Below are 72089 nucleotides of genomic sequence, written 5' to 3' on the forward strand. Positions count from 1 at the left end.
ACTGGAGACAGTTTTATACTGGAGACCAACGCTCCGAAACCGACGCGGGAGGAGCAACCTGGGTGTGTGCACAGCACGCCGGGGCGGCAGACAAGAAGTGACCGCGAGCTGCCAGGGCAACAGCTGACCGCTCCTTGGCCGCCGTCGGGGAGCCTGGCGGCGCCCGGCTGAGGTTATTTTTACCCGCATCTTCGTTGGCGACTTAGCAGGGCACGTCCTGGCGCAGGCTCCCGGCTGCCACGGCCGCCTGCGGACTCTCGGAGCAGCGACCCCTCTTCTCCGCAGCCGAGGGGCAGCCGGGCCAGACCGCCCCGGAGCCACGGCCCGGGGTCCCGCCGGCCTTCGCCAGCATCCCGGCTGCGGACAGCTCCTCCCGCCCCGCCCCGCGCCGCAGAGCCCGGCCCCGCCGGCCCGCGCGCCCGGGTCCCCGCCGGCCAGCCCTGCGGCGGGCCCCACCGGCAGGACCCCGGCGCCCCTGCCCTCCAGCCCCCGGCCGCGGCGGGGCTCACAGACCTGCTCGGCTGCCGCCGCCGCCGCTGCCGCCATCTTCCCGCGCCCGCCGCCGCCGCCGCCGCCGCCCTCCCCGCCGCCGTGGCCCCGAGCGCCTGCGCCTGCGCCCTGGAGGCCGCGGTGGGAGGGGACCGGCCGCTCACCGCCCCCGCCCTGCCGCGGGAGGGAGGCTCGGAGCCCCGCCGCCCGGTGCACTTCGAACTGTGGCTTCGTTTTCCGGCGCACGCGGATCCCACGCGATCTGGGCCGCCTCTGGATGCCCCCGAAAGGGCACGACGGCGCCGCTCCCCTCCCCTCCCTTCCCCATCACGCAGGGCTGGAGCCGTCCCGGCCTGGGGCATCCTCCTGGTGTCATCGGTCGGGGCGAGAGTCCCCATGGATGAAGACGGAGTGGGGACAGTGTGGACTGCAGGTAACAAATCACCACTTAGCCAGCTACGACCTTGAAAACAGGGTCCTCAAGGAAGGCAGTCACTTCAGGGATGCTTCATAACTTTGGGGGGCCTGTGAAGCTGATGCTTTTCCTCCGCATTGCGGGTGGCTTTTCCATTTAGTGTTAGAGATGGTGCATCTGGGCAGCCTAACTGAACAGATACGTACTGCCCACCAGGAGGCACCCAAATGTACAAATCACTTGAGTACACACTCCTTCTTCCCAGTCCTCAGTATGATCCAATAATGCTTAGTTTTTTGGGGTTTTTTGTTTTGTTTTTTAATGCAGTAAGCAACCCAGGTGCAAAAACTACCTCAGGTATCCGAAACCACTTCTAATAAGCACCTTTGGGTCCCAGGGCTGCCTAAGCAGGAAGCACCACAGACCAGCGGGCCAAACCTTCCCTTCTCCAGGAACTAGATCACTTTTGCTTTTTGATATCCGGGGCCATTATTTCACTGCTCTGCGTACTTTACATCAGAGGATTGCTGTGAAGTTTACATAGATAATCTGTTGCATAATAAAGCCCTCATAAATTTTTCCCTCCTCTCTCCCAATTTTGGCTAATGTAGTCATTTCAAAATATATTATCTTCAAGCTCCCCCCACCCCAAAATAATATTTAGAGACTACCATGTACCTTGCAATGCCTCTTTAATTCTCCCAACAGCCTTATGAGATAGGTCATACTACAGTCGGCCCTCGTTTATCGCGGTCAATCCGTTCCAGACTCTACCCCGATAAATGAATTTACGCGAAGTAGGATTCTTTATTTATATACAGTCGTCCCTCGCCACTTCGCGCTTCGACTTTCGACTTTCGCGGCTTCACTCCACCGCGGGAAGCCGCGAAAGTCGAAAGTCGAAGCGCGAAGTGGCGAGGGACGACTGTATCCCTATTTTACAAATGAAGAAATCAAGACTCATAGAGGTTCAATGGCTAACCAAGTTTTCAACTAATAAAGAGCCAGGATTGAACCTAGGTCCACCTGATTAAGTCTTTGTTCTTTCTACCAGGTAAGAGTCTTTAATTCTGCCTTTTCTTTTGCCTGTTGCATATTATTAGCACTTAGAAATGCAAACCAAGGTGACAGTACTAGTCAGGTTATGAAGACAGTTATCTCTTCATTCACTTTATAGTGGGTTGAATAGTGTCCCCCAAAAGATATGTACAAGTCCAAATTCCGAGTACCTATGAATGTGATGATATTTGGAAATAGGGTCTTTGCAAATGTAATTAAGTTAGGGATCTCAAAATAAGATCACCCTGGATTTTGATGAGCCCTAAATCTATGACTGGTGTCCTTAAAAGAAGAGGAGAGGACAGAGACACAGAAAAGAGGAAGATGTGGAGACAGGCAGAGATTGCAATGATGCGTCTACAAGGCAAAGGGTATGAAGGTATCACCAGAAGCTGGGAGAGAGGCACAGAACAGGGTCTCCCTCAGAGCTTCCAGAAGGAATGAACCCTATTGATTTCTGACTCCCAGCTTCGAGAACTGTGAGAGAATATATCTCTGTTGTTTGAAGCCATCAAGTTGGTGGTAACTTTGTTACAGCAGCCCCTAAGAAACTAATTCACACATCCACACATCCCAAAAGTGAACTCAAAATCTTTTTTCACAGTCTGCTCTTTGTGAATTCCCTGCAGTGGTTCTCAACCTTCCTAATGTCGCGACCCTTTAATATAGTTCCTCATGATGTATGTGGGCGGACCTGCCTGGAGATGGATAGAGGAGCGGTGTCTCGGTTCCTAAGACCATCGGAAATATGTGTTTTCCAATGGTCATAGGCGACCCCTGTGAAAGGGCCCTTGGACCCCCAAAGGGGTCGTGACCCACAGGTTGAGAACCGCTGTCTTAGTGAGTGACACCATCATCCAGTCAGAAACCTCAAAGTTATTCTATAGTATTTCTAGTGTGATCTTCCTAAAATACAAAGCAGATCACATTACTCTTCACCCTGAAGCTTTAAAATCCTCCAGTACCTTTCATGACAAAAATCTCACTCCTTATATTAGTACATTTTTCTATTACTATTTATCTTTTACTTTCTGATTTCCATCTACCTATTTTTGTCTCCTTTCCTGCCCCTCTCACAATCTCATCCTCTACTCTTGCCACGTGCAATATTTGCAGTTCCCGTTTATTTGCCCGAAAGCATCAAGTTGTTAAAGTCTCTGTGCCTTTGCATATGTGGCTATTTCTCTCTCTTTTTTAATCCTCAGGAATTTTTTAAATTTATCTTCAGATAGAGTGTGAGGGAGGGAGAGAGAAACATCGATGTGAAAGGGACACATCGACTGGCTACCTCCTGCACGACCTAACAGGGCTGGGGATGAACCGCAACTGAAGGAGGTACGTGTCCTTGACCAGAATCAAACTCACAACTCATTGGTCCGCAGTCCAACACTCTATCTGCTGAGCCAAATCAGCCAGGACTATTTCTCTTTTTTATATAGCTACTTTACTTGTCTACTAAAACTCAGCTCAAGGAATATGTCTTCTGGAAAGCCTTCCTTCATCTTTCTCCTCATCACAAATTTCTGATTTCTGTGCCCCTTGCTGTGGTCCTCAAGCATGTCTCTATTGTCACATTTATCTCACTACACTGAAATGTATTTACTTGCCCATGTGTCTTGTCTTTGAATTAATCCTTCCCCAAATTCCATTCATCTTTAAGGACCAACCTCAGTCTCACCTCCTCCTGTTACAGCCAATCATTATTGCGCGCTCTCTCTCTCTCTCTCTAATTGCTAGTGACTCCCATTTAATATTTAATAAAACACTATTTCATGTTATTTTACCATTCACACATGCATATAGTTTTCTCCCAAAGAAACTGTAAACCCATTACAAAATAGGGTGATGTGTTACTATTTGTGTTGCTCCAAATCCTGAACACATTAAGAGACACGTATATGATATGTACTTAGTAACTTCGATGGGTGAATTTTGGATTGATATTCTTCTATTGTGTAAAACATATTACTAATACCTAAGTGCTTCTGATACGTGTCCACTCTAATGCTCACCATGCTTTACCCCAGAGACAAACGTCATTAACTCTCATCTCTGTGTTTCCCACGTGTTCTTCCTGGGTCCAGTCCTGCCCCCTCCAAAGTTAGCCTCTAGGACCTCCAATGTGATATAATGGAAAGACCAGAACGTACTGTTTATCTATTTGAAGTCCTTTGCTGCTTCCCATTGCCTACATAATAAATATCACTTTCTTAGCCAAATATGTAAGACTCTTCGTAGCTGAACCCAGGACTATCTTTTCAGTCTTTCCTAGGATTCTGTTGCCCCACTGGGCCAGCATTCATCATTCCCTGCCTCTCCATGCAGTTCCAGGCCTCTTTGCTACTGTCTATCCTGTTCCATTTCCTCTGCTCTTCCTGGTGAACCTCTCCATCCTTCCAGAGCTGGCTCTGTGTTTCACTTTTTTTCTATAATTTTCCCTGATCTTCAGGGGGATGGGTGAGGAAGTAAGGGGAGGGTCAGTGTTTCCATAGGATTTTATAATGTAATTTGTTGCATTGAACTATGGTTATATATCTCTCTCCTATGAGACCTAGGGAGTAGACACTGAGTCTAATTTTGCCTTATGATTAAGGCAGATGTTTCTGTCACGCTAGCAATTTCATAACTGTTTATTAGAGGTGCTGAAAAGATCTATTTCAACATCTTTCATCCTAAGACTTGCCCTCATGCTGTCCCATGTTCCTCTCCTGGGGCATTTAAGGATATTTTACAGTGTAGCTCATGCCCATTGCACCTTTGCAATAGCTTAATGTATCCTAAACTTACCCTTTCAATGACTGTTTTCACAGAGCCAAGTATTTGCCATGTATTTAGCTAGCAAAACTGGAAAAGTTGAGGGCAAGAGTTTCTTTTTTATTGATTCGTTTTTTAGAGAGAGAGGAAGCGAGAGGGAGAGAGAGAAACATTGATGTGAGAAACATTGATTGGTTGCTTCCTGCATGAACCCCAACACGGTACCAAACCTGCAACCTGGGCATGTGCCCTGACCAGGAATTGAACTGTTGACCTTTTGGTGCATGGAATAATCACAACCAACTGAGCCACACCCACCAGGGCAATGCCTTCTTTTTTTAACCAACTGTGAAGATGGAAACCTGGGTTGAAATAGGAGGGCTACCTTGTGGCCCTAAAATACCCCACTAAATCTATTTTGTTTTTCTTCTAATCCATGTTTGTTACAAACGTTCTATAATTTATTTTGATGCTACGGTGATACAGTTCTGATATATTACAATTTTCCTCTTGTTTTTGTGGTTTAATTAATAGTGGGTATACTTTTTCAGAAAAATTCTGAACTATTGCTCTGAGCAGGGAATGCTTATTGTTATTACAGAAAACAACATCCCTGCTTTTGTCTGGTGGGAAAACCTGCTTCAGCTCAGACCCTGACCAATTACAGTTGACCCTTGAACATGGATTTGAACTGTGTGAGGCTACTTGTATGCAGATTTTTCAGTAAATACATACAGTACTGTAAATGTATTTTCTCTTATGAGTTTCCTAACATTTTTTTTCTCTAGCTTACTTTATTGTAATATAGTATGTAATACATATTACAAAATATGTTAATCAACTGTTTATGTTATCAGTAGGTACCTGTCAGTAGTACGCTATTAGTAGTTACGTTTTTGTTTTGTTTGTTAATCCTCACCAGAGGATATTTTTGCCATTGATTCATAGAGAGTGATGGAAGGGCCGGGGGGTGGGGGGGTAAAGACATAGATGTGAGAGAGACACATCAAATGATTTGCCTCCTGCATGTGCCCTGACCAGGGTTGGGGACAGAACCTGCAATCCCGGTACATGCCCTTGACTGGGAATCGAACCCAAACCCCTCAGTCTGTGGGTCCATACTCTAACCACTGAGTCAGTCCAGCTAGAGCAGTAGTTAAGTTTCTCAGGGAGTCAAAAGTTATACACATATTTTTTATTTTGCAGGGGTTGGTGTCCCTAACCCCCATTTTGTTCAAGGGCCAACTCTAGTTCTCTCTCCAGTGGGTGGGATTTTAAAAAATTTTTTTTTGTCCTCACCCGAGGACATTTTTCCATTTTTTGTTCAGGTAGAGTGGGAGGGAGAGAGAGGAAGAGAGAGAGAGAGAGAAACATCAACGTGAAAGGAACACATCGAGTGGCTGCCACCCGCACAACCGACCAGGACCGGGGACAAACTGCAACCGAGGTACACGCCCTTAGTGGGAACCGAACCCGGGTCTCTCAGGACTGCAGGCCGACGCTCTAACCGCTGAACCAAACCGGCCAGGGCAGTGGGTGGGTTTTTAAAACATCTTTTCCCTTCTAGCATGGCAGGAAACAAGAAGGACCAAGTGAAGCTGGCAAATTGGTACATCGGGCACTCAGGTTCCAGAACACGGAGTGAATGGACAAATTAGTGTTTTGCTACCTATGAGGAGACAAAGTGCCTAACAGTACCACCAATAAAAATTGAATTTAAAGGAAACTTCATGCAAGTGTGTCAGCAAAGCTAAAAGATTTTCTTAAAGCAGTAGGTCCCTGACCTAAAGGAGCAAACTCCTAATACAGACAGCTGTAGGACAAGAATAACATGGCACCCGAAAAAGTATCCTGACTGGAGCAGAACCGATTATTCTTTAGCCACACTGTCCTGAGTGAAGAAGAACTAGAAATTCTGATAAGGATCCCACCATGTGTCCTTTAGCTCATTCCATGTACTTGTTTGGTGTAGCATGAGACTACATACGTAGCTCTCCGTTCACTGAATGGATTCTGTTCATCTTTCATTGGCTTCTTAAAATCCCAAATTAAAAATCTTTCCAGTTGACCAATGTAGGTAAAATTCAGAGTAGACAAAAACTAAGGACTTTCAGAAAGCCTATTTTATCCAGATGTTTGACACATTACTCTTCTCTAGAACAAATGGCTTCTTCTGGCTGAGTGATAGAATTATGATGCCATAGAACATGATAGCTATTGCATTTGCTTTCTTCAAACTCAAAGGGATTGTGACATCAAATACAAAGGAGCCAGTCATCTCTTTCCTTTCTTCTTCCCTCTCTCCCTCTCTCCCTCTTTCCCTCCTTTTCTCCTCCTCCTCCTCCTCCTCCTCCTCCTCCTCCTCCTCCTCCTCCTCCTCAGCAATTCAGTTTAACAAACTTATATAGAGGGCCTAGAATGTACCAGTTGCTGTGCTCAAGATATAAAGCTAAATAAGCATCTTTTCTTCAAGAAGCTCACAAGCTTATATTGGAAGCAGACAAATAAGTACAATATCCTGTGATGATCACAACAGTATTAACATGTCCAAAAGTTAAAGACAGAAAACATAAAGATGAGAGTAATGAGCTCTGAGTGGTTGGGGTAAGAGTTAGGAAGATTTTTGTAAGTTTGAGCTGGGTTTAAGTTGATTTAAAGTTCAACTATGGAGAAATACCTTGTTTATTTCTCAGAGACTAGGTGTATTAGTTATTCCAATAAAATAGATTGTACTAAAAAAAAGATGATTAGCTTTTAATGATTAGCTAATGCTCTCAAAATCACGGCTTGACTCAAACTGAATCTTAATCAGTATGTTAAAAAACAAAACTAGCATTAAAGAAATTTCACAGCTGCAAGAGATCTTAGAACTCATTTAGTCTATGTTTTTTAAATTATTACATAGGTACAAAAAAAATGAGGCTCAGAGTGATTAAAATGTTATGTGAAGTCATGAAAACCACTATAGGCAGAGTGTGAGATAAAGCAAAAGTGCCCACGTTCTAATTGTTCTTTCAACTTTTCCAAGATACCGAACAGTGTATCACAAAAGAAAGGTTTGCTTTTTACCTTTTCTTTCCAAAGAATTGCCTAGTTGATAATATCCTAAAACAATCAAATTAGGATAAAATTAGAGTGTCAAATATTCTCCAAATAGAACCTTTATTTACATGACGTTTTCTTCCACATTTATACAAAAGTAAGCTTACCAACATTCTGAACAGAACCTCTGCCTTGTTGGCTGCACGCTTATAATTTGAAACACATGGATTCTTTTCTGATTGGAAAGAGCACTCCAGGCTCCAGCCTTTTCTTTCTTTGATTGCTATCCAGCACCCATAGAAGCTCTGAGGAGGGGATCATCTGTAAGGGCACTTATGAGGATGTCCACTTATTCCTACAGGTATGGAATTTCTAAGTTTATAGCAAGTAACATCACCAGAGCTAAGAAATGGGGTGTCAATTGTTTATGACTCTCTCTGATGACGTGTCCTAGTATAAACCCCTGGCATTGATCGAAGGTGACTGTAAGAAACAATCATATCAAGATTGTTTCTATATTTTCTGTTAAGAAAGGAGTATTAAAGACACCTTCATCTCTGTTGTTCTATACTCTTTGAAAAAGGATAAACATACTTTAGAATTAGTACCAGGAAAATGCATCTGCATTCAAAAAACAGATAAATGTATATTTTAAAAATCAATAAGCATAGCATTCCTTTTCTGCCTTGCTTCCACAAACCTCAGAAATAACTGTGAAATATGGCTCGATCTTGGTACATAGGCTTACATTTGGGGCATGTTTGCTTTTTCCATTAAAAAATAACAATAATATTTTTCTACAAGTCATTCAGGGGTGAGGAACGTCCGGCCCTTGGCCATATAAGGCCCAACAAATCAATACCAGCTAACATCACACACCCTACCAAATTAGCCTGACCAAATATAGCAGGCTAATTTTTAAGTTGATAATTTTGAATGGCCTGAGAATGATGTTATGAATATCCAAATGGCCCTTGGCAGAAAAAAGGTTCCCAACCCCTGCATCTCAGATCCTTTTTTTGGAAGTAGTGGGGGTAAATAATGAATATGTAAAACATTTCCTTTGTTTTGAGCCATTGAGTTCTATGCTTCTTTGTTATTAATAAAACGTTTCTACTATGTACCACCACACTCCAGAGTTCTAAGAAAACCACGAGGTACAAGAAATGACTACAGGCCTTAAAGATCTTGAAATCTAGTTGTGCGGCTAGAGCACTGTAGAGATAAATAACATCCAATAGCATATTCTTAAGAAATTTCAAAGATCTTTCTATCCTAAGACTCTATAAGTTTAATTATTAAATTAGTAATATGGACATTTAATCAAAACATATTCTGTTTTGAGTCAGATTAAATATTGATATTTTGGCTAATATTTTTCTGAGGATGGTAAAGTTTTGGGGTAACTTTGTGTTCAAATAAGTTTTCATAAAAACAATTTGTGTTCATGATAGAAAATTGGAAAATCAGAAAGGTATAAAGGAGCAAATTAAAGTCACCATAATCATACCTTGGTTTCATATTGCATAATATGAGACTATATATAAAATTTGGTGTCCTGCTTTTTCTACTTCACATTATATTGTTAGAATTCCTAGATACTAGATATTCTTTGGTCATAAGATTTATATTTTGCAACATTTCATTAAATGATTTGCTCAACCATTACCCTGTTGTTGAAAATTTAGATTGTTTCCAATTTAATTTTCTCCATTAAATATAATACTGTGATCTACATTTGTAGTACTAGTGATCATAGCATTTATGAAGCACTGACATTATATACCAAGCACTGTGCTAAGTACTTCACATGAATTATTTAGTCTCATAATAATTCTGTGAAATAAGAACTGTTATCCCTCCTTAAAGATGATGAGACCAAAGTTTAGAGGTTAAAGTACACACAGCAAGGAAGAGGATTTAATCCCTATTCTGACATAATATTCCAACTTGTTTTTTATGAATGTGTAAATAGGACTGTTCAAGATTCCAATTGCCTATTGAAATATGAAAAAATTGGTGCCAAATGAACAAATTTGTGAGGTTTTTCTCCATTTCCTTAATTTTCCTTTATTTATTTATATTTTTTAAAGGAAGAGAGTGTCACCTGGCCAGTATGGCTCAGTGGTTGAGCATCAACCCATGTACCAAGAGGTTGCTGGTTCTATTCCCGGTCAGGGCACGTGCCTGTATTGTGGGCCCCATCCTCAGTGAGGGGCATGCAGGAGGCGGCCAATCTGTGTTCTCTCTCATGGATGTTTCTATCTCTACCTCTCTCTCTGAAATCAATAAAGAAAAAACAATTAAAAAAATAATAAAGGAAGAGAGTGTCTGATAAATATTTAATGGGATGTTTGTGATTTTTTTTTTTACTTTAGTAATTATTCTACTGTGATGAAATAACATGTACTATGTACCCTTGCAACCCTTATTTTGTGGTCTACAGAAAATAGTAGGAACACAAGCCCCAGAAACGAGCCTCTCATTTTTTTTTTTTTTTTTTTATTAGAGGACAGTAAAACCACTGTAATTAGAGAAATAAAAACAAGAGGTAGTGAAAATTCTGAATTTTATGGTACTTGGACATATGCAATGTTCATTTAATTTCAAGTACCTAAGGAAATGGAACTGAATTAAACTAGCAAGTTGAGGCCCCTCTCCACTCCTACTGTTTTAATGAATAGATAAGGATGATTTGCAGTGGGCACCTTATTTGATGGTGTATAAAATAAGGGTTTATAAAGTGTTTAAAGAAGGTTGAAATGGTTTCATTTCTTAAGTAGTTCAAACTATCCACTGTGGCTTCCCACACCCTTTTGAAATAGTGTCGAACCAGGCCTGAACTTTCACAAAGTCTCAATTAGAGAATTCAGAATTAAATAAAACTTTAAAGTGCTCAGTAATTCGAAAAATATACTACCAAATCTTGTGCAATCCTGAGGGATTAACTTCAATTTGTGAACATCCTGGAGCTAATGTCTATTGACTTGGGCACCCACCCTGTGGGCCTTGGAACATTGCAAAAGATCGAAACAGGAAGAATTGAAATTTTAGTTAAAGCAAGTTTCAATACAGGTAAGCCCTAGGTGTTAAGATGAAGAATTAAAGGCCTGAGAAGTGAATGAATAAAGAAGGAGCCAAATGTGCTTCTCTAACCCAAAACTTCTATGGAGAAATAACCTTTGCTTTTTCTAGATATGAGGCCCTCAGATGATGCTCCAGGCCCCCATCCCACACTGCGGGCCCATCTGGTCTTGGCGTCCTGCATCCTGTGGCTCAACCCAGAGTCTCAGTGGCAACAGGGGAGCTCGCCTTCAGCCAGGAGCAGCAGCAGCAGCAGCAGTAGCAGCAGGAGGAGGAACAACAGCAGGAACAGCAACATTTTACGCTCCGGAGGGTGCCCGGGACCCCCAGAGGAAAGCAGGAGCCCTGTGGGGCCGGAGGTGGACGGAGGATGTTGTGGGGGCTGATCCGCGACACCTGCGTTGCCTCGGCGCCCTCAGCGCGAGTCCCTAGCAGCCGCCCGCCCACGTCAAGGTTTGTTTAATAATCGCGGGGGTATTTATGGGCTGGGCTCGCAGCGGCCACGGGGGAGCCAGGAGACCGCGCCGGCAGCGGATGAGGCGCGGCGGCTGTGGCCCAGGGCACCTCCCCTCGGCTTCCCGAACCCTGCCCGGTGGTCCCACCCGAGGGGGAGGATGGAAACATCAGCCGCGCTCTGAGCCCCTAAGGAATATAACACTCTCCCCAATAATCACCCCGCAGTCCTGCGGAGGTCACCAACTCGTCCTCCCCAAGTCTCCATCTCCCAGAACCTGGGCCGAGTGGAAAAGCGAGCGATGGCAGAAAACCTTAGGAAACTGGTCTCCAACGAATCCTTACGAACGATGCACGACAACCTAGAGCGCTGGCTTAGGGACTACAACGTAAGTCGGAGTGGGAGACCCCCGGGGCTCGCTCCCTCTAGTTCCTTACACGACCCTCGGCAGGAGTTTCTTAACCTGCCGTCGGGGGTGGCAGCTTTGCAAAGCCCCTGCGGTTGTGGCTTCCAACCCGGACGCAGCCTCCTGCGGGGATTGCCTGGAAGGAAGGACTGGCAGGTGTCTGCTGGCGCCCTTTTCTTTCCTGACGCCAGGCGGCGCTGGGGATGGGGAACTGCAGTGCAGCCTTAGAGAGAGCAATCCCTCTAGTGATAACCAAGGACGCCGGCAGCTCTAGCAACGGGAAAGACCTGCTATCTGCCACTGGTCCGATGGTCAACCCCCCCCCCCACCCAGGCTCCCTCCCATCCCTTCCGCCAGCAATCCACCCCCTGTCGCCATCTCGAATTATTTTTTACTACACTCCTCCTGCTTCTCCACAAATCTCTCACTATGAGGATACCCAGGGTTTGTATCAGAATAGATTTTTATAAAAATTCACCCAGTATTTATTACCCAGAAGTGAGTGAAATGGCCACCTGTCAGCGTTGCGGGTTTTACTGGTGTGCCAGTCAGCATGGCACGTAGGCCCAGCTTCAATACTGAGGCAGGTTTCAGAAGGCCTGTTGCCAGGGTGTCTCTAAGAGGCCAGTGTTCTGTCATCAAACCCAGAGCATTGTTCAAGTCTCTAATGCCCAGCCCCACACAGACTCCCATTACTTGTTCCCACACAAAAAGCAGAAGTCTAGTGCTGAATTTGCTTTTCATTTGGTCCGTCGTCTTAAGTAGAACAACTCCGCTCTTAATGTCCAGTAGAATGGTGAGGCAGACAGCTGGCGACAGGATATCAGCACCCCTAGGTTCTAGGTCTGGTTCTACACAGAGCTAGCTGAATAACCTGGGGCCATTTCTTTACCTCTCTGGGTCCCAGTACCTCACTTGTTACATGGGAGAGACAGGATTCAATCATACATAAAGTTCCTTGTCAGATCTCAGGGTTTTTTTTTAGTGTACATCAGCTTGTTTCTAGAATTCCACCAAGAAAATTGCAACTGGCTGCTGTCCTGAGTCCCTTGGGCTTTCTCCTCCTTCACCCTTTCATCAGAGCTCCTGGGTGGGTGGGAACTTCAGTGCTACAGCTTTCTCCTTAGCCTTCCTTCCTGGCGTTTAGTGTTTACCCCCTTTGTCCACTTTTTTATTTCTTATTTTTCTTTATTGATTTTACAGGGAGAAGAAATGAGAGGGAAAGAGAGATAGAAACATTGATGAGAGAGAACATTGATTGGTTGCCTTCTGCATGCCCCCCACTGGGGATGGGGCCCACAACCTGGGCATGTGCCCTGACCCAGAATCGAACAGGTGACCTCTTGGTACATGGGTCAACGCTCAACCACTGAGCCACACTGGCCAGACCTGCATTGTCCACTTTTAAAGAACCAGTACTGACTATTTTTTCTCAAGACTGCAGGAAATTAAAATTTACCTCTTTATCAAAAAAGCCTTGGGTCCACCCCCAAAACACACCTTTAAAAGTGCCTACTTGCTACCTAGTCTCAGAAGGTTGAGAATAACAAATCTTAATACATGTATTTATCCTTTTTAAACGACCTCATACAAAAATAATAATAATAATAATATTGCCCTGTGGCCCAAATAAACTCTGAATGTTAAAAAGTATATTAAGTTTGTCAGAAGACATTTAACACAAATGACACTAACATTTGACTGGGTCAAATTAAATGATTGTTTTAGAAACTACCTGTAAGTACTGAGAAATGTCAGTTTACAGACTCTCCCTTATTAACAGTAGTCCATCCCATTCCTCTGTTCTCACTGAAACCATTTTAACCTAGCTTCTCTCCTCCATTGTCCCCTAGTCCCCCCACACAACAGAGCAAGGCCCTTCCAAATTATGTGTCCATTTCCTGAGCACCATCCTTTCTCTTCAACACTCTGGCATCTCTGTCACATTTGACTGTGGACACTCATTCTTCGGAGGCTCTGATAATTTGTTGTTTGTCTCCTTGCCTTACCCACTTCCCTCTCGTGGCTGTTCTTCAAGGGCCAGACTATGTGTTTTTTATTAAAAAAAATTTTTTTATATACCACATTTTTAAAATTAATTATTTCTTTTTATCTTTATTGTTGGAACTATTACAGATGTTTCCCCCTTACCCCCCATTCAAGGGCCAGACTTTAGAACTCTTCTCGACCTCCATTCCTGCTTCATCTCTTAGCTGCATGCTGATGAGTCTCATATCTATATTCAGGTTCTGTTCTCATCTGAGCTCTCATTTCTCTGATGGACCATTGAACATGAACATTTTCAGTTGTGCTGTTGTCATCTCAAAGTCGAATCAGTCAAAACCTGGCCTCAGCCTCTCCCATGCCCCAAACACCGACCTCTTTGCTAACGTAATCACCTTTATCACAACACACCCCACATCATTTTCACCAGCATAACCCGTTGGTGCTAGCTTCTACACTCACACAGGACCTGAGCACTTTTCACCACTTCCACAGCCACCACCCCTGTCCACCTTTGATCATTTTTTCATTTGGATTATTACACAAATAATAACCTAAAGTGATTCTTCTAGATGTCAAGTCAGATCAACTTACTCCTCTGGCAAAACCCTCCAAATTTCCTGTTTCACTCAGAATAAGAGCTGAAGTTTCTACAATGACCATCAAGCTCCCACCCAATTGTGCTTCTTTAAACTCTGTGACTTCATCTATTACTCTCATCCCACCCCAGCAATGCTGGCCTTTTTGTTCTTTCTAGAGCAGAGCTGTCCAATAGAACTTTCTATGATGATGGGCATGTTCTGTATCTGTACTGTCCAGTATGGTGGCTATTGAAACAAGTCATAAAAACAACGATAAACATTGCTGATTCATTTTATTAAAGAGATGCATTACTTAGCCTTTAAAACTTGGATTCTACTGGATGTTCAGGGACAGCTTGTTGTGAACACATGACTTTCAGAATTATTTTCCTCCTTTGTGGTCATTGAGAATGTTGGTGAAAGAGCCTTAGAGAATCCCTTCTTGCTCAACCAAGAACTGGGCCAATTATAAAGAGCTTAATTTATTCAACAAGTGGTTATTGAGTTTCTGTTATGTGTAAAGGTTTGGATGAGACACTACACACTTACACTTTTTGCAGTGTATATATATATATTTTTTAAATCCTCACCCGAGGATATTTTTCTATTTATTTTCAGATGGGGGTGGTGGGAGGAGAGAGAGAAACACCAGTGTGAGAGAGACACATCGATTGGTTGCCTCCCGCATGACCCTGACCAGGGCCGGGAACTGAATTGTAACCAAGGTATTACCCTTGATTGGAATTGAACCCGTGACTCTTTGGTCCTTGAGCTGAACAAACCAGCCAGGGTGCAGTGCACATTTTTAAATTTATTCATTCAACAAATATTTCTTCAGAGCTTATGATGTGCCTGTCTGTGCTAAGTGCTGGGAATAGAAAGGTCAAATGCATCTTAATGATGAACTTCTAATTGGAGAAGAGAAAGGAGGAGAGAGGAGCAGCATGTGCAAAAAGGGAGGTGTGCAAAGGCTGGCATATTTGAAGGCCGGTGAATAACAGTTCAAGGCAGGGAGGGGAAGTGAGATGAGGCTGAGGGTGGAAGACCTTGGGTGGTGTGTTAAGGAGTTTGGACTTGATCCTGAGGGCAGTGGGGAGAAACTAAAAGCACTGTGCAGGGAGGACACATGTTTGGATTCTGGTTTGGAAAGCTGGCTCTAGCTGTTGCATAATGGGGACATTGGAAACTGGGGAGAATGGACAGGGCTGGGAGATAGTTTCGGCAAGAGATGATGTGACTCAGCCTCTTGTAAACTATGCTGGCACATTTAGTAAACAAGGTCAAAGACTCTGAGAATGGTCTTTAAGGTCCATGTAAGAGGATACTGCCCCCAGTGCCTCTCATGTATTATGCAACATCTGTATGGTGTTATTGGTTGACTGTAAAAGGTCAAATAACCACCTCATCACTCCATGGAGAAGTTAAGATGAGAAGAGCAGTTAGCATCCTGACAATGTTAGCAGTACCTGAAAAAGGTCAACTCTGGGCTGAAACTTTCCTCTCTCTGAGATGCTTTATTTCCACTCAAGAGTCCTGTGGACTAGGGAGTTTGTTAATTTTGATCAGATGCTCTGAGATTTATTACTTTTTAAAATGTACTCTATGTAATTATTATAGCAATTGCTAAGAATTTACTATATCCTGGATAACCCCATCCCTAAGATAGGATAGGGTTACATTTCTTAAAGTAAAACCATAGATCCCAGGACATTCTAATCTGGAAATTTTTGAATATTTGCTGTGTGAGTGGGGGTGGTAAGGCAGGCTGGGTAATGCTTCCTCTTGCATTACTCTCCTTTTGTGTTATGTAAATATTCACTAACAAATGAAAACAGCATATTAAATATCAGCCCATAAAAGGGAGCTCTTATAAAAATGTCTTCTCTGTTTGCTTTAGAATAATCTTGTGGTTATTCTAGAGGCTGCCTCTCTGCCAAAATATGCCTGATTCTTAGTACAGAGGTTGTTGTAGTTGCTATGGTGTCTTTAAACAGACTCCCTGCTTCATCCCTCCCCTTAGTCAACATCTTGAGGATTCACTCTAATGAGTAAATTTATAGAGAACATTCTTTTCCCTTTCAGGACCTTTATCTCTTTACTAGGCAGACTACTCTGCAGTAATGAATAAAACCCCAAATCTTAGTGTCTCAACATACAGAAAATTATTTCTCATCGTTGCGAAGTCTAATCCATCACTGGCTCAACTTTGGGGGCCCTCCATCTAGGTATATCATTTAGGACCTGGAAGGTCTGCAGGAAAAGTGAGGGAAAGAACTTACACTGTTTTTACATCATACACATCACTTCCACTCATTGTCCTTGGCCAGAATTAGTTACGTGGCTCCAATCTAATTGTAAGGGAGCCCAAGAAATAGAAAGCACATGAAATATATGAACGATGCTACTGTTTCTGCCACAGTTACTAATGATGAATTCATGGCTGTGAAAGATATTGACAAGTGATTAGGGCAGATTATGTAATATTTTTTAACAAAGGGACTATCAACTTTTTTATTTGTCTTATTTTCATCTTGGACAAACTTGTTAATGTATAGATCATTGTTTAATATTTAAGACTAAATAACAAAAGAAATCCAATGGGAAGATTAACTAGGGCTGAAGACACTAAAATCCAGTGGAGAAGCTCAAATAGAAGCTTTTGTTAAAATTTGGGGTATATATAAACCTACTTTTTCTCATATCTGAAATTCAGTATTTTGGTTTTAAAACTTTGTTGTGGAGGTAGGAGTGGTGTGCAAAGCCAGCCATGATGTGGAATGAAGGGTTGTTTTGGGGCCAGAACTACTAGAAAGCCTGCCTACATATGGGACTGGCGCCTCCTGAGGGGAGCAGCGGTACTTTTTTATAGCCAGCGTACGAAGAGCCCTTGGAAGCTTTCAAAGCACTCTTCCTGCACTACTGCCTTTAAACCTTATAAGAACCTATGAACTACCAGGTTTTATTTCCCACACTGTATAGATGAGGAAACCAAACCTTAGGAAGGTAACTTGCCTGCCCAAGGTCACTCCGCTAGAAGGGGTGGAGCTTGCATTTGAAACTAGGTCCTTGCTGATCTCCCGCCGAGGAAGGGAGGGGTAAAGGAATTCCTTTTACTTGCAGTGCCCACTTTTTGCCACCTCCCACCTACCCCCAGTGCGTGTACCCTGAATGGTGGGAAACAGAGTAGGTAGATATTAAGGCTTTTGTTTTTCATGTGTGAATTTCCATGACCAGCTGCCAGGAGCTGCAAGATACTGCCCCCAGGTTAGTCTCCACACACTGATGATCATCTCTTTTCCTTGTTCATCCACAAATTCTCTAATTGGCATTTTGAAATGCTATTCTTGTACGTAACATAAAATAAAATAAAATTTTTTCCCCTTTATTGATTTTACAGAGAGGAAGTGAGAGGGAGAGACAGACAGAAACATTGATGAGAGAGTACATCAATTGGCCGCCTCCTGCATGCCCCTGACTGGGGATCAGGCCCACAACCTGGGCATGTGTCCTCACCGGGAATTGAACCGGCAACCTCTTTGTGCATGTGTTGACACTCAACCACTGAGTCACACCGGCTGGACTATAACATAAATTTTTAAAAAAGTATTAAAAAATAAAAATATCAGGTAAACCATTTAATGTAATAGCATTCATATTTTAAAGGAATATTGTGATGAATCCTTTTGCACTATTTAATTATATAAATGAAGCATATTTTGTTGTGTGAGACTGGAGTTTCTTAAAGTGGAAATAACTATTTTGAAGTGAAATTGATGGATTTAAATAGCTTTTCAAACCAATGTTTGCAAATTGATTACAAATATTTGGTAACTACAGTGTATTGACTTACTGATGGAAATTTTCTCTCTTCCATGTTGTGGAGGTGACCCAGGGTTAGGAAGAGAATAGCCGGTAGAGAGAACCAGTGGTAGCGCGACGTGGATGATCAGACTCTCTTGGGGGGAAATGTTACTAAGGAGGTCAGAGCTGCTCAGGAAGAAGTGAAAGGGACCGAAGGGTTGCCTGTCATGCTGGTGCACACTTGATGTGCACGATGGCAAAGCACAACAGTGGCTGCAGAGGAGAAAGTCGCTGAATGGAAGGAAGGCTGGATAAGTTGCGTGGAAACATTTTATGGAGGACCTTGGAAACGAGATAACATTTAGGCTCAATGTGTCAGGAGCTTTTGTTTGGGCCAGAGAGTGGAGACTGAAGGGATGGGAACAAAACTCCTGTCCTGTTGTTCTCCTTCCCATTACTATGAAACTTCCTCAAAGAGTAGCCTGTCCTTCTGTCCTTGCTGCCTTTTCTGCTTCAACTGCCATTCGTTCCTCAACCTGGAACAATCTGGAAGTACATCGGGAACCCCCCTCTCCCTTCATTCTGCTATAAGAACTCTCCTCACAGTTACTAGAAGCCACCTGGTGGTCAGTTAAGTCCGATTTCTTTTTTTCCCCAGTCCTTATTTCCTTGATTTCTCTGCAGCAATGGACACATTTTATCACATTTTATGGATTTAGCTGTTTCCAGGATGCTGGTGACTCCCAAGTCTATCTCCAGTGTAGGCCTTTTTGTAGGGTCCCTGACCCTCGTCCACCTGCCTTCCAGACAGCAACATGGAGAAGCTGCACACCCTCCAACCCAACACAAACCCTGAGGGGCCAGTTAGCCCTCTCTAGTCTTTCTGGCTGTCCACTTGTGGCCTCTGGTTGGTCAGTGGCATCACAATCTTTCCTGTAGCCCAAGTCAGAAACCTGGACCCTTCCCTCTCCATCCCATCTCACAGATGGGTCCCTCAAGCCCTGAGGACTCTGCCTCTTAAATATCTGTCAAATACCTCCCACTTTCCACCTCTAGCTGTTATTGTTCTTATTCAAGCTCCCACCCTTTCTTAAATGTGTGAGAAAACTAGATTCTTGGGCATGTCTAGGGCAGATCTCACGTGAACTTAGTTGTAAAAATATCTATAGCCCCAGGGACAAGACTCAAGTACAGTAGCTTCATGCGGTCCAGAGGATTCTGCCCCTAACAGGACTGTATTTTTACAGCCATCATGGTTACCAAAGCAGGCAAACCCATCTCTGTTGCATAGGGGTTGGTGATTTTAAAATAACATGTTTTCTTTATGTTAATAGTGTTGGTGGTTATATTCCTGAATATTCTGCCCTTTCCTAGAGTAAGTTTGAAGGTTACTTCCACACCTATGACATGGCATATGCCTGTTGATTTCCTGCCTCCCTCTCTGCCTGCCTCCAATCCAACTTTGATACAACTGTTTGAGGGGTTGTTTTGTGGCTCCTCATTGCCCAGACCAGTGATTTTTCAACACAGGGCAAAGCCCTAGGGCAGAGTTTTTAAAATGTACCCACGGAAGTCAATGCATTTCGCTTCACAACATAGCACACATACACCCTCAGCATGTACAGCTGAAGCAAAGGTTTCACAAATCTTATCTTCAGTAATTGTGATCTACTCTGTTTTCTCTCAGTTTTTCTTGGGGCAGGGCCTGATTGAGACTTACCAAATTGATCTCATTTCCCACTAATGCTGTGGTTCTCAATGTTGTTTGCACAGAAAAATCATCTAGAAAGTTTTAAAAAATTTTCAGTGCCCAGGCCCCAGTCTGGAGCAATGAGAATTTCTTGGAGGAGGAGCCCACAAAGTTCCCCAGGTGAAGGCTTTCCTGAATCTTCTCAGCTCCTTACTTCCTCCTTTGACCCTCACCACTGAAATCTGGTCCTACCCTTATCATAGCCAGTAGAGCCTGGTTTTGCATTTACTGACATGCTTATCTTAGACTATAAATTCTTTGAGGGCAAGAGACCATCTCCTTCATCAGTGTGTCCCTAGCAGCCAGCACACAGTACCCCCATCCCTAAAGATTTGTTGAGAACATAAATGCACGGGCGAAGCAGAGAATAAACCATCTCCTTCTTGGCCTTCCTGGTTCTTCTTCGTCTTTCTTCATGGCTGTCCTCTCATTTCTTACTGCTTTGGTTTGTTTTTCATGCACTGGCCCCGTTTTTCTTAGCCCGTTTGAATTAGCAACGTTGCCCTCCGCCCTCTCCACACTGTATGCTCTCCCTGGTGACCTCATCTATGCATGTGGCTTCTAACACCACACCTCTAACCCGACCCGCCTTCTTAGATCCAGCCTGATTTTCCAACTGTTTTGGGTTAAGCATCATGGTTGAGAGCTCCGCTCCAGTAATAGAGTCTGCAGGAATGGGTTTATGTTCCAGCTCAAAAACAGCCTCTTCCAATTTTCTTAAGATTTTTTTGTTTCTCATTGGTGAATTCAGGATGATGGATGGATTCCAATTTGTAGGGTTGTTTCGAGGATTCAGTGAACCAGTGCATTTAAGGGTCTAAGCACAGTGCCTGGCTGGCATGGAGTCGGTGCTCACTAATTGTTAGGCCCTATGACTGGACATCTTCATCTGAAGGTCCTGCAGACCCCTAATCTGTCCCCCAGACAGCCTCTTCCCTATACCTCTTACCTGTTTCCAAACCTCCCGACTTCCTCCTCAGGTGATGCTAGCATCATTGGGACCTTGGTAGACCCAGATGTGATATGGGGCTGGAAAGGACCTTTAGGGGACCTTGGCATCTCCACAGCCCTCAGTATCTCTCAGCCAGGCAGGCTCTCTAATCCAAGCTCTATTGGGCCTGCTTCTGCCAGATTGATTTTTGTCAAACACAAAGCAAATCTGACCATGTCAGCCCCACGCTTCTTTACTTGCCCTGTTAAACCTTCCAGTGATGGGATGAAGCCCAGGGGCTGTGTGACAAAGTCCTTGGTTATTTGGTCCCTGGACCCTGTATTCCACCCCCTGTACAGTAATAGACCTTGTTGTTTCTTGCCTTGTTACCTGCTGTTCCTCCTCTTGAAATGCCCTAACCTCTTACCCCCTCACCTGTCACCAGTAAGTTTTGCCCCTTCGACAGCTCACTATCCACCTAGAACCCTTAATCAATTCCAAGGTAATTATTTAACCCATGTATGTGTCCCATTCTCCATCCTGCTCCCCCTGCTGGTGAGCTCGTTGACAGCAGGCAACACTTTTTATTTTTTTAGTGTTCTGTTTTGTCCTGAGTTGCCAGCCCAAGTCCTTACATGTAAGAGGAACTCAGTGATTTAAGAATGAAGGAACTTTGAGAGTCTGTGCTTTGGACTTAGGAGACAGTATAATTAGTTCATATCTTTAGTTTATTTACCTGTGTTAGTACGTGTTTAGTAATGAGACTCCACTGAAATTTGAATATGCTGTGCAATGCTTTGTGTTAGACGTTACAGGGTGTTGGGACATGTCCTGGGAACAGAAACTGTCTGACAGTATATTCTCTTCTGTTATTTAAGTTGTGCATACAGACATTTGGCAGACATTCCTTTGGGAACTACTTTGTACCAGCACTGGGCAAGGCATAGGAGCATATAGTAATAACACCACAATACTACTTCTAATGATTACATATCTCCTCTATTCTGCACCTACATTAGCACATGAGATCCACTGCCTCCTAAATACGAACAAACGGAGGGTCATGTTGGACATTTCTTTTCTAATGGAATGTAGCTAATAAGTGGAGAACCAGATTTGAACCAAGGTTTGCCTTATTCCTAAGCCCATTGCTCCTTTCGATACCGAATGCCACCTCATAGGTGCCAATTGTTGAATGCCTTCTGTCTCTGAGGTGCTGAATATGCATTATTTTGATTTAATTCTCCTAACACTCTGCAAGGCATTGCCTATCCTCCTTTCTGGAGAGGAAGTGGGCTTAGAGAGGTAACCTGTGCAGCGTCACACAGGACTTGTGACAAGTGGCAAGGCTGATACACACTCCTTCAAGTTGTCTGACTTCCATGCCCATTCTGTGTCCACTTAGCGAATGGCATGGTCTAGCCAGGGGGCAAAAGGCTGTAAGGGGAATTGAAGGGCAGTGTTATAAGTGCAGGAGCTAAATAACAAGGGCAAGAAGCTGCTGGTTAAACAAGGAAGGAATGGAGAGAGCTGTGTAAATTGTGTGCTCCAAATGTTCCGATCATGTCAGTATTATGCTAGTCATTCATTTATCCATTTGCCCATCAAATACTGTTGGACCCTTCAATTTGCTATGGATACTAGTGGCAATTGATACAGATATGAGAAAGGTAAAAGCATTTTTTAAAAACACATGGTCTTCGTAGGAGAAAGGGATAGAGGTTGAGACAGAGCAACAAATGGCTACAACAGAAATAAGTGCTCAACAGAACTTGTCACCAGATACTATTTACCAGTCATGGAAAGTAAACTAGCAGCTCCCCCTAGGTTATGATGAGTCCATTCCATCCAAACTTCTTGCCAGGCCTGCAAGGCCCCGCAAGGACCTCTTCTGTCAACCCCTCAGACTGCCTGTGCAGAAGCCATGTGCACCTACTTTTGGTTCTCAAGGTTGTCAAACTCCTTTCTGCCACAGGGCCTTTGCCCCTGCTGTTCCCACTGCCTGACATACTCCTCTAGTCTCTGCATTCAGGACTTAGCTCAGGGTCTCCTCCTCAGAGAGGCCTTCCCTGACTGCCCTCCCCATTCACTCTTTGTTAACATTATTTGGTCTTCTCCCTCTACTCCTAGGACTAATTCCCATCTAAAAGTCTGTATGGGCTAGTGGTTAAGAGCATAACATCTAGAATGAGGTAGCTTGGGTTCTTATCTCAGTTCTGACATTTTATTAGTTAAGTAATCTTGGGTAAGTTATTTTACCTTTATGCATCTCGGTTTTCTCATCTGAAGCTGGGGATGATAATAATGGTAGCCCTATCTCATAGTGTACTATTGTAGGGATTAACTGAGTTTATATGTATAAGCAGGAATAGTGCCTGGCACTTAGGAGGTATGTAACAAATCCAAAATGAATGAATCATCTCATGTTCATTCATCCATCCAACACTTACTGTGTCGGAATATATAGAGACTCCAGAATGCAGGGCTGGAACTACAGCAGTGAATGAGCAGGGCAGGCACAGCCTGTCCACAGGGAGCTTCCTGCCTGTCCGAACCACTTCCTTTGTTGACCCCAAAATGCATTTTACATGTCAATTTTGCCTTGAGGTCCTCTAAACTTATCCTATTTATTCTAGTTTCTATCCTCCTTGTAGATTCCTGTCTCGGGATTCATAGTGCCCAATGCTAGTGCCTTATTATGGCTTGAGATGACACATCCCCCTGGGCATCTTTACGCCATATGATTTGTTTGTTGCTTACAGTTGTGTCACTTCCTTTAGTGTTAAACTCAGAGGTTTAGCTAATGAGGAAACAGTTGCAGGTCATCAAGGAGATGGAAAAAGCTGGGTAATAGCTAATTAGCTGATTAGCTAATAGGTAATAGCTAATAGCTACCTCTTGGCTTCTTCATGTTCTGCTCTCATTGCTTAGAATGTTCCACAACCACTTGAACCACCCCTTGCCCCAAGTCTGCTTAATTTCCTCTCACCTAGATTTCACTTCCTTTTGGAAGGAAGTCTTCTCTGACTTTCCAAGACAACAGGCTCTTGAGTAGACTGTGTGCTCACCTCTATGGTAAGACATTATTCCACTGCAGGATAACTGTCTACTCGCCTGTCTCCCCGACTCGTCTGCAAGTGCCATGGGGCCTGGCCCATCTTTTCTGTCTTATTCCCCATTGTACTCTCAACCCAGCAATACCTTTTTACTGCTAACAAGTAGTGTTCTTTATGTACACACTGAACTTAAGTAGAGGACAATTACCAATAAAGCAGGTAAGTTAGGAAGCATTGATTTGTACTGTTACAAAAGGTTTATTCACTTTATAAAAGGACCTTTTGCAGGATTCCATTGAGTAGGGAATCAGGGTCATTGGTATTAAAATGACCTCCAAACCTCAGTGGCTTAACACCCACAAATACGCTTTCTTGATTATGTAACAGTCATTGTAAATGTTCAATTAGCAGCCTCCCAAAATCTTGTGGCTCCATCACCCCTTAGGCTCTTGGGGTCCCCTGCAATTGGCTGGTAGATGGGAAAGAGAAAAAGAAGAGAATCCTGCAAAACTTTTTCTTCTGGGTCACACCCGAAAGTGGCACACATCACTTCCCATCCCATGGGCCCCAACTCAGTTACATGGCCCCACAAACTGCTAGGGAAGCTGGGGAAGTGCTCTGGCTGGGTGCCCAGGAGGAAAGTGCCCCTGGAAGCACACCAGAGCCAGGCGGCCCTGGGTAAAGTGAGGCCTTGTCTACCTGCAGTGGGAGTAAAGAATTGCACTGATGTCTACTGTTTTGGCTTAGCAGACAAATTCGTGTGATCAAAATCTAAGTCTTTGCCTTGAATTCATCGAACAAGTTGCCAAGCTGCAGGGACAACTCTTTGGAATCCTCACTACAACAGCCCAAGAAGGTGAGAATGGTCTGCTTTCCCATCAGCCCTTTTTTCTTTTCTTTGCATCTCTGACTGAGGTGGTGTGGTTGGATTTCCTTCACTGACCTGATTTGTGGATTCGTTTAGGAGGACATTATGATGGTGTGCAAGTCATCAAATCACGCCTTTTGCCTTGGCTGGAGGCCTCCTTTACTGCTGCTTCCCTGGGAAAACCTGTTGACAGCAAGGTCCCCTCTCTACAGGTAAAGATGCTGAAGGATTTTCCTTGATTTTCAGCACCCTGGTCAGACTCTGGGAATCAAATGTGCTTAAACTATGGTTTTGACCTAGAGAGGGGCTCAACTCTACTTAGGGAATTGGGGCACAGATGTAAAAGGTGAGTTTCTGTTTATAGTATAGGGCATACTGGATTGAGTTTTCTCTTAAGACAGACCTGGATTCAAATCTCAGCTCTGCCTACTGACTACTAGTGGTATGACCAGGCAAATCAATGAGCCTCACCTTTTCACTATGAAAAGTGCCTGGTGATGATCTACATCTGGCACATTGCTTGGTCCACACTAGGCATTAAATACAGTGATACCTCGGTGAAAACGCCTCGGTTTTCGACCAAATCGGTATTCGACCAGGAGATTCGAGAAACTTTTGTCTCGGAATCCGAACAAATATTTGGAACTCGAACTTCCGAGATGAGCCGAGTTGAGCCGAATGGCGTTCATTCAGCCCAGCGCGCCTTGCTTGTGTCATCAGTGTGAGTGCAGAGAGAGAGTCACGCTTTGTGGAGAGAGTCACGCTTTACACTGAATTTAACCCTTAGACATACTGTACACTTTTATTTCTTGTTGAGACTTATGTTTTTCTACATATTATATACAAATTAGGCCAGTAAATAGGCATTTTCTGGGGCTTGGAACGAATTAATCCAGTTTCCATTATTTCCTATTGGGTTTCATTGCTTCGGTTCTCGAACAATTCGGTTCTCGACCGTCCTCCTGGAACGAATTATGTTCGAGAACCAAGGTATCACTGTAGTAACTTTTAAATGACAAATTAGTCACCCAGACAGTTAGGGAACCACAGGGGCTCAGAAAAGAAAGAGAATATTAGATGAGGAAAGCTCAGTATTCTGAAAGAGTGAAATGAAATTAATTGGAAAATTCCAAGATAAGAAGAGAGCTCACTTCTGCTAGATTGATAAGGGGTATCATAATTTGTGGTTGATCTTGGTGGTTTCCATGGAGAGTGTCAGCGTTTTAATGGTTGAAGGTCAGACTGAAAACAGAACATATACCTTGCTTAAGGCATTGGCGTTCTTATATCTGGGTAAGCAAAACATTAGTGACTTTGATTTTAAATGTTTATATGGATCTCCATGCATTCATTTCTCAAATTAAAGCATGTTGAACAGGCTGTTCTAAGCAACAGTGCTTCATGAGGTAGTGGCTGAAGGATTCCTGTTTGGAGACCACTGGACAGAATTCTTGTCCCTCTTCTGTGGTCCTTGGGTAGGGTCTAACTTTTATACCTTAGTATCCACACTTGCTAAATGGGGACAATGCTTTTGCTGGCCTAATAGGGTCATTGTGAGAATTAAATGTGATAAGCATGAAAAACAACTTACACATATAAAGTACTCTATGGATATCAGTTGTCTTTAAGCAATTTTTTTCTCTGGAGATTTTCATATGCTTCTTAGATTTTTTATCCCCCTATGCATATTATTCTGGGTATAGAGATACAGGATGATATTTAAATGTATTTTTTAATTTAAATTGAGGTGTAATTTACCTACAGTGACATCCATAGGTGGATAAATTTTGACAAATGTGTGTATCCATGTAACTCACACTCCTATTAAGATAGAAAACATGTCCACCACTCCAGAGCATTCCCATGCCACTTCCCAAGCATGTCCCCACCCGCAGGGCAACCACTCTCTGCAGTTCATCCCAGATTAATTTAGTCTGCACAAGGACTTGATACAAATGGAACCATACATTATGTGCTCTTTTGTGCTCAACTTCCTTTACTCAGCATACTGCTTGTGCAATCTGCCTATGTTATTTCATGTAGTCAGACTATTTTTTGCTGTGTGTATCTTTCCAGGACACATTTGAAAAGGAGAGACAGAAGGAGTCTAGTATGCGGGACATGCAATTAGATGCGGAGCTGAATTCAACTCGCAATCAACTCAACCAGGTTCAAGACGAGTAAGAGCAATGCAAGTTATCTTCTTCCACAAAGAGTTGTCTGTTCTTCACTTAATGTTTAAGTTCGAAAGGAGAGTTATGTAAAATGTAGACATTTACTAATAAGTAATGTGGTTTTGTGTGTGTGTGTGTGTGTGTGTGTGTGTGTGCGCGAGAGAGAGAGAGAAAGAGAGAGAGAGAGAGAGAGAGAGAGAGAGAGAGAGAGAGAGAGAGTTGGGAGTCAGTGTCTTTGAATTTGGGGCCAGGATTTCCATAATATGTTATGATCCCTAAGACACTGGTCCCCTTGGCTCCGATGGACCCATTAGTAGCCCATATTTATAAACAGAGGAAGATTGTTTCATGAAAATCTATTATTAAGGAGGAAAATAAGAAAAGATGCAGAGGAAAAGGGCTAAGGAGGGTAAATAGAAAAATTAAGAGAAACAGAGCAAAAGCATGAAGCCGGCTGCATTTATTTGTCAGTTGTACTCATTTCGTGGATGAGACTGAGAGATCAGACTCTTTAAATGATGAACAGTTTGAGATTCTGGAGTAACTATTAGATATAAAAATGTATTTTAAAATGTCAAGCCGTGCCAGGCAGCAACGGTTATCGGATGCAGGCTATATACAAAACCAGGGTAGCAAGCTCAAGGGAGCACTGCAAAGAAAATTACGAAATTTGGGTCGTGGTTGAGCAAGATAGACACGTGTATGCAACTGCGTTCAACACACATAACAAAACCCATCAATCAATAAAGCGTTTCTCCTTCCACAGCATTGATCCATTGCTGACATGTATGGGACAGCAAGGGATTCTTTTTTTAACTAGTTCAGGCTTGTGATGGAATAGGGTGTGGCATTCTGCCTTGTTCTCTGATGAGCTTTTGCTCTAAGGAAAACATCTCTACTGATTTAGTTTTGCCTGATTAGAAAAGATAAATTTCTTTCTCAAAATGCATACAACAGATAAGAGTATCAAGATGAAAATCACCTGTTATCTCATCTCTGTTAATATTTTGGTATATTTTACTCCAGACCTTTTTCTTTGTGTGTGTTTTTATGCACCTCCCCACACCCCCATTCATTTTTTAATTGGAACCATCATCAATGAGCAGTTTTATAGTGGCAACAGTCAAAGTTTACAAATGTAAGGTACAAAAAGCATAATTTCTCCAATGTATTTCAACTGATATCAGCTGATTTGGAGGGGGGTGAGGAGGATCCTTACATCTGCCATTTCCTTTCTGGTTTATTTTAGTTCCTTTTGTGTAAATATTCAGTTAATTCCAAGTCTAGACTCTCATTAGGGGCTGTGTTTGCTCTCTCAAGGGGTCTCATTGACCCCTCCTTCCTTACAGTGGCATCCAGGGGTGGAGGGATGATTGCATGCTCTCCTTGTGCTGGAGGAGATGGACTTCGGTCTTGTACTTCCTGCTGGGTTCTTGTTGGCCTCAGATCCCCCTGGCACTAATGTCTCGTGCCGAGGGATGCTGAGTTGTGGCTTGTCTGGTTAGGTCTCCTGGGGAATTTACTAGCCACTGCTGCTGATGACCAGTTCTCTCCATTTGCCTCTCGTTGCTTCGACATATTGCTGGTTCTCTCTTTTATCAGTACCAATAGGAGCCAGGAATTCCTACCTCCTTCTCTTGTCACTATGGCTCTGTAGTTAGCTATAGGGCACCCTGGACTGAGAAAGTATAACCACATGCATTTTTAAACTTTTTATTTGGAAGTAATTTCAAATACAGAAAATTTGCAGGAATAGTACTAAGAACACCCATTATATTCCTTCATAAACCTTTTACCCCATCTGCTTGATCATTTGTGTGTGTTCTCTTTTATCTATAGACATCCTCCAACCCCACCGTCCATTTGAAATTTGCACACAGGAATGTGCTTGCTGCTTTTCTCGGAATTTCCTAGTCTTTTGTTTTGTTTTTGTTATGATCTCACCAGTGGTAATATTCTTTTTTTATTTAAGGTATAAATGATGGAGGCCATACCCCGCCTTCTGTGGTATTCAGCTCTCTCCTGCCCCTCTTACTCCAACTACCTCCCTCTAAAGCCAGGGTGCTACCTGCTGTGGGATGAGTGACCCACCCACTGGTCTAACCTTGTGGAGACCAGTTTGGTTGTGACTCAGTTCCAAAGGTGCCAATTCCAATACGGTGCTGAATGGAGACAGGTCTGCCCAGGTTTGACCCACTCTAGACTAGGGAAGACTGCTCACAATTATGCCTGGCCTCTGGATAGGAGTCTCACTTTCCCGCATTTCCTGTATCCAGTCTATTGGAATATCCAATTGAATCTGCCTCCCAAGCACCCCCACACTTGTCCCTTTCTTTCTATTGTACTACCATTGCCCCAGTTCAAGCTTCTGATACCCCTCACCTCAACTCATTGCCATCCAACTGGTGTCTCTGTTTCTATTCCTGCTCTACTACAGATCATTGCTCACATAGAAAATATAGGTATATTTTTTACTGTATTAAGTCATTGCCCTGCTTAAAAGCTGTGAGTAGCCTTCCCATAATCGGAACCCACCTCTCGCGTCACTGTCCTCCCATGCCAGGCTCCCCGCCCTTGGTCTGCTGTCTTTCTTCCTCACCGTGAGGCCGTTGCCTCTGCTCCTCCAGAAAAGGGCAGGTCTTCTGCTGGCTCTCTGCATAGCTGCCTCTTAAATATCCTTCAAGGTCAGCTGAATGCGACTTTCTCAGAGTCTGTTTGTGACCAGTATACATCAAAGATCTTTTCTTTTCTCCTCCTTAAATTCTCTTTCACAATGATCTAAGACTAGCACTTTCCACAACTTGGAACCTTTAAACATTTGGTTGCATATTTGTGATCCAGTGGACTGGAAACTCCAGAGGGTTGCTGTCTCATATTAATGTTTTGACATGGTTGTACCTTCAGCACCCAGCCTCATGCTTGGTGCATAGTAAATTCTCAATAATTTGCTCAATGAATGAATAAATCCACAACAAAAAACTTAAATAAATGTTCATCTGCTTAGAACAATTCTTGGCACATGAATGTATCTCCCTTTCTTCTCTCTGACATCTAAGGGTACCAAATTAGCATGTATGTTTTCTTATATGTATATGTGCTCACATGTGTATGCCATGTTTTGAGAGAAAATCTACTTTATTCCTGTTTATACTCTTTCATTTCTTCGTCTATTTTGTTCTTTTAATTTTCTACAATTTTCTCTTGATAAAAATGTTCACTTTCCCATATATACTTTTACAATGCTATAACATATTCACATTTAAAAAAAAAATTTATTGTTGAATGTAAAATGTATTACAGATGTTTCACATTTTTCCCCCATTGACCTCCTCCCCACTCGCGCTCCCCTCCCACCTTTTCCCACACTATTGTCTGTGTCCATTGGTTATGCATATAAGTTCTTTGGTTTATCCCCCTCCTCTCAATTCCCTTCCCATTGAGGTTTGTCAGTCTAGTAATGAATTCGTACTTCTTAATCTCTTCACCTTTTTCACCCATTCCCCCAACCCCCCTCCCAACTGGCAACCAATAAAATGTTCTCTGTATCTATGAGAAAGTTTCTGTTCTACCTGTTCATTATGTTTGTAGATTCCATTGTCGATAGATATGTATTCATTGCCATTTTGTTTGTTCATATATTTTATCTTTTTCTTCAAAAAGACCCTTCATCATTTCATATAATAACAGTTTGGTGGTGATGAACTCCTTTAACTTTTTCTTGTCTGGGAAAGTTTTTATATGTCCATTCTAAATGACAGCTTTGCAGGATAGAGTAATCTTGGTTGTAGGTTCTTGGTTTTCATCACTCTGAATATTTCTTGCCACTCCCTTCTGGCCTGCAAAGTTTCTTTTGAGAAATCAGCTGACAGCCTAATGGGAACTCCCTTGTAGGTAACTAGCTGCCTTTCTCTTGCTGCTTTTAAGATTCTCTTTTTGTCTTGAACCTTTTGCATTTTGATGATGATGTGTCTTGGTGTGTGCCTCTTGGGGTTCATCTTGTTTGGGACTCTGTGCTTCCTGGACTTCACCAAGTTAGGAAAGTTTTCTGCCATTATTGTTTCAAACAGGTTTTCAATTTCTTGTTCTCGCTCTTCTCCTTCTGGCACCCCCAAGATGCGAATGTTGGCACGCTTGAAGTTGTCCCAGAGGCTCCTTACACTATCCTCATTGTTTTGGATTCTTTTTTCTTTTTGCTGTTCTGATTGGGCATTTTTTTCTTCCTTATATTCCAAATCGATGGTTTGCTCCTTGGATTTACGTGCTCTATTATTGAAGCTGTGTAAATTATTCTTTATTTCAGTTAATGCCTCCCTCAATTCTAACTGTGTATTCATGATTTCTAACTGGTCCTTTTTTATGCTCTTGAGGCCCTCCCTAAGTTCATTGAGGTTCTCACTAAGTTCATTGAGCATCCTTATAAGCAGTATTTTGAACTCAGCATCTGTTAGTTTGCTTATCTCCATTTCGCTTAGTTCTTTTTTTGGGGTTTTGTTCTGTTCTTTCATTTGGGACCTGTGTCTTTGTCTCCTCATTTTGGCTGCCTCCCTGTGTTTGTTTCAGTGTATTACTTAATGAGAGGTATGGGGCTCGCTGAGACCCGATGCTGCTCGTTTGAAAGAATTTAGGAAAAACCTGAAGTAGGATCCAAGACAGGCCAATCCTATGGTTAAGCAAATGGCAACAGCTTGGTTGGGCCTCAAAGTTGGGTGGGGTGGGGCGGGGCCTCAGGGAGTCAGCAGGGCGGGGCTACCAGTGTGAGCCAGGTTGCTGGAGTCCCAGATATGGTCACTGTCTGCCGCCCCCGGGAAGGGCTCACCAAAGGAACAAAGGCTTCTGACAGCACGTTTGTCCAGGAGAAAGCCCCCTCTCTAGCCCTCGCTCCAGTGCCAAACAACTCAGTTCTTCCTTGTGTGTCTCTGGCGCCCCTCGAGCTGCCTCCCCTCCAAGCTTAGAGGGAGAGAGTCCGATAAGTCCGTGTGTGGGCCCTTTAAGGAGCTGCCTGGGGCTCCAGCCACTTCAGCTTCCCTGAGCCTCAGTTTCCACTGGTTTTTCCAGCTAGAAGTTATGGGGATTCTCTTCCTGGCACTGGAACACTGAGTGGGGCACCTGGTGTGGGACGGGGACCCCTCAGTCCTCAGGAAGGACCTTCCCAGCCGAGGTGTCCTCCTTATTTTTATCCGCCACACGTGGGTGTGGGACCAGCCTTTCCGCCTCCGCCCCTCCTACCAGTCTGGATGTGGCTGCTGCTTTAATTCCATAGTTGTAGGACTTCCATTCAGCTTGATTTCAGGCAGTTTTGAATGATGGTTGTTCTGTAGTTTAGTTGTAACTTTGATGTGGTTGTGGGAGGACGCGATACCGCGTTTACCTACGCTGACATCTTCCATATTCACATTTGAATTAGATTACAACAATTCCCTTTCAACCTCCAGTAAGCCTATTGTGAAGTTATTGCTACTATGGCTTTGTTTTAGACTTTAGACATTTCTTTCATTCATTTTCAGTTTTTTAAAAATCTACTATGTGACCAGCATCGTTTTAGGTGCTGGGGATAAAGAGTTGAATAAAATAAAATATTTGCCCTCAGTTAGTTCACAGTGTGTTTGTAATGAGATGTAAGTGTGAGCTGAGTGTTGGAGGAGCTCAGGCGAAGGGTAGATGACCTTGCTTGAGAGTCAAGGGGATGTAGAGTGGCTCTGGAAGGATGTGGACACTGGTGTGAGTTTACATAGCAGTTGCTCTTGCTTAGCCTTAGGACTACATTGATGAAAGAGCCTGCTGTTCCAGGGAAGTAGGGTCAGCTAAGTCAAGAAACCTTTGCCAACCTATGATCTCTCACTACACTAGCACAGCTTAATTGAGAACCATTGGTCTTCATCCACTGTCATCCAGCACATTCCCTTTTCCTTTTAAGTTTAGACAGACTTAAAGAAATAGTATCCTTCACTATGATTTGCCCACACTGGTAAAGTCATTAAAACTAACACCTATGCAGAAAACTCAGGAAACTCGGCTTTAATAAGTGATGGAAGTCAGAGGCAGGAAGACACGAAATAGTTGGTAGTCAAGTGTAATTGTGGAGGACTTTATAATGAGCAAGTAATTTATTTTATATTTAGGAAGTCTGGGAAAATTAAGTCAAATTCAACTTTACTGTGCAAAGTAATCAGAATAGTAGTAGTATATTGCAGATAAATGAAGATTTTATAGAGCGAGGCAACCTGGGGACTTGATGTAATTAGAGCAGATGAATTAGGAGGCTGAGAAGGAGAAATGAATGAGTTTCTTTTTCCTTTACATTTTGATATTAATAATTATTACATAGTTTTTAGGGGGTAGTAGTTTTATAATTTTTCTGTGTTTGACCCTGAGAAAGGATGCTAGCATGTTTTCGCATATAAGTGCATTACAATAGTTGCAATATCATCTGATTGAATGCAGATGTATTATAATTTGATTTTGTTTATGTCAAATTTATATCATATGCCAAAAGTTCCTGAGAGAGAATCTATGCCTTGATTTAGAAAGTCTGCCAATTTTGGAAAATCTGTTTTAGTTACTGATTTCTCTTACAGTCTGCCTGAAACTGCAAAGACTCTTGAAGCAACCAAGAACAGATCGGCCATATCCCTTTTGGCTGCAGAGGAGGAAATAAATCAGCTAAGAAAGCAGTAAGGAAAAAAAAAAAAAAAATGACAGGATTATTGCAGCCTGCTGATTAATCTTTGAATTTAACTTTTTTGGTGTTCCATTACAATATGAAAGATTCTGTTCACAATCAAAGAGGAGAGGGAACAATATTTTTATTAGTGTTTTATATGTTTTTTTTATTACAAAAATATTACCTATCTACTAGAGAGAATTTTCGAAGTACAGTGTAGTATAAACTAAAAACCCTTTCATAATTCCAGAACCAGTTACTGTTGCCATTTGACATTTCTTCCAATTCATACATTAGAAATAGAGTTAAGACTACAAAATAAGTATAAGTTTACAATTTTGGAGCCCATTTTTCAGTTAACATTGTTTTTCTCTAATACTAATAAAAAACCACTTAGTTTTGAATAGGTGTGTCATGTTCCATCATTTGGGTGTTTCCCTAACATGGACTATTTACTTTGATACCAGTTTTCAACATTGGAAGTAACGTTGTGATGATTGTCGTGGCAAATCTGAGTTTAAATTTCAGATTATTCTCTAAAGATAAATTTCTAGAAGAGGAAAATAAACACTGATTCTTTAAGGTTGTATACCTTCCTTGATTTTCATTTTGATATCCCAAAGAGCAAGTAGAAATTGTATTAAAATGCATAGATATAAATATATAAGTATAATTCTATTGCCTTCACACATGTTCCAATTGCTCTGATTTCTTCAGGAATACCCCTAAATTTTAGCGTGGAGCACCGTCCTATTTTCCACTTCTATCATTTTAATCTCTTATTCCTATTTGATATACCTTCTTAAATGCATTGATCACATTACTCAGTGATTCTGTTCTTAACTATTTCTAGCGCAGCTTTTAATTCTGCTGTTACATTTCTAGCTTCTCTACATCCTTCTCAATCTTACCCCTTACCTTTTCATCTTGCATCATGGTCATTTTCATCACAGCTGTCCTCTTCTTATGACTTTTGCTCCTGTTTTATGATGGCCATGCATCTTTGTGAGGATGCCTATTTTATTTCTGAAGCTTCGTTTGTTTCTGTAATGCATTATTTTTGTAGATCCACACTTCCACTGAATGTAGATGTTTTTCAGTTTCCATTGTGGTTTCTCCCCATAGTCCATCTTCAGAGAAACATCTTTGCCCAGCTTCTGGACTAGGTATAAGAGGTCAAATACTCCTAGAATTTTGTGCATTTACTATCAGTCCCATCTAGAACAATATGACTACAGACCCACTCTGCTTTTGTGAGGGGATCTGCATACCTTTGTTTTCTTTAGGAGCCTTTTCCAGTGCAAGCTGTAGACAGGGAGGGCCTCTAACCCTGGCAAGTGTCCTCTTTGCTAATTTGTGTTTGTTCCTCTTTATCTCCATTCGAGTTTTCCTGTGCAATAATGGCATATGAAGTAGACTAGCCTCTGTTTTAAGTATGCCAGTTGTTGCTTTTTACCTTTTCTCCTTCCCTCCCTTTCTTTACTTAAAAAAATTATTATTATTTTTTCTGTTTAGGCTTAAATCTCTTCAAGCCCAGGAGGAGTCCCGCCACAGAAACTCAGTTCACAGAAACTCTGTGCGTAGGAGCACAGAGCAGCGCAGTTCAGAGTCTAGAAGCTCGGAGCCCAGGACCTCGGAGCCCAGGACCTCGGAGCCCAGGCGATCAGATCACCGCAACTCTGAGAAACGCTTTGTCTCCGTCAAGATCGGCTCAGACAGGTGTGACTCAGATGTGATATCTGATTATGAGAAACAGCTCCAAACACTGAAGGACGAGATCGCTGTTCTGTGCGCTGAAAGATCTGCTCTTCAAGGAAGGTCTGGCACATTCTCACAGATCTTTCCATTTAAGTTCTTTTTGGTAGTGATAAAAGCCTGGCTTGGGAAGCCAAATGACGTCCTTGAAACCAAACCCCAACAACAACATGGGAAACTGAATGTAAAGTGTTTTCTCTAGCTGCACCCTTCAGAGAGAGAGAAACCACCTCCTGGATTGCCAATACTTGGGCACTAATTGATTTTGGGCTGACACTGAAGCTTAGAGAATGAGCCTGAGGTATGAGGAAGGGGAGTTCTTTGGCTTGACACCATTTGAGTGGGCTTGTAAGGCAAGTGGTGTTACCCATATTGGAAGAACGTTCCATGATATGAGGGTTCTGTTCTCTTAAGGCCTAAGATCCCCTCTCTGGAGATGACCGACTGCCATTTTACTGTAGGGTGTTTCCTTTTCATTGCTTTGTTTGATGAAGGTGTAGGTAAGCATTTTTATGAAAACCCTTTCTATTGATGGACAGACGTTAAGACAGGTCATTCAGACAGTGTTGAGTGAAGACAAGGTAGGATGTTTCTCTTTGGAGTCGTTACATTCTCCTTGTTCTTTCTACCCCCCTACCCCCGCGGAACAATAACAAGCCCTGAATCAAGTTATTAAAGCCACCCCCGTGTGCGGTCCCCATTCCCCTAAATGTCAGCTTAGTCTTTCATTTTTGGGAATCACTCCTTCAGTGTGCTGCTGCTAGCTTGTACTGGCTCTAAGAAAGCATTCTGGGCATTTCTGCCTAACTTTGAGTTTAGCGATGTCACATTAGTGGCTTGAGATTGACCATAGTTTGAGTATTTGTTGCACCATTGAAATTGACAAATACTATTAATGAGGGCTCCCCACGCCCTTCAGAATTCACTTTGCACTCCCTTTTGCCCCATAGTTTCTTCTACAAAATTTCTTTTCTTATGGGGGTGAGGAGGGAGGGGGGCATTGCCTTTGGGCTAGCTAGTCTGATAATTTCCATTGTACTTGGTAACTATAAAGGTTTTACTGATACGGTGCTTTCCAATTCGCCAAGGACTTCCACATGTATTAGATCACTTGATCTTCCATTCGCACTCCACCCTGAAATAGAACAAAAATGATGTAGGTGAAAAATGGGCTCTGGAGAGGAGAAGTTATTTCAGTCACTCCTGCTGCAGTAAGGTGGTGGCGCCGGAAATACAACACATCTTTCTCATTGTTCAGTGTTCATCTCATTTCATACCACAAGGCTCACCAAGGTTGGGGGATGAAATAAAGAAAATCTGAGTTCTTAACTCTGGCTCTTACTAGCTGTGTTACTCCAGGATAGCCAGTGAACTTCTCTGAGCTGCGGGTTTCTCATCTGTAAAATGGCCCACAATCAATGCTGCGGTCACAGGGCTGCTCGAAGGATAGACTGAGGTGCTCAGTGAGTGAGTGCTGTATCAACTCTAATTCACCGGGCAGATAGCCTTGTTTCATGGTTGTGGTCACATCTGAGGGAGACAGTGCCTCTGGCAGGCCTAGTGGGGAAGTTCGTGGAGGCAGCTGCTGTCGGCCTTGCGCCCATGGCTCCCGAGTATCATTTGCAGTTGGTGTGGGGAGAAGCAGAGGCCGACAAGGACAGATGAGTGATTCAGAGTGCTTCCCTGCTGATTCTTGCTCACCAACAGGTCCACCAGGAGCCAGTCTCCTAGCCCTGCCCCTCGCAGCCCCAGCCGCAGCCGCAGCCGCACCCGCACCCAGAGCCGCAATGTCAGCCGCAGTGGCAGCCGCAATGGCAGCCGCAATGGCAGTCGCAGTCGCAGCCGCAGCCGCAGCCGCAGCCGCAGCCGCAGCCGCAGCCGGTCAGGCAGCCCCTCCAACGCAATGGTGAAGATCAGGACGCCGTCCCCGAACCGCGCCAAATTGTCCAGCGCGGCACGCAAGGCTGCCCTCCTGTCCCGGTTCGGCGATGCCTATTCCCAGGCCCGCCTGGATGCGCAGTGCTTGCTGCGGCAATGCATGGACAACGCCGAGTCCGTGCAGCGGATCATCTACATCGCCACAGTGGTATGTGACACTCCGCTGCGCTCCAGAGCTCCTTGGGCACAGCGGGGGACAGCAGTTCGGTAAACTGAACAGTGCAGCTTAAAAGGACTGGTAGATCCTGCAAGAGGGTGGGATTTCTCTTCCTTCCTCCCTCCCTCCCTCCCTCCCTCCATTGCAAGTATTTGCAAGGAATCATTTTTCACAATCAGTAACTATTCGTATGTATTAATATTGATATTGACCAGACATTTGTTGAAGTATTTGTCACTGTAGGACAATCTGTAATGGGTATGTAACTTAGTTGATTTGCATGGAATCTTCTAAATGGGAATAGATACACCAGTGGATATATTATTGCTAACGGCTATCATTTGATTTCCTTCCATTCTTAGAAAAATTAGAAGAGTAGTTACCAAAACTGCTAACATATCAGCTACTTGAATATGACAGATTAAAAAGTGTTCATATATAGTCCTTAATTCCCCAAAATGGGTCTGTTCCTTTGGTACTGTATTGAGATACAGAGTCCATTATGAGAACAGTTAAATATTAAATACAACAGGACATTGGTATGAAAGCGGAATGATCAGAATCTACTGAATTTTATCATATACTTATTAATTTATGCCAGGAGTTAACAAACTCGGACCTGTGGGCTATATCTGGCTGTGACCTGTATTCTAAGAAATATACCACCCGAGAGCTAACTTTATAAGAATAGTTTTACATTTTTAAAAGGTTGTAAAAAAAATGTGACAAAGACAGTATGTGACCAGTAAAGCCTAAAACATGTACTATCTGGCTCTTTACAGAAAAACATTTGCCAGTCCCCAGTCCTTGGTTTGAGAATTGCTTACTGAGTTGGGTAAAGTTCGTGAATAGGAGGCCATGTCTTTCATGATTATCTAAGTGTTCCCAGTGCTGACTATGTAACAGGCATTTAATACATAGTTGTTGAATTAATATATGCCAGGAAACATGGCCAGCACTTGATATGTGTCTATGTATAACAAATACTAAATTGATAATTTTCTTTTATTTCTTGACCAGTAATATGGTGCTACTGTGGGAGCATAGCATCAGCTAGCATTTTTCTTTTCTTTTTTTTTATCCTCACCGAGGACATTTTTGCACTTATTTTCAGATAGAGTGGGAGGGAGAGAGGGGGGAAGAGAGAGAGAGGAAGACATCAATGTGAGAGAGACACATTGACTGGTTGCCTCCCACACAACCCCAACAGGGGCCAGGGACAAACTGCAATCGAGGTACGTGCCCTTAGCAGGAACCGAACCTGGGACTCGTCCATGGGCCGACGCTCTAACCACTGAGCCAAACCGGCCAGGGCAGCATTTTTCAAGTATTTATGTAACCACAGATGATTTCTTTCCTTGAACTTCTGTACTGTCCTGCACTCTGTATTACCAGAAAAATGGTCCACTGTCTTAAAATTAGTGAATGTGGATAGTGATGTAGGTATTTATGCACTTTTAAACATTGAGATATATACTTTCTCCCAGATTAAAGATAGTTTTGACCAACTGTGTTTAGTCATCAGAAGACCTATATGATGTTGACTTTTTGATGAATTTTTTCATTCCTTGCTTTGGACCTCTTTGCCCCCTCCTCTCACCAAATAAATTTGCTGCAATTTTTATGTGCAGGAAGCATTCCATGTAGCTAAAATGGCATTCAGACATTTCAAGATCCGTGTAAGGAAATCTTTGACACCGTCTTATGTGGGGTCGAATGACTTTGAGGATGCCGTCTCGGATTATATCATTTGTCATCTTGATCTGTATGATTCCCAAAGCAGTGTCAACGTAAGTGTTGGGTCTCTTATTGGGGCTGGTTTGCTGCTAATAATGTTTACACTGACTTCCAATAGCTCAGAAACCTAGTCAGTGCTTCTTCTATGTATGGAAGAGCAGAAATGAGCAGCATTCAATTTACTTTGTAGACCAGTCAATATTGGCTGTTTCTTTCTTAGACGTGGATGGGGGAAAATATTCTGAGCTTTATAGTTTTATTCTTTAGATCAGTTCTTTTCAGTCAGTGTGCCATGACATACTGGTGTGCCGAAAGAATTTTTAAAACATGAAATACCTGACTATTTAGTCAGGGGCATTGACTTCTTTTCTCTTAGTTTGTCAAATTGAAAAAATGACAACAGCCAACACAACAATAGCTGTCCAATGTGAATGAATCAAAATTATACCTATATTTTTTGTCAGATCTGCAAAATATATATTTTTGGTGTACTGCAGAATTTTAGTAATTAGTTTGTGTGCCATGAGGTGAAAAAGGCTGAAAATTACTGCCTTAGATGGGTCCTTAAGATTGGAAGATAGGACATCATAGTGCTTAAGATTTTGGGAAAGATAGGTGTGGATTTGCATCCTGGCTCTGCCACTTACTAGCCGTGTGACCTGCACATTTACTTAGCCTCTCTGTTCTTTAGTTTTCTAATCTTTAAATGGGAAATGCAAAAGTCATGACCCCATAGAGTTCTTGAGAGGATTAAATAAAAGAGAGCAGATAATTTACTTAGCACAAGACCCAGCACATAGTAAACTCTCAATAAAAGCGAGCTATTATAAATGTTATTGTTTAGATTATGAACAAGTCAGAGTTCTGTGTTGGCATGTCATATAACTTGCTCAGAATTAAAAAAAAAAAGGAAAATAAATAAAAGCTACAAAGGGTTGGTTCCTTAGTTTTCTTTTGAGACTCTCCTAATTTTTAGTGTGTCATTTGTACCGTCTTCCCTCCTTCTCTATCAATGGGGCCCCCTCCTTCTGGTACAGGCACTCCTCTAGTTTAACTTGCTTTTGTGCATTTTCTTTTTCCACGTCCATCAGTCATAATGTCCTTAGGATTGCCAGCGTTTCTGGTCACAGGTCAGTAACAAGGTGATACCATCTTTCTGTTTTTCAGGATGTGATTCGAGCCATGAATGTCAATCCTAAGATTTCATTCCCTCCGGAAGTTGATTTTTGCCTCCTCAGTAACTTCATCCAGGAGATCTGTTGCATTGCCTTTGCAATGCAGACTTTAGAGCCACCTCTAGATATTGCATTTGGGGCTGATGGAGAAATTTTTAATGATTGCAAGTAAGAGACATAGGAGCAGAAGCTAAGGAATATAAATAAGTGATCTTGTCTGTATTTCCTGTGAATAATGTAGGAGAAAGAACACTGGGTGGGGAAATCAACAGATTCAACCTAATTTCCAGGTCCTGCCATATCCTTTTGTGTTACTATGGGACAGGGCCCTCTCATGGGATCATTCTCCTTCTCAGTCAAATGTAATTCAGAGGAGATGATATGATTTTCATTGATCATATTGATCTTGGGGAGAATTAATAAGTACCTGGCACCTGTCTGGAATATTTTAAAAGAAAGATGCTATATAACTACAAAACTGTATTACTTTTTATTGTTTAAAAATCTTTTTTTTTTTTTTAATCCTCACCCGAGGGTATTTTTCCATTTTTTGTACAGATAGAATGGGAGGGAGAGAGAGGAAGGGAGAGAGAGAGAGAAACATCGATGTGAAGGGACACATCGAGTGGCTGCTACCCGCACGACCAACCAGGGCCGGGGACAAACTGCAACCGAAGTACATGCCCTTAGCGGGAACCGAACCCGGATCTCTCCCGACCGCAGGCCGACGCTCTAACCGCTGAGCCAAACTGGCCAGGGCTATTGTTTAAAAATCTTTTATTGAGGTATAATTGACATATAACTTTATATTAGTTTCAGGTGTACAGCATGATATTTGTATGTATTGCAAAATGATCACCCCAATAAGTCTAGTGAATATCCGTCACCATACATAATTACAACATTTTCTTTCTTGTGCTGAGAATGTTTAAGATTTACTCTTTTAGCAATTTTCAAATATGCAATACCGTATTATTAACTATTGTCACCATTCTGTACATTAACTCTTCTGACTTAATTATTTCATAACTGAAAGTTTGTATCTTTTGACCTCCTTAAACCATTTTTCCCACCCCCCCCACACTTCTGGCAACCACCAATCTGTTTTTTTTTTTTTAATTTTATTTTTGTTACAGATGTTTCTCCTTTTTTACTCGATTGAAATCCTCCTCCCCATCCACCCAACCCCGTCCCTGGCTTTGTTGTCCATGTCCATTGGTTATATGTATATGCATATAACTTCTGTGGTTTATCTCTTCCCTCCCCCCACCACCTCCTCTTCTGAGGGTTGTCAGTGTGTACTGACACGTCTCCGGGTGTACCCTATTCCTCAGACTGTTAGGTTCATTATATTCCACAAATAAGTGACATCATGTGGTATTTGTCTTTTTCTACTTGGCTTGTTTCACTTAGGATAATACTTTCCAGGTCCCTCCATGTCGTCTCAAAGGACAAGAGATCTTTCTTTCATACAGCTGCATAGTACTCCATTGTGTATATGTACCACTGCTTTTTTATCCATTTGTCTACTGAGGGACACTTGGGCTGTTTCCAGATCTTAGCTATTGTAAATAGTGCTGCTATAAACATGGGGGTACATATATTCTTTCTGATTGGTGTTTCAGGCTTCTTAGGGTATATTCCTAGAAGTGGGATCACTGGGTCAAATGGCAGTTCCATTTTTAATGTTTTGAGGTAACACCATATTGTTTTCCATAGTGGCTGCACCAGTCTGCATTCCCACCAGCAGTGTACTAGGGTCTCCTTTTCTCCACACCCTCACCAACACTTGTTGTTTGATGATTTGTTGATGGCGGCCATTCTGACAGGTGTGAAGTGATACCTCATTGTTGTTTTAATTTGCATCTCTCATGATGTTGAGCATTTCTTCATATGTCTCTTGTCCATTTGTATGTCCTGTTTAGAGAGGTGTCCATTCAGCTCCTCTGCCCATTTTTTAATTGAGTTCTTTGTCTTCCTCTTGTTGAGTTGTATGATTACCCTATATATTTTGGCAATTAACCCCTTATCTGATGTATCATTGGCAATGATGCTCTCCCATACGGTGGGTTGCCTTTCCATTTTGATGGTTGTTTCTTTTGCTATGCAGAAGCTTTTTAGTTTGATGTAGTCCCATGTGTTTATTTTTTCCTTTGTTTCTGTTGCCTTAGATGATGTATCAGTGAAAATTCTGCTGCGTATCATGTCCGAAATTTTGCTGTCTACATTTTCTTCTAGAATTTTTATGGATTCACGGGTCACATTTAAGTCTTTTATCCATTTTGAGTTTATTTTTGTGTATGGTGTAAGTTGATGGTCTAGTTTCATTTTTTTGCATGTAGCTGTCCAATTTTCCCAACACCTTTTATTAAAGAGACTGTCTTTTCTTCATTGTATGCTCTTGCCTCCTTTGTCAAATATTAATTGAGCATAATGTCTTGCGTCAATATCTGGGTTCTCTGTTCTGTTCCACTGGTCTATCTGCTTGTTCTTGGGCCAGTACCAGGCTGTTTTGAATACAGTAGCTTTGTAGTATAACCTGATCTGGTATTGTGATCCCACCTACTTTGTCCTTCTTTTCAAGATTGCTGTGGCTATTCAGGGTCTTTTTTGGTTCCATATAAACTTTTGAAGTATTTGTTCTAGTTCTGTGAAATACGTCATTGGTATTTTGATGGGGATTGCAATGAATCTATAGATAACTTTGGGCATTATGGACATTTTAATGATGTTAATTCTTCCAATCCATGAACAAGGTATGTGCTTCCACTTTTTTATATCTTCCTCTATTTCTTTGTCAATGTCCTGTAGTTTTCTGCAAATAAGTCTTTTACTTCTTTGGTTAAGTTTATTTCTAGGAATCTTTTTTTTTTTTTTTTTGTACGTGCCCCTAGCGGGGACCGAACCCGGGACTCTCTGGTCCACAGGCCAATGCTCCAACTGCTGAGCCAAACCGTCCAGGGCTATTCCTAGGAATCTTAATTTTTTTGCTGCGATGATAAATGGGATTGTTTTTTGAGTTTCTCTTTCTGTGTGTTCATCATTGATGTAAAAGAATGCCATCAATTTCTTGACGTTAATTTTGTATCCTGCTACTTTGCCAAATTCATGTATTAAGTCTAGTAGGCTGTTGATGGAGTCTTTAGCGTTTTCTATGTATAATATCATGTCATCTGCAAATAATGACAGTTTCACTTCCTCCTTTCCAATTTAGATTCCTTTTATTTTTTCTTCATGTCTGATTGCTGTGGCTAAGACTTCCAGTACTATGTTAAATAAGAGTAGCAAAAGTGGGCATCCCTGTCTTGTTCCTGTTCTTAAGGGAAATGCTTTATTTTCTGCCCATTGAGTATGATGTTGGCTGTAGGTCATTCATATATGGCCTTCATTATGTTGAGATATGATCCCTCTATTCCCACATTGCTGAGCGTTTTTATCAGAAATGAATGTTGGATTTTGTGGAATGTTTTTTCAGCCTCTATTGATATGATCATATGATCATGTAGTTTTAATTCTTCATTTTATTTATTTGGTGTATCACATTTATTGATTTGCAGATATTGTACCAGCCTTGCATCCCTGGGATGAATCCCACTTGGTCATGGTGAATAATTATTTTGAGGTATTGCTGGATTCTATTTACTAGTATTTTGGCATCTATGTTCATCAGGGACATTGGCCTATAGTTTTCTTTCTTTGTAGTGTCTTTTTCTGGTTTTGGAATTAGAATTATGCTGTCCTCATAAAACAAGTTTGGAAGTCTTCCTTCTTCTTGAATTTTTTGAAATAGTTTGAGGAGAATGGGTGTTAGTTCTTTTTTGAATGTTTGGTAAAACTCCCCAACATGGATGGTGAAGCCATCCGAGCCTGAGCTTTTGTTTGCTGGGAGAGTCTTGATTACCTCTTCAATTTTCTTAGTTGTTATTGGTCTGTTCAAGTTTTCTATCTCTTCCTGGTTCAGTTTTGGGAGACTATGTGTTTTTAGAAATTTGTCCATTTCGCTTAGATTCGAATTTGTTGCCATATAATTGTTCATAGTAGTTGTCAACGATCTTTTATATTTCTGTGGTGTCAGTTGTTACTTCTCCTCTTTCATTTCTGATTTTGTGTATTTGGGTTCTCTCTCTCTGTTTCTTGGTGAGTCCAGCTAGGGTCCATTAAGCTAGTTTATCTTTTTGAAAAACCAGCTCTTTGTTTCATTGATCCTTTGAATTGTTTTTTTGGTCTCTATGTCATTTATTTCTGCTCTGATTTTTACTATTTCCTTCCTTCTACTTGCTCTGGGCTTTTCTTTTTGTTTGCTTTCTAGTTCTTTAAGTTGTGAGGTTAGATAGTCTATTAGAAATTTTCTTCTTTTTTTGAGGTAGGCCTGTAGTGCTATGAACTTCCCTCTCAGAACTGCTTTCGCCGCATCCCATAGATTTTGTGTTGTCGTGTGTTCATTTTCATTAGTTTCCAGGAAGTTTTTAATTTCTTCCTTGATCTCCTCGGTAACCCATTCATTGTTTAATAACATGGTATTTAGCCTTCATGTGTTCAAATGTCTTTGCATGTTTTTGTTGCAATTGATTTCTAGTTTTATGCCATTGTGATCTGAGAAGATGCTTGATTTGATTTCAATCTTCTTGAACTTGTAGAGATTTAGTTTGTGTCCTATCATGTCTATCTTTGAGAATGTCCCATGTGCACTTGAAAAGAATGTGAATTCTGTAGTTTTGGGGTGTAATTCTCTGTAGATATCTATTAAATTTATTTGGTCTAGTGCTTCATTTGGAGTCTCTGTTTCCTTGCTAATATTTTGTCTAGAGGATCTATCCAGTGATGTCAGTGGGGTGTTGAAGTCCCCTGCTATGATTGTATTGCTATCAATTTCTCCTTTGAAGTCCTCCAAAAGATTTTTAAATATATTTTGGTGCTCCTATATTGGCTGCATATATGTTTACCAAGGTTATATCTTCCTGTTGGATAGATGCTTTCAATATTATGTAGTGGCCTTCTTTGTCTTTAGTTATGGCCTTCATTTTGAAATCTATTTTATCAGATATAAGTATTGCTACCCCAGCTTTTTTTTCCTTTCCATTTGCTTGGAAGATTTTTTTCCATCCCTTCACTTTCAACCTATGTGAGTCTTTTGTTGTGAGGTGGGTCTCTTGTAAACAATATATAGATGAGTCATGATTTCTTATCCAATCAGCTACTCTGTGTCTTTTTATTGGAGCATTCAATCCATTTACATTTAAGGTGATAATTGATATGTACTTATTTATTGCCATTTTAGTTTAGTGTGGTTATATTTTTCCTCCTATTTCTTTTACTAATTACAGTAGTACTTTGAACATTTCTTGCAGTGCTGGTTTGTTGCTAATGTATTCCCTTAGCCTTTGTTATTTATTTATTTTTTTTGGTCTGAAAAGCTCTTTATTTGACCTTCTATTTTGAATGATAGCCTTACTGGATAGAGTAGTCTTGGATTCAGATCCTTGTTTTTCATGACCTTGATTACTTCATGCTTCTGCCTTCTGGCCTGTAGTGTTTCTGTTGAGAAGTCAGCTGAGAGATTTATGGGGGCTCCTTTGTAGGTAACGTTGCTTATCTCTTGCTGCTTTTAGGATTCTCTCTTTGTCTTTAATTTTTGGCATTTTAATTATTATGTGTCTTGGTGTGGGCCTGTTTGGGTTATTCTTACTTGGGGCTCTCTGTACTTCTTGAACTTGAATGCCTTCTTTCTTCACCAAGTTAGGAAAGTTTTCTGTCACTATTTCTTCAAATACATTCTCTAACCCTTGCCCATTTTCTTCCTCTTCAGGGACTCCTAAGATGAGAATATTATTACATTTCCATTTGTCCCACAGTTCTCTTAGGCTGTCATCCTGTTTTTTAATTGTTTTTCCCTTTTGGTTTTCTGATTGGTTGATTTTTTTCTGCCCTATCTTCTAATTCACTGATCCAGTCCTCAGCTTCCTCTAGTCTGCTGTTTAGACCTTCCAATGTGTTCTTCATTTCTGATATGTCATTCTTGATTTCTTCTTGGTGGTTTTTAATTTCCAATTGGTTGATTTTCAACATTTCTATGTCTTTACTCATGGTGTTGATGTCCTTACTCATGCTGTTGAGCTTTCTCAAGATCATGGCTCTGAATTCTAGCTCCATTAACTTGCTTAACTGCTCCACATTTATCTCATCTTTGGTAGAGGTTTCTTGTTCTTTCATTTGGCTTTTGTTTCTGTTTCACCATTTTGGCTATCACAGTGGGCTTTGGAGCCTGCCAAATTTTTCTTGTGGGTGTTGGTGTTCTGCTGTTTGTGGCTCCCTCTCCTGTGTTTGGATGAGCGAGAGAGGAACCACGTTAAACACCACTGTCAAGTCTTACTTTTCTAGTTATAGTTGCTAGCCCAGGAATGGTTCAGTTATCCTCTAGCTTTTTGCCTGGAGGCTATTAGTAGTGGTTCCTTGAAGAGCCTTGGCTTCTCAGTTGAATGAAAAACTCCCGCAGGTGTTCAGCGTAAGAGAATTTCTTGAGGGTGGGGCAGATACTGGTTGTTAATGAGCCTTAATTTGCATTTCAATGGTCCACTTGGGTGGGGTTGAATCTCCGAGGGAGGAGCCCCTGCCTCTCCCCAGAGCCCTGGGAAGGAGCAATATGGCCACCGTCTTGCGTGGCTACAACTCAGCAAAAGCTCTGAGTGCCCTCCAAGTCCTGAGTGTCCCCACACAGTTCCAGTCCAGTTTGCCCTCCCTCTGCCGGAGCCCAAGGTGAGTGGCTGTGGCTATTTTAGCATCTGTGCCGGCTCTGAGCTGTGGAGCCGCCTGGGAGTGTAACCCGAGGGCGCTGCTCACAGCTAAGGCCGCTGCTGTCTGTGGGCTCCCAGATCCCTCTTGCGCCTCTACAACCCTACCAGATTCGAGTCAGTGTCCCTGGTTATATGGTCCTCGCAAGCTGCTTTTCTGTTGCTTTTCCCCGATGATTTGTCTTTATTTTAGTTGTAATTCCAGTTTGGTCCTGGGAGACGGTCTGTGTATCTTCCATTCACTCTGCCGCCATTTTGGAATCCTCTCCAATCTGTTTTTTATATTTATGAGATTGATTTTTGTTTGTTTTTTTTAGATCATATGGTATTTATCTTTCTCTGTCTGTTTTATATCTCTTAGCTAATGCCCTTATGGTCAGTCCATCCATGTTGTTGCAAATGGCAAAATTTCACTCTTTTTATGGCTGAGTAATATTCCACTGTATATACCTATCACATCTTCTTTATCCATTCATCCATCAATGGATACTTAAGTTATTTTCATATCTTTGCTATTGTAAATAATATTGCAGTGTACATGGGCATACATATATATATTTTTAAATTCATGTTTTTGTTTTATTCAGATAATACCCAGAAGTGGAATTACTGAATTATATGGTAGCTCTATTTTTCATTTTTTGAGGAACCTCCATACTGTTGGCTGCACTAACTTATGTTTCCACCAACAGTGCACAAGGGTTTCCTTTTCTTTACATCCTCACCAAAACTTATTTCTTTTTGATAATAGCCATTCTAACAGGTGTGAGGTGATATCTCCTTGTGGTTTTGATTTGAATTTCATGGATAATTAATGATGTTGAGCACCTTTTCATGTACCTGTTGGCCATCTGTATTTCTTTGGAAAAAATGTTGATTCAGATTCTTTGTCCAGTTTTATTGTTTGTTTGTTTTTTATTGTTGCAAGTATTACAGATGTCTCTGCTTTTCCCCCATCGAACCCTCCTCCCCACTCCCTCCCACCTCCTGCTTTCCTAACCTAATGTCTGTGTCCATTGGTTGTGCAAATATGCATATACATTCTTTTCTGCCCATTTTTAAATCAGATTTTTGTTGTTGTTGCTGCTTTTATTGGTTTCTATTGCATTATTTAGGCTGGGTTTCTTGAAGTATGGTGTATAGATCATTGCATCGGAATTGCTCAAGATATTTGTTAAAAATGCACATTCCTGGATCACACTCAATGCTATTACATGCAGTCAGTCTGGAGTGGGCTTAGGAATCTGTAATTTAACAAGCTCCCAAGTGTCCTTTATGCACACTTACACTTGAAAACGACTGTTATAGGCGTTTTTATCTAGGACCATTAGGGTTTTACCAAGTATTACATGGTAAACATTTCCTGTATAAATGAGAAGAAATTAAATTAATTTGTCACATTTTACTGAAATTTTATGAGATCTTATGATACAGCTGGAGATTATCTGGAGGCGACCAAGTGGTTAGGAACAGAGGCTCTGGTGTCAAGCTACCTGGGTTCCAATCCTGGCTCCAGAACTAATTAGTGGGCAATCTGGGCATGTTGCTTATTCTTTCTGTTCCTTAGTCTCCTCTCTGTCAAATGGGGAAAATATTAATCCCCACTTCTGGAGAAGATTGGTTGAGATCATTCAGATCAAGTACTTAAGGACACTTCTTGGCATATCATGTATACTCAGGAAATGTTAGCTCTGGGTCTTTGTTCAGGCCACAGAGCGATGGGTTGGTGGCAGCCCCATATTCCTATAAACTTGTTGATGATAGAGATCATGTACCTTTCCTGAGCTTATGAAAATCACAGTGATGGTGTTTCAGGCAGTCATATTTTCTTGCCATTGCCTTGTTTCTAGCTTCTTTCAGATCACTGCTCCTGCTGTGCGTCCACTCAAGGAAGAGCTGAATATTAGAACATTACACAGCAGCTGGACCTTTTCGATTCTCTTAAACAACATATCTGCATCCCTCTTTTAAAAATCCCTTTTTCCTTTAGAGGGTACATGGTCCCACTCAGAAATATTCATCCACTTCCCTGGCCAGGTGGCTCAGTTGATTGGAGCATTGTCCTGTACACCAAAAGGTTGTAGGTTCGATTACCAGTCAGGGTACATACCTAGGCTGTGGGTTCTATCCCCGAACAGGGCGCATATGGGAGGCAACCGATTGATGTTTCTCTTGCATTGATGTTTCTCTTTCTCTCCCTTCCTCTTTCTTTTTTTTTTTTTAAATCCTCACCTGAGGATATTTTTTTATTTATCTTCAGATAGAGTGGGAGGGAAGAAGGGGGAGAGAGAGAGAGAAACATTGATGTGAGAGAGACACATCAAGTGGTTGCCTCCCGCATGACCCTGACCAGTGCCGGCGATGAACCACAACCGAGGTACATGCCCTTGACCGGAATTGAACCCGAGACTCATTGGTCCACTGGCCGATGGTCTTATCACTGAGCCAAACTGGCCAGGACTCCCTTCCTCTTTCTAAATATCCTCACTGAGGATTGAAAGCAACAAAAAAAGGAAGAACTATTCATCCATTTTGGTTTATGGAATCTGCACATTTCATAGACCTCTGGCAGACCTCCTGCTTGCAGCCTTTAATCAGAAGGAGCACGCAGCCTCTGGGGCTCTCTGGGGACTGGACTCCTGGTTGGCTTTGGAGTAGAAACTGGAGTTCCTAGTAATGATTGGAGTTGGTTCTACCTCTAGGACTCCACAGCACAAGTCTAATAATTTTTAAACAAAACAAAACACAAATGCTGGCAGCCTTTCGCACATTTAAAAGCAATTACTCGAATTCTTCTTCTGGCCTCATGCCTTCAGGTTTGTTCCACATGAAGGGGGTAGGGGTGGAGACTTCTTGACAAATATATCTGCTCCTTGGCCTGCGCTCCATGCTCTTCTGAGCATTCTTTTAAAAGAAAATGTCCACACTGAATGTAGTCCCCGGGTTTGAACTGACACCATTTCCATTCTTATTCTCTATTAATTCAGCTCATTTTCCCCCCAGCCATCACACTGTTCACTCAACCACTGTACACAGGAAGCAACCTTCGAAAATTGATTGGCTTCTCTCTCTCCACCTCATCTGCCCCTTTTTTCTCTATTATTATATTTTTACTTGGGCCATGCCTGTACATTTAGTACCTTTAACTTTGTAGTTAAATGCTTTTTAGACTCAATTGCAGGACCCCATAGGATCCACATTCATGGTATCTTACTAGATTCAGCTTATTTTTTCCAGCCAGTCGAGCTATTTTTTGATACTGTCATCTGTTATTTTTTTCTGACCCACCCCTACCTTTATAGATTTTTCTATATTTCATGCAGATCATTGATGCATACTTTGGTTTATCACAGGATTGAGAGAGCCCCTCGCACCTTCATTCATGTTCTCACGGACCCATTCATTACCTCCCTTTGGATATGATCACTGAAGCAGTTTCCAACCCAACTACTTAAGTGAATCATTCACTTGTATTTCTCCTATTTTGTCCACAAAGATAGCATGAGAATTCCTGTTGGAACCCTATGGGACTTCACATGGTCTCTAGAATTTCCCTGGATTGCAACTCTTATAATCAGAGAAGAGAAGGACAAAATTAGTCTCACATGGCTTGTTCTTAGTGAGTTCATGCAGGTCCTCGTTATCACTGGCTCCTATTCTAACAGCCCACAACCATCTCTTTAATAGCAGAATCAGGATCCATATTTATCTAGATCTGAGCATAATCAAAATGGAAATTTACACTGATACCCCCACCCCCCTGTTATGCTACATAATTGCTTAACTTCTCTATCTCCTTTTGTGTGTTTAACATAGGTACCGTCGCAGCTATGATTCCGATTTCACTGCACCCTTGGTCTTCTATCACGTGTGGCCTGCCCTCATGGAGAATGACATTGTCCTTATGAAGGGAGAAGCTGTCACCAAGAGAGGGGCTTTTGTACGGTGGCCTTGCATAGTGACATTTCATCCCAAGTGTTTGATTCACAAGTTCGAGAATATTTATAAACCCAGAGATTCTATAAAAGAAGTTCATAAAAAGTTGCTTGATAAGATTTCATACAAAGGAGAGGAAAGGGATTGGCTGGGAAGGAACACATTCCTTTCTTTGATTTGTCCATGTCTCTTTATAATTTCCTGGCACTAATTTCTGTGCCTGTTGCTTTATTTATAAGATAGAACTTGTCCTACCTGCCTCCCCCATCTTAGAAACATTAAGCTATTATAAGGGCCAAACCTTTTGAGCTCACCTTGTGGGAGGCTCTCTGTAACTCGAAGCATTTAAAAATGATTAACTTTCAGATAACAGTTTGCCAAAGTTATACTGACAGTTCTCCATGTTGGAAAACGACGAATGTGCCATTTTCCTCTCCTTGATATGATGTGTGGAGAGGGGAGGGATGGGGAAAACCAGGCAGAGGAGGTGGGGAGAGAGGAACAAATCCGTTTGGAATGTCGCTTCCTGCGTACAGTGATTGTAGAATGTTTTTAATCTGTTAAATAATTGGGCAGCCTTCAAAATAGAGTCTTAGATATGCAAGTGTGGGTGTGTGTTAGAGTGGGGACTGGGGACTGGGGACTGGAACTGGTGGCCACGAGTGCTCGGACATTTTGTAGAATGAACATTATGGAGTTTTGACCCCGCCCTTCCTAGAAAGACAGTAAATTCTGGAGTGAAGCTTCTCAGTCCAGATCAGAGCCACCATGGGTGGTTTCAGTGTCTGCTGTCTTTGAGCTGGAGAACGGGATGTGCTTGATGGCAGCACTCACCCATGTAGGGGGAGAAGGGAAGAGTGTATTTTAACAGAACTCCAGACAAGGGATTTTGGAGCGGAAGCAGCCCACTTTAGCTAACTTTATCTCAGTAAAATACTTTGTGCAATGAAAGTTGATCCCATAGAAACTGGATTGTATTGATCTGACAGCTATATCCGATATACAACCAATGTGCTCATAAAACATGCTCTTGCCCCTACAATAATCACCCTCTGTTAAGAAAATATTGTGGACTGTCTGCAGGACGATTTAGAAGGGAAGGAGAAGAAACAGCCACTATTGTGTTCTACAGCAAACAGCAACTGCCTTTTAATTTCCTTCTCTCCCATCAAGCATGTCACCAACATTTGCCCAAGCTTAAACTCCTGATACAAAAGAGTATACCCTTAAAGGGAAGAACTTGAAGAAGGAAAGAGTTGATTGAAAGGAACATTTTTAGAAGGCTTTTTTACTAGTGAAATTTCATTATAATGAATATAGTTTTCTTTTTACTGATTAATTTAATTAAAGAGTAGGTGGGCAGCAATGCTGATTTACTCAGTCACTCAATTCATTTCTTTCAACAATAGTTATTCTGTAGTCATTTATGACCAGTGCAGGGTGTTTGGCAGTGAACCAAACAGACTGAAATCCCTGCCCACAGGGAGCGTACATTCTTCCACATTGCAAACTGAATGTGATTTGTAACAACTTATTCATCAAAACAAAATTCTAGCACCAAGAATTTGAATATCCCAAAGTTCATTGTAATGGGATTTTATTTGAGAAATACCCTAAAGTATTGTCAAATATGGGCCAGCTAGAGTAAATGAGAGGAGTGTACCTCATGCTGATGATTGGTAATGGGCAAGTGTAATCCTATCAGCAAAACCTCTATCTGTGGGCTATGCATTTTGTGTCTAAGCCATGTGAGCATTCATGAGCTATTGACTATTTTCCTTTCTCTCTCTTTGTAGTGGAATTCGGTGCGACCTGTAAGCCGAAGTCGAAGCAGGAGTTTAAGTCCTATCTGTCCCCGTAGCCATATTGGTTTAAGCATGGTACATATCTCATCATTTTGCACAAAATCATCCTATGGTTGACATTTTTTAAGTCAACGGTAGCCTATAAAAGAGGTGATTATAAGTCTGTAGGTAGAAAGAGAACCTGTCGCAATAGCCCAAGCTGGTTTTATACTACCTTGGACTAAGGAACTGATCATCTAGAAAGAAGAAGTAGAGGCTGTTTTTTTTTCAGAATTAGTTGAAAGATGAATAGACTTTATTTATTTCATAGTTTTATTTTTATTTTGAAAGAAAATGGGCTTTTAGAGATCAGTTATCCTTCTGAACAGAGAACGGGACACCTTAGTCGACTGATCTCAGCACAGGTCCCGGCTGCCTCTGGAACATACTGTGTGACTTGGAGAAATTGAGCAAATGGTCTGGGTTTCAGTACTGTATAAAGGGCACTGCAGGCATTAATTTTCTTCCCAATCTCAAAGTGGGAAGAATGAGATTAGTCTTTTATATTTGTTCTTGGGAGGATTACTAATACTTCTGTCAAAGAAAAAAAAAATAGTAGCAATAACATCTCTGAAAACTAAAAACATTGTTATGATTCATCACTGTTTATTTATTCAGCAAATAATATTTAGTCAATGCCTTTTGGATACAAGGTTGGACCAAGACATATGGACACCAGACAAGCTAACAATGTGTGGTTCCTTCACATAAAATTTTAAAAATATTTGTCCCAACCTTGTTTTAGAGAAAGTGGTGGAGAAGGAGAACCACATTTGGTAACAGTCCACTCCTAGGGATGTAGCCCTCGCCCCAAACTTCTAACCCCTGTCCCCTAGCAAAACATGAACAAAAACACCTGCAGAAATAACACTCACCTTTCTCACTGAGTTTGGTGAGCATCTCTTGTTGCTCCATCTACTCCATTATGTTTGATTATGTCTTCCTCAAACATCCCTTCTGCATCTGATGGATCTTAGATGGGGGCAGGCGTTGGGACACAAAAATAACCAACACATGATCTCTTCCCTGGATGGGTTTCACTATAGGAAGATAAGTATAATTTAAACAAAGTAATTGAATGTGGTATATGATTGGGTTCATAAAACAGGCAGTGCTAGAGTAATCAGAGGAGGTAAGACACCTTCCGGGTTCAATGATGAGGACGGGGTGCCCAGGGGAGTTGTATTGCATCTGGCAGAATTTCAGTGAGCTGGGAAATTGGGGGAAAAAGTCTAGATGAAGGAAATGGACAGAGAGTGGGAAAGGCATGATTCTGACACAGTTTCTTTCCTCTTGGAGATTTTAATATAACTTAATTGTCCTTATCCAGGACTAAGTATTTACAGTAAATAATAGCAAAAGAGTAGTGCATTTAGTAGACTGATAAATAAAAAGGAAACCTTGAGACTTTTATACTGCAAGGATCACAATTCTCCTCATTCTAAGAGGAAATGGCATATCAGAAGAAAGAACCAATTAGGCATCTACTGTGCTGACATCCATGGCAAATTTCACCTCCAGACATGCACTGGAAGGCTATCAGTGGGCACCGTCCTTCTGTAAAGAGCCCCTCAGTGTGTTTGACCCACCTCCTCTCTCCTTCCCACTGTGTGCACAGGGAGAACAAAGTAATTTAAACTTTAGATAAGCATAAAATATATTCTCAAAGGTGAAACTGTGGCCACAGTTCTGTCCCTTTCCCTCATTCTCTCCTTCCAGCCAAACTAGTACACCTGCAAAATAAAATACAAATATTTTTGGTTACTCTGGTCTTTGGCTTAGTTGAGGTCTTGCATGCAGAACAGCTTCCATCTTTGTGAGTGTTTAACTGATGTGTTTCAGAGCCCAGAGCAAGAGTGATGCTTGTAGTCAGTCATTTCTGAGCTGTAACAGGTTTGCAGGTTCAGGTGGTGGCCTTTTCTTAGTGAAAGCAAAGGTGAGATTTGGAAAATTAGTATTTTTCTGGCTGCCTAGTGACTCTCCTGGACACATGAGGTAATTCATATAAAGGATCTGCCAGACAGTATTTGACCATTTGAGTTTTCAATATGTTTTTATTGATTTTTTAGAGAGAGAGGAAGAAGGAGGAGAGAAATATCGATGTGATTGGCTGCCTCCTGCACTCCCCCTACTGGGGGTTGAGCCCGCAACCTGTGCTTGTGCCCTGACTGGGAATGGAACCGGGACCTCTCAGTCCATGGGATGATGCTCAGTCCACTGAGCCACACTGGCGGGGCTGACCGTTTTGAATTTTAATTAATTAATTAATTAATAATTCTTTTCTGGGAAGCTTTGAATTCAATATGACCACCAAGCATTCAATCTCAAAGTATTTAGCAACCATTAAACAGCAACAACAAAAAGCAACAGAAAACTAGGCCCAACTTTTAATTAATAATAGAATTTAAACTAAATTGAGTGCTCACTTACTTCAGGAAGTGAAAAAGGAAACACAGTGCTCAGCCTTAGCAGGGGAAATGATAGTTCTAAAATGTCTCAGAGCAACTATTTAGCTGATGTTTTAGGAAGAAGAAAAAAGTCAAAAGGATTCATCCATCCAACTCCATCTACTGTGTAATTCCCATTCTGCTTTCATATTTTCCAGCTGTCTCGAAGCCGGAGCCCTTCTCCAATAAGATGTGCATTGCCAAGTAAGTGGGATGGTGTAGATAGAACAATTTTCTTTTGCTTTTTTAATGTTCCGTTTCTTTTTTTAAACTTTTCTGCCAGTAGTTTAATATTTTTTTCTTTTCTTTTTTTAAAAATTGATTTTAGAGAGAGAGGAAGGGAGAGGGAGAGAGAGATAGAAACATTGATTGCCAGCCTACTGCACACCCCACCCTGGGGATCAGGCCCAAAACCTGGGCATGTGCCCTGACTGGGAATCCAACCGGCGACCTCTTGGTGCATGGGTCGACGCTCAACCACTGAGCCACACCAGCTGGGCTACTGCTCCTTTAAATACTCAGCATGTGCAGCAAAATGAATGTTTTGCTTCTTAGGGAACATCTTGTACCCCCACCTGACACCTTTCATTTCTGGGCAGGTGGTACCTGAGCAGATCCCATGAGTGAATAGGAGGAACCTCTAATGGAGAGATTTTATGGATGTAAACCTAGATTAAGCACCCTGCTTCATTTAGGTCCTACCAAAAGAAATCGTTAAGAAGTGACCATAACAAACTGATTTTTTTTTTTTCTCTGCAGGGTTTTGAAACCACCAGACATGCTCCTTTGCCACAGTACATCTGCAACAGCCGGCCTCCCCGGTGCCCGCCTGCCTGCTGGGTCCGCCTCCCACCTCACTTAAGATAATGTGAAAAGGCAATTCTGTGTATCACTCCACACAGAGAGTTAAATGTTTTGGCTTAACACATTTGTAACTTCAGATATATTGCATTTTTTTAATTATATAGATACAAATTCCATTAATTTGATAAAAACGATTGCATAGGTGTTTAGGATCATATTCATTTAAAGCAGAGTTCATTAATCAGTACAGGATTCTCCTCCTGAAGTCCTAGGCCCTTATATGGCAACTGTATCAACAAGAATGGATAACCTTTTAGCATGCCGAGTCCAAAAGACAGAGGAGAGATTTTATTTTACAAATTGATCAGTTGATCATGAATATCGTAGTTGGTGGTATTAGCTTTAACTTGCAAACAATGTTGGGTGTTTTATTTTGCTTTTGAGTTTGGAAGACAGCCCTAATCTCAGGTTGGGGAATGGAAGCAGTCATGGTGACTTCAGCTAAATATAAAGGCCAGATGACGGTGCGTCAAGAGACTGCAGGTCATTGGCTCGCTCCTGTCTTCCTACCTCGGGTGCCCGGTCTGAATTAGCTGAATACTGGATGTCGAAGTTACTGAGATGAGAGAATTTTCTTGCTTCATAAATGGGGAGCAGTGATTTGGATAGAAGCCAGCATTGAGATAAATGTTAATTACCTTGTGTTTAGCTCCTGGGAATGTTTCATACAGCTTTAATGTACGTGTTAAATATAAAAGCCACCTGGGACATGCCCTTTACCTATTCCTCCTACTTGTTTATGAATTCAGACCCCCTATGAACTCTGACTAAAAATACCCACACTCAAGGCCTAACACTAGGGACACCGTTTATTGGTTTTAAATTGAGGGGACATCCTTTAAGTTCCTCACTGTGAAGTACTGTTGTAAACTCAAGATAGTGATGGAATGCAGCTTTCTCACGATAAGCAATGGTCTTTCTAGTTTTTTGGGTTTTTTTTACTTTAAAGCTGGCCTTAAATGTGAACCTGACAAACCGCTGCTCTCGCCATGTGCCTTTTAGAAAGAAACTGCATCAGCCACAGCGCACTGCACATCAGCTCGGGGCCCAAGCCCGCACCGGAGGCTTTTCAGGGGAAAACAAATTTCTCTAAAACATCTGTCCCTGGAGACAAGGGGGAGACGGCCTCAGTCCCTGCTCTTGGGTCTGATGGTCGCCAACTCACCCTGAAGTGTGCGGTTGATTTTCCCCACTCTGTGTGTGTAGTTGTCACTTTTTTTTATCCTCACCCGAGGATATTTTTCCATTTTTTGTACAGATAGAGTGGGAGGAAGAGAGAGAAAGGGAGAGAGAGAGAGAAACATCGACGTGAAGAGACACATCGAGTAGCTGCCACCCGCACGACCAACCAGGGCTGGGGACAAACTTGCAACTGAAGCACGTGCCCTTAGCGGGAACTGAACCCGGGTCTCTCCGGACCCGCAGACCGACGCTCTAACCGCTGAGCCAAACTGGCCAGGGCATGTAGTTGTCACTTTGAAGCAGAGCAGTGTGCTGTAAGGAGAACCTGGTGTCAGTTTGGTCATTAGCTGACTCTGTGGCCTGGAGCACGTTGCTCACCTCTCTGAGCCTTTGCTCACTGTAGAGTGAGAAGGCTGGATGAGATTAGTGGTTCTCTTAACCTTCCCAGGGTCAATGCTCCCCCTTTTTTTAATCCTCACCCGAGGATATTTTTCTATTGATTTATTTTAGATAGAATGGAAGGGAGGGGGAGAGAGAGAAACATTGATGTGAGAGACGCAGCGATTGGTTGCCTCCTGCACGACCCTGACTGACCAGGGCCGAGAATTGAACCCGTGACCCTTTGGTCTGTGGGCCACATTCTAACTGCTGAGCCAAACCAGCCAGGGCCAGTGTCCCCTTTTTAAACACATATTTTATTCTGACTATTCTTGAAATGAAATTTAAAGTTAATATGACCTCTATTGCATATATACTTTTTTATTTTAAATTTATCTTTATTAAAAGTACTACAGATGTTCCTCCTTCCCCCTTGACCCCCCTCCCTGCTCTCACCGCCCTGCAGCCCTGCCTTCATCACTCTCTTCTCATTGGTCGTGCATATATGCATATATATTTGTCAACAATGAACACAGTACCCTAACTGTAAAATGAAGCAGAAAAATGAAAGGCACTTTTAAATGAAATAAAATGTATTGTAATAAAAATGCTTGAGTGCAACCATCCTGGAAGGTGGAATTAAGTCATCAGATGCTTTCACTGGATGTAGACTCATGACTCCCAGTGAAGACCCGTGTGTGTTATATGGGCAACATCATCCCAGTGTTGTCACTGGATATAATTTTCTGAAATGGTGGACAGTTCTGGTCAAGTTTTGAACAAAAATCTTACAGTTGTGCCTTGATTTACACAGTAAATGCATTCCTGGAATAGTCAGTGTATAATAAAACCATGCAACAATTACTTTGCATTATATGTTAAAAGGCCATGTCTAAAATCTCACTAAGTAAAGTGCTTACATATCAGAATTATTTTTTGGAATTGGACGTGGAAATGCATGCCCTGATTTGGAAAAAGGTCACCTGTGTTTATTTGCTCTGTACCGTGTCTGGCCACTTGCCATTTCTCAAGTCTGATGTGAACTGTCACCACACCAGGGAGTAGTAAGTAGTCTAGAATAAATTTTGGAAAGAATCCACAAATCCAAAGGAGGCTGACCTGTCCTCATTTCTTCTGGGTATACACGCTTTAACCTTAGTGACTGAAAAATGAAAAGCTCTTACTTCATTATCTGGGCAAATATTGGTTTTTGTATTATTGGTTTAATATCAAACAATAAAATCGAGAAAAAGAGTGCTCTGTATCTGTAGGTTCTTTGCAATAAAATGCTTTCCTTCCAGATTCCCAAGTTCAGCAATGTCTTTCAACATCTCCGTTCTGTGAGGCCCAGAGCAGGGCCAGGAAGTCATTCTGTAAATACTGACTTCACCCCTGTCTGGGTTAGCCCTGTGATTGCTACAATTCCATGCTGTAGCTGAATTGCTAGCTTTAGTTTAGTATTCACAATTCATTTGTCACCATATTCAAGATGCTGTCTTTGAGTAGTACTTTACCATTTTCATGGAGCTTTTTTACTTAATTATTTCAGTTGCTCCCCAGACAAATCCAGATGTCTTAAGTGCTACAGGTAAGGAACCTGTTCATACACTACACCACGCAGTCTTCTTCCAAGGCCTTTTATTTTGGACTAATCTATCTTGTTTTCTTTTGTTCCTCCATGGCCTATAGCATCAGTTCTTTTTTTTATTGGTTCGTTCATTCATTCATGTACTCAGAATACTCATCTAGTGAGTACCTTCTGTGGGCCAGGTACAGCACATACTGTGGGGATATAGTTATGGACAGCATTCTGGCTCTGATGAAGCTTAATGTCATGTCCAGTTGCATTCCTTGGTGATTTCCATCATAGAGAGCAGACATGATGGGAAAAGGAAAAAAATGAGTCATACAGCAAATGTAGGAGAAAATGCCATATATCAACTGAAGAGATTAAATATATTAATTTGGGGGTGGGGAGAAATACCTATAATAGAGAGTTATAGAGAGTTATGCCAGGCAATAATAGAAGTGTGGTGAACTACACGAGAGATGTAACTTAGTCATGTCATCCACGGGTGGATTAGTTTAACAAATATCTACTGAACCTATAATCCAGGGATCATTAATAATAAAATGAATATGGGGAAGAGAAACTCATGAGATCAATTACAACACTCCTCATTAGCCCAGCTGTGTGCTTCACCTGCTATATTCCTAAGTAACAAGACAATTTGAAGATGATTCGAATTCACTTTTAGGTACCCCACAAACCATGAGGCAGATTGCTACCAATAGCATTCTACAAAGTTTGGGTTGAGTGGAAGGTTTCTTAGTAGTGTGACTTTGAATAATTAAGGGTAAAATAAAACGGAACTTTTAAGGAACCATTACAAACTGCATTCGGTCATTGAAATGCGAACTATGCAGATGACATTCAGGTATATGCCATTTAAATGCCAATGCAGTGACGTTTGTTGGCCTTAGTACAGTGAGTCCACAGGGGCCTTGAATATAAAGCAGAAACTAATTTTTTTAACTTTAAAGATGGGACAGTTGCACTCTTTAAAAAACTGCCCACTGGGTGCTAGCATGAATATCATATTTTTTATGGTATCACTGGCAATTATATATCAAAACTGAGCAGCTAACTCTATTTTCTATTGGGTGAGAAATAAAAAAATATGATAAATCGGTATGCTATTGCTTTATTTCAATATGGTATAAGCCATGATTTTAGTGATACAACCAAAATAATGTATTGAAATGGGATGTGAAATGTTTTAGAAAAGGTTTTTAGTCATTGGACAATTATCAGAAGATCTTGAGTGCCATCGATGAATGGGATTCGTTTGCAATTGATTTGTGGTTTTCTCTTCTGTCTTCTCAGACCAGAGGACAAGTTTCAGGGCCAAGACTTTAGTCTGACAGACTTAGGGATTGGCCCAACTCTGTGGGCCACAAGTTGAAGTGAGAATGGAAAAAGTCATTTGTTCATAAAAAGTTATTTATTTAAGAAGCATTTGCCAGTGCTCGTTAAGTGAAGTTCCAGGCACTGTGTTAGGCCCTGGGGCTACACTAGTGAACGAGACTTTCGGTTGTGGAGAGAATGGCTCAGTAGTCGCGGGCAGCGTGTGCCTTGATGGTCTATGATATCTCTGAAAGATGGGGCAATGACTGGTGATGGCCTCTTGTTTGGGAGATAATCTTTTTTTGTTTTGTTAATCCTCACCCAAGGATATTTTTGATTGATTATTAGATAGAGAGGAAGGGACGGAGGGAGGGGGGGAGAGAGAGAGAGAGAGAGAGAGAGAGAGAGATATCTATGTGAGAGAGACACTGACCGGCAGCCTCCCACACAACCCTGACCAGGGCTGGGGATCAAACCTGGCACATGCCCTTGACCGGGAATCAAACCCTTGACTCTTCGATGGCCTCGAACTCTTAGGCTGTCACTCTAACCACTGAGCCAAACTGGTCAGGGAGACAATCTGTTTTTTTTTTAGGGAGTGAGGAAGAGAGAGAGAAACATTGATGTGAGAGAGACAGATCAAGTGGCCGCCACCCACACGACTCCAGGGGCCGAGGACAAACTGCAACCGAGGTACATGCCCTTAGTGGAACCAAACCCAGGACTCTCTGGTCTGTGGGCGACGCTCTAACCGCTGAGCCAGACATGCCAGGGCGACAATCTTGTCTGTTTTGTGGCCAGCACTGTGTCCTGGAAGCCCAGACTCCGCACCGCGTGATAACTCTTGTTCAGGGAGATTTCCAAGCTTAATGGAACACGATCAGAGAAAATACAGGTGGCAGCTTAAATAATGGGCCAGAATGGCAAGGGGGGCATAAAGGACTTTTTGTACTTACCCTTGGAAAAGAGGCATTAATTACAGCAAGAGAAGACACATTGTCAAGGCTGGAAAATCTACTTTCCGCAGAGGTGGTTTTAGGAGCCCGCCCAGTAAGGCCTCTGCACTCACACTTTCCTAGCAAACTCTTGACATTTCACTTTTTGAGCTTTATTCAGATTTAAGACTTTGAAGGATGTTAGAATGCAAATGTAAATGACTTGGAGCAGGAACCCCATAGTATGAATTAGATGTTAGATTATTTTCTGAGCCCTGGCCAGTTTGGCTCAGCGGTTAGAGCGTCGGCCTGCGGTCCGGAGAGACCTGGGTTCGGTTCCCACTAAGGGCACGTACCTTGGTTGCAGTTTGTCCCCGGCCCTGGTTGGGTCGTGTGGGTGGCAACCACTCGATGTGTCGCTTTCACGTCGATGTTTCTCTCTCTCTCTCTCCCTCTCACTCTATCTGAACAAAAAATATCAAAAAATGTCCTCGGGTGAGGATAAAAAAAAAAAAAGACAAGTACTAGTAAATATAAGACTAGTGATTGAATTGTGATCATTAAAAAAAAAAAGAAAAAAAAATAGATTATTTTCTGAAAGTCATATGGATAAAGGGGAGATGAGGAACTATTAGGGCCCTTAGAACGTAATTCAGGCTGGCAATGGAAAGGTTTTTTCCTTTGAATGAGATGATCGAGAGCATGAAAACCAGGTTTCATCCATTCTGTTGTGTTTGGCACGAGCGCAGTCTTTCTGGCCAGTGACAGTTCTGTCTTCCCCAAAGGCAGCGTCATCTTGGCAGTGGTTGCTATGGAGTAGCTAGTTGTGTCCCCCACAAATTCATATGTTGAAACCTAATCCCAGTGTGATGGTATTTGGAGGCGGGACTTAGGGACGTGACTAGGTCATGAGGATGGAGCTCTCATGAATAAGATTAGGGCCCTTGTAAAAGCGATCCTAGCCGGTGTGGTGAGGGCAGGGTGGGCGGGAGCAGGGTGGAGGGTGTCAGTGGGGCAAAAAAGAGGGAACATCTGTAACACTTCAACAATAAAGACAAATTTAAAACAAAGAGACCACAGAGAGCTCCTTCACGTCTTTCTCCCTGTTAGGAGACAGCAGAAGGCAGTTTTTTATGAAGGAGGAAGTGAGTCCTCACCAGACACCAAATCTGCTGGCACTAGATCTTGGACTTTTCAACCTCCAGAACTGTGAGAAATCAGTTTGTTGCCCAAGCCACCCAGTCTATGGCGTTGTTATAGCATTTCGAACAGGCTAAGGTTAGCTTTGATCCAAGACCCATTTGTAGTCCTGTATGTCCTGCTACCTTTGTATAACCTGTTTGCTGCAAATCACTGGCCTTGAAATGTGACTGACTTTGAACCGTTCTTGATTTGATTTGAAATTACTTAACTGAAAATAAAAAGGAAGGGAGTAGGGGGAGAAAAAATAAAAGAAAAACTTTTAGGTTTTCTTTGATTAGAAAAATAATTTTTTTCTGGGTGTTACGGGGGATGGCAAAATTTAATACATATATTGACTATCTGACAGAAAGTTTAGGATGCCCTTAAGTTTCCCAGAATATCCTCTGGAGCATACTCATAACTAGTACTTAATCTGAAATTTACTGTATGTCAGATGTTGTGTTAAGCACTTTACATTATTAAGCCCATTTTACAGATGGAGAAGCTGAGACTCAAGGTCATTATTAAGTAACGTAGGCCACAAACCTAGTAAATGTTGGAGCAAAAGTTCAAATCCAGATTTTCTTATGCTGAGCCCATACTCTACACTGATCCTACAGGATGTTAATAAGATGTGGAGTGAAAAAAAAGTATTCTGTGGTCAAGTAAGTTTGAAAAATGAGTTAAAAAGTGAGATGAATAAATCTCTGCAGGACTCTGAAGAGCCTCAATCTTCTACTGCTCCCAGGCAACTTCAAGGTCAATGTCATGTCCAGCACTCTCTGAAGTTATTCCACCACGAAACCCTTTTCTCTTTTTGCAGCTCTTGCAGAGGTACTGTTCTAGAAGACCCGTTTCAGGAAATGCTTTCTTGAGACCTATTTAATTTTTGAGAATTGCAGACACTGCTGACCACTGGGAGTTAGGTTTTATCAGTCTTTACAAGTGAAGGAAGATGCTGACTCTTACCACCTGATAAGACTTTTCATCCAATAGATTAGTTAATAAAAGACCAAAATAAGAAATTAGGTATTTATCCCTGTTCCTTATACTTCTGCTTGTCTTTTCCTTTTGTCTTATTTTCTTCACCCTTATGTCAGCTATATTATGAAACAAAATTCCCTCGAGCCCAATATTTGTCAGTGTTGGTCTCTGGCATTCATGTTTTTCTTGAATCCTTTACCATGTTACAACTTTGCATCTTCACTTCTGTTTTCTCTTTCTGGTTCCTTCTATCTTGTTCAGGGATTCCATTTTCCTAGTTACTCTCTCTGATGCACATCTATTTACACTTCTAAAAAATAAGCACCTAAATAATGTAACTATGAATCAATGAAACAGACCCAAGAGATATTATTCAAACTGAGACCACACTGAATAGCATTCCATAGAAAGATGTATTTATATCCTGATTCATATAATGCATTAATTTTATGAAAATTTCAAATAATTATATTCTGAGTTTTGGAATACTTAGGTTATTAAAAATAACAATCAATTCTTAAATTATAGACTTCTGATCAGTCGGAGCTTTGCTTTTATTTACATCTTATGTCATTTCAATATACATGTTGATTTGTATTTCCCAAATTTGTTTGGTGATGAAATTCACTTGGCATACTTATCAGATAGATTATTGGACTCCGCTCCAAGCACACTGCAGCAAAATCCCCAGGGCATCTGTTAATATCAACAGACAAGTTTATACAACACTCATCTAGATCTGGCTTTCATGACCCACAGAAAAATATTGCATAAATAATTTATTGCATATGTTATACGTTATTTATTTTTATTTTATTTTATTTCCTCCCATTGACCACCCTCCTTCTTTCTCCAACCTAATGTTTGTGTCCACTGGTTGTGCATATACACATATAAGTTCTCTGGTTTATCTCTTCCCACCTCCCCCATCTCTCTGAGGTTTGTTAGTCTGTTCCCCACTTCCATGTCTCTGGATTGTTATACGTTATTTAAAAGCCTCAGAATGTTATTTGCTGCACTCTAGTAATAGGTAAATTACTGAAGATTTAATACATGTATTTTTTATCTGCATGCATACATATAAAAATATGGCCAATCGTGGGCTATACAATTAGATTTTAGTAAAATAAGGGAATGGAAAAGAATAGCAATTTCTTTCCCCTAAAGGTTAAAATTTTCCTCTTGTGTTTCATATTTGAACAGCTTCTTTGTTGAGCTGTCAGAATATGCATTTTTTTAAATCCTCACTGAGGATATTTTTCCATTTATTTTCAGACAGAGTATGAGGAAGGGGGAGAGAGAGAGAGAGACATCAATGTGAGAGAGACACATCAACTGGTTGCCTCCTGCAGGACCCCAACCAGGGCTGGGGACCAAACCACAATCAAGATACATGCCCTTGACTGGAATCGAACCCGCGACTCTTTGGTCTGCGGGCCAGCGCTCTTACCACTGAGCCAAACTGGCCAGGGCAGAATATTTATTTCTTAGTAAACTTATAAGTCATTTCCTTCCACCCTGTAGATCTGTGTAAAACTGAGAGTTAGAGTCATGGTTAGAATAATGAATAATGAGCCACCATCGATCATGCTTTACCTAGTCCTGGTCGTCTGCCAGATGTAGCTAGTCACCTGAATGATTTTGAGTTAGGAACGTCTTTATGAATATTCATAGGAGTCTCTAGAGAAAAATCTAAAACAGTGAACTGACATCCAAACATTAGACCTTAGAGATGGCCTACCTCAACTGGAATTTTCCCAAACATTGAATAGAGGGGAGAAATTTGGCATTTTCTATTTACTTTGCAAAGTACCGAATGTCCCAAAGAGAAGATTGGAAATGAATGTGTTTCAGTATCTATTCATGAAAACTGAAACACTTCTTTTAGGAGGCCAGTAGAATCTCTCATCACTACAGGAAAAGCTCCAGGAAAGAAGTATTGATACAGAGGCCAAATGTAACGTCAGTTTTGAGTGTGCCAGAATTTGAAACACATAGATTAATAGTTCTAATAGAGATGCTTGGGTGGAAATGATGATAGACGTTTTTCTTAATGTTTTCCTTGTCTGAATTCAGCTTTTCTTCATTGAATAGCCAAAGGTGGTAACGTAAAATGAAAGCACATTGAGTATTGGAAACTAAAGTTGCTAAATGTCTTAGGATGACCTCTCCCTTTCTAACCAAGATCCAAATTGGAGGAAATCTGAGGGACATAAATCAATTCCAGTCTTTGGTGGTATTGGGTTCTCTTTAAGCTTGGAGTTTCCCTGGGAAATGTATGGACTTAGCCACCAGATGGCAATGTTGCTTAAGAAATGAGAGAAGACTATTGGTAAGACAGAAATAAATAGCAATTCCTCTGATAAAATCTGTTAACTTCATTTTAGTTTTATTGCTCTCCATAAATTTGGAGAATAATTTAAATTGATGGAGGATAGCCAGGCATAAAATACAAATGGTATGGTAGAAAATGTAAAGTGTTAAATAACTATATTATTATATCTGATAGGGGATTTATGCATTTAGTCCCCAAGGCTCAGAAAGCAATTCCTCTACTAGAACAAAAAATTTTTTTAATCCTCACGAGGATTTGTTTATTGATTTTAGAGACAGAGGAAAGAAGAGAGAGAGAGAGAGAGAGAGAGAGGAGAGAGAGACACTGATGTGCATGTCCTGAGAAGGGACTGAACCAGCACAATACTTAGGTATGTGCCCTGACCAGGAATCGAACCCACAACATTTTGGTGTATGGGATGATACTCTAACCAACCGAGCCACACTGGCCAGGGAAAACAAACATTTATTTTTGTGTGTATTAATTTAAAAATCCATATATGCAACCTAACACCATCATTTTGTAGAGTTCTTATTGAGACACAATTCAGTTTGTTACTAAATGTTTTGAACATAGTTTTTTGCTCTTAAACATAGAAGAGGAGGAACTGGTGGTTTCTGTAATGATCCTCTAAGATTTCCAAGATTTTTCAAATTGTTAGTGTTTCACATGGCCCAAACTCTCCAGGTCCTGGGCAGGGAGCTCAGTTTCAGAAACCCTCCGGATTATTTCAGTTTTCATCTGGAAGATGGAATAATATTGCTAAGAAACTCTCTAAGAAATTGCAGGAATTCAGCAGAATAATATTGCTAGAGTGTTTGAAAAAGCCACAATTTTTTATGAAAAGAAAAAAGCTTACAACATTAACAAAATACTATTTTCTTTCTTTAAAAAATATCTCTACAGATACAGAAGTGTTTCCTGTCGAAAATGTAGAATTCTATTTGGCTTCTCTAAGGCTGCTTTTTTCCCTCTCTTTCTTTCTTTCTTTCTTTCTTTCTTTCTTTCTTTCTTTCTTTCTTTCTTTCTTTCTTTCTTTCTTTCTTAATCCTCACCGAGGACATTTTCCCATTTTTTGTTCAGATAGAGTGGGAGGGAGAGAGAGAGAGGAAGAGAGAGAGAGAGAGAGAGAGAGAGAGAGAGAGAGAGAAAGAGAACCATTGATGTGAAAGGGACACATTGAGTGGCTGTCTTCCACACAACCCAACCAGGGCCAGGGACAAACTGCAACCGAGGTACGTGCCCTTAGCGGGAACCGAACCCGGGTCTCTCTGGACCGCAGGCTGACGCTCTAACTGCTGAGCCAAACTGGCCAGGGCTCCCCTTTTTCTATTTTATCTTTTAACAAGATGATTTTTCAGAGAAGATTGATCTTAAAATTCATGTCTTCACAGTGAACTGATTAGTTAAACATACCCCCTGTCAGTGACCACATACTTAAGTTTAAGTTAAAATCTCCAAGCAAAATTTTAAGGGTCTTTCTGCTTCCCCCTCCCTCACCAAACCTTCCACCCCAGCTCTTCAGGCTCTATACCACCCAGGTCAGACTCTTGTTGAGGGGCTCAACTTCTCTGGCATCCTTAGGTATACTGTGGCCCTAAGAAATTGCAGCTGGTGTGCGTTTATTTTCAATAAGGAAGCTGTTTATTGATAGCACAGGCACTCAGCAAGCCTAGAGCTATAACAGTGCTGTGAGCCTCTACCTTATCAGTACAGAATTTTAACAACTAGAATTGTGCATGACATCAGGGGTACAGAGTCATCCCGGGTCAGGTCTTGTTGAGCCAGAACAGTGTAGTGGAACCTTTGCCTCAGAGCCAATCCAGGAAACAGAAAGTTTCAAATGTTAACATGTAAGGACAGAGGAGGAAGATGAGGGGGAGGTGGCAGGGGGGCTGTCGTCAAGGAGATCTCCAAGTTCAGCAGCTGGCGATATGTCTCACAAGGTAAGGAGAGGCGAGAATGATGTCCGTGTTCAGTTGTACAGATTTCGCTTTTCACTGCCCCAGCGAGCGCCTCTCATTTGCATCACTGTGACTCAAAGTGTCAGTCTCCAGGGAGCTTTTTACACCAGAGTGTAAATCAATGCATCGTTTCCTTCATGGGACAAATCTTGCTATGGAAAAAAAAAAAAAGAAGCACTCCACAAAAATAAACAAAACACCCAAGCTGTGCCAAACAGCATGTGTAGAGACACCGCTGCTGTAAGTTCTGATGCTAGCTCCTCAGTTCGTGGTGGACACAGCCAGCAGCCTGCGGACTGGCCGCAGCACTGAGCAGCACTGGTTAGGCTGTGACGCGAACCTCATCGCCCCACAGTGTGCGGGGGACCTGGCTAAGAGGAGGAGGCTTTAGTATTGGTTTGATGGCATCTTCAAAGTCCCTGGAAAGCGTCATGTAAGAAGAGATTATTAGAACCCTTTTGGCGACGTACCTGATGAGGGAATCTAAGCCATATTCTTCAAAGAAGGCTTCTGCCTTTCTTCTGAGATTCTTTAGGAAGAGAAGTATGGACCAGAATCTGAAGAGAAGCAAGTAATACAGTTGCATTGGGTACAAAATACTCAGTAATAAAACAATATTTTAATGCAATATTTAAAAAAAATCAAAATTAATGAAAAAGAATCCTTGATGACTACAGGATCAGCATTTTAAATAAAGACAGAATGCTACTGATGACACCTTTTCCTGGGTTCGGAAGGGCTGCTCTGAACAGCCTGCGGTCCAGCTCAAGATCGCTCGTATCTCTGGGCTCTGACTGCGAGTTGCCTTGTGACCTGGATCTTTTTCGTAAATCAGAGAGGAAACAAAACCAGACCCAAGGTAGCAGTTTCTGGCATCGGTGGCATTGCATTTATCAGCAGCTTTTCTCCGAAGCCACACAAATGAAAAGTGGTCGATCTCAGAAACAATGAGAAGGTGCCCGCCTCCAGTGTCTGCTCACGTGAACCGTATTGCGCATATATATATATATATACACTTCCTTTTCTTCCTAGGCATGCTTCAGGCCAGTGTGGACGATGGGACGGAATTGTCAGGACGTTAGTTCTGGTGGACCTAAAAGGCATTTCTAATCAAGGGTGCCGTGAATAAAAATTTAAAGAGATCCAGCAGCACAGGAACTATTTTATTTGAGCCAAATACAGTCTTTGACCCTCACATTGAAAGGGAACATGGCGTGTCGGTGAGGCAGACAGTGCTTTGGGAAAGCCAACCATAGTGGGGGTGTGTTAATTACTGGATGCGATTCCGTCCTGCATTCCCTGATGGAGCTGGTCTGAACAACGTCTTGTGTGGCGTTAGTCTCTGCGTACTGGGGAGTCACCGGAGAAAGAGCTGAGTTAGTCATTGCGGGACGGTGCAGTATCACTTCCTTGGCCTTGGCTTGGAAGAACAGCGAGAACTTTGCAAAGCACCTTCAGAAAGATATTCCTTGGGGACCCAGTCCTGATGTCCCACCAAGCTTCCTCTCTTTGAATACCCCCTTTCCAAGAGTGTTAATATTTTTAAGTGAAGTTTTAAATTTCTAAATATTCTTATTTGTGATCATAGCACTTCCAAAACAAAATAAAGCTTATTTTTCCTTTTCCCCATTAACCTACAGATCTGTGTCTGCTTCTAACCAGCAGTGACCCTCTGTTTTCATTTTTAAAGTTGGAGAGAGGACCGGGGCCAATCCCAGCTGCCACTAGTCAGACTGAGTGTGAACTAGGGTATCAGCAAAGCAAGGCCACCTTCAAAATAAGACAATTTAGTGTCTGTTATTTAAACAGAAGTACTATAAAAGCTCTACAAAAATCTGAATTTTATTGGACTTCCTTAAACTTTTTAAGGTAGACTGTAAAAAATCTGAATTATAAATGGATGTGGGGGTCGTGAGCTGTAATTTCTTAAAGGCTCAAGGTCTTTGAAGGCAAAATAACACCCAAAGGGACAAAACATGCAGGCAGTCGGCCTATGGAAGGCTTTAGAGAACACGGTCAGCCCGTTCGGTCCCCACGGCCTCCGTGCGGGCCTCCCATCGGGATTCCCTTGGGTGACCCGCCTGCTTGTTATTACCAGAAACCTTGGCTGGAAAAGAGGTTCTTGGTGTGTTGAGAATCCCCTTTGCTCCTGTTCCTTATTGGCCGCGAGCAATGATCCCAGGTGACATCTGAGGCCCTCCGCTCAGTGGCCCTGGCAGTGTCCCGGGCAGACGGCCCGGCTCAGCATCTGTCGGATGAGGGAACTTAGCCACAGAGGCAGCCTTGTGCTGGTGTCTCAGAGCCGCGAGGGAGACACAGCAAAGACTGTGGGAGCAGGAAATAGAGGAGCTGGTCCCTAAATAGACTACTTCTCCGGGTATAATTGAGGGAAGAGAGCTGAGTTCTCTACTTGATCACTTTTCTTTGTCTAAGTTTTCAGAGCAGCGGACTATTCTGTGCAAACACAGGGCCAGCGTTCTCAAGGGAGGCTGGGAGGCAAGTTTCCATGACGACTCTGCCCTTTCGCTGGGCAGGACACTGTGCTAGTGAAGGAGACCCCAGTGTACAGGTGGCCAGGTCAAACCTGATTTTCCTGCCGGCTGCAGTGGAAACACATCTTTCTAATTCTTCAGAAAGAATTAATATTTTTGAAAAGTAGTAGTTAAAACTGTGCATAAAATAAAGGACTGAATAGCACATTGTTTTAACAGGGGAGGAAACAGACATTAAAACACAGGAACACCCTGCTTGCAATGCTGTTGTTCTGTTTTGAAGTACTTATTCTACACCAGTGATTTTCAACAGGGGTGCTGCACAATTTTTAAAACAAGTACTGCCTGACTATTTAGTCAGGGGCACTGACCTCTTTTCCCTTAGCTTGTCCAATAAAAAATGACAACAACCAACAGCACAATAGCCATCTGGTGTGAACACCCTGTCCTGAACCATAAATGTACAGATCCCATAATAGATTTGCATCTTATTGGTCACATTGTATAATAAGGTTGTATCTGATTGGTTAATTCTTGGTACTAGAAATCCTTATATACAAGTATAGGCATCTGATTTAAAAAAAAAAAGTCACATTGAAGCAAAAAGGGCAGATAATTACTATTATTATTTTGTTCATAAATCAATCAAAGTTATCCCTATATTTTTATCAGATAGGCAAAAAATATGTATTTGTTGGTGTACCACAGAATTTTAGTAATTAGTTTATGTATGCCATGAGATGTAAAAAGTTGAAAATCGCTGTTTACACTGGTATATTAAAAAAGCAAAATATTTATGAAGTAGGGGAACTTAACTACCTCTAAAGCTTTTTTCCTGCAGCATAAAGAGCTCCTGAGCATTGAGGACAAAACCCCTGCACCGGGTCCTTCTGCAATGAGATGTCTGTGCAGAGACGTCCCCTGCTATGTCTGCTGCAGTAAGCGGTGTAATTTCTGGTCTGGCCTGGCCTGGGGCTTTGGCGACAGGAAGAGAGAGGCTCCCTTTCCTCTTCGTATGGCTAGTTCTTGCAGCCCAAAGAAGTGTTTCCTAAGAGAAATGCTTTGTCTTGTCCTAACAGAATTCAAAAGCTAAAGGCATTATCTCTTCCTTTCTGCAGATGCAAAAGCTTAGTAAAATGCAAATGTTCTCAACTTTACCCCTCTTTGTCCATGAGAATAAATGACGGCCAAGAGTTTCCACATGCATTGCGTTAGGGGGACTTTGGAGAACATTGGCCTCAATGATGTGTTATTTTAATACTTAGTTCACTAAATCTCTTGCCTGGCTTTACTCACTTTTAATAATTAAAATCTCAATTAACTCAAATACGTAAACACGGGTAATGTGCAGGCTCGTGTTTCATTTGGAGCCCAACTTCAATGGATGGCAGACAGTTTATGGGCTCTTACTTTCTTTAGCGTGAGCCTGCAGGGCTTATTGTCCAGCCTCCGCCTCTCTGACTGCCATATGCTTTCCTTACTGCGACTTTAATCAAGACCAGACTTAGCTCGATGTGAAATAAGATCCGAAGGCCCTGAGAAGTCATCCTCATGAAACC

General features: G+C 41.9%; 2 protein-coding genes across 2 annotated transcripts in view; one reads left to right on the forward strand and one right to left on the reverse strand.

Moving 5' to 3' along the window:
- Window positions 1-582, reverse strand: part of SGCB (sarcoglycan beta) — a 16986-nt gene extending 16404 nt beyond the window's left edge. The window contains exon 1 of the mRNA XM_036268319.1: window positions 514-582. Coding sequence (XP_036124212.1) covers window positions 514-546 — 33 coding nt within the window. The 5' untranslated portion in view covers window positions 547-582. The remainder of the gene's footprint in view (window positions 1-513) is intronic.
- Window positions 583-11598: 11016 nt separating this feature from the next.
- On the forward strand, window positions 11599-56117 carry SPATA18 (spermatogenesis associated 18). Its single transcript, XM_036241197.1, has 14 exons — window positions 11599-11685; window positions 24577-24682; window positions 24791-24906; window positions 26771-26874; window positions 33444-33539; window positions 35045-35347; window positions 36992-37056; window positions 37171-37370; window positions 39011-39169; window positions 40284-40459; window positions 50896-51019; window positions 52812-52895; window positions 55465-55510; window positions 56066-56117. Exons 1-14 carry the CDS (start codon window positions 11599-11601, stop codon window positions 56071-56073), a joined length of 1674 nt encoding a protein of 557 aa, XP_036097090.1. The 3' UTR covers window positions 56074-56117.
- The last annotated feature ends 15972 nt before the right edge of the window (window positions 56118-72089 follow it).

Source organism: Molossus molossus, unplaced genomic scaffold (genome assembly GCF_014108415.1).
Source record: "Molossus molossus isolate mMolMol1 unplaced genomic scaffold, mMolMol1.p scaffold_m16_p_1, whole genome shotgun sequence".
NCBI classification, from domain to species: Eukaryota; Metazoa; Chordata; class Mammalia; order Chiroptera; family Molossidae; genus Molossus; species Molossus molossus.

Bases quoted from the DNA above. Each gene is read 5' to 3' on its own strand.
- SPATA18 (XM_036241197.1), top strand. From the start codon at position 11,599: ATGGCAGAAAACCTTAGGAAACTGGTCTCCAACGAATCCTTACGAACG. The intron at 39,170-40,283 runs GTAAGTGTTGGG...TCTGTTTTTCAG, and splicing joins ATTCCCAAAGCAGTGTCAAC to GATGTGATTCGAGCCATGAA. The intron at 40,460-50,895 runs GTAAGAGACATA...TGTTTAACATAG, and splicing joins GAAATTTTTAATGATTGCAA to GTACCGTCGCAGCTATGATT.